The 72,089-nt window shown below is 32.8% G+C and overlaps 1 non-coding gene across 1 annotated transcript; it reads left to right on the forward strand.

The window, feature by feature from the left end:
• Positions 1–36,178: 36,178 nt before the first annotated feature.
• Positions 36,179–36,285, forward strand: LOC149494341 (small nucleolar RNA R71). The gene has a single exon (XR_016322343.1). It is a non-coding gene; the product is annotated as a small nucleolar RNA R71 (small nucleolar RNA).
• Positions 36,286–72,089: the final 35,804 nt, after the last annotated feature.

The following is a 72,089-nucleotide window of genomic DNA, read 5'->3' on the forward strand; positions in this document are numbered from 1 at the left end:
ATTTAGATACAAGTCTCTTAAATATCATTTAAATTGATGAAATATGAAATATATAGATCGCGAAACAAAAAATAATCATATTTTGTCCTTCCATTAAAAACCATAATCTATAACAGATATTTTTAAAATAAAATTAAGTGGTTTAAATTTTATTATTAATAAAAAAAATGATAAAATTGAGAAAATTCCACTTTGAAGTAGAATTTCTCTCTCCCTCCTAAAACGATTTAATTTAAGCTATGATGTATTATATCAAACTTATATATATTCATTTATTTTTTATCAACGAAGTGAAGAAATCTAGCAAATACATTTAATTTCTATTATTCATATTTTATCAATGGACGACCTTTTAGATTCGACAATAAATAATTCGCTTTTGACCAAAGTAAATTATCTAAAATTCGCTAATTAACAAATTTTTTTATGAAATTGAAAAAATGGAATCAATAATCGGATAAACGTTTCTTCCATGGAGAACTCTACTATCTTCTTCATAGCTTTGACCATCCATCTTCAATTTTCTTTCTCTCTCCCTTTTTTTCTTTTTGACCGTTAGTTAAATGCAAATTAAGTTCCACAACATATTTTTAATTATTTATTAATTTTCCTAATCAATATATATGTGATTGCTTTTTGCATAAAAGCTGACGATAAGAAGGAAGTCAAGTATAGGAGCTTATCAATCCTTATCTGGGACAACTAAAAAACATGTGAAGCTCGTGAGGAAAGAAAGAAAGTATGAATTTTGATTCCATATATACTACTTAGAAATTTAAGTTCCACCTATATATATACTCATTTTCCTTTTTTTGTTCATTCAAAGAATGTAGTTCTATTTGGTTTTTTAAAAAATCATTTATTATATAGTTTCTTAATATATTTCTATTTTCAACGTACATCTCTATTCCTAAATATATATATATATATATATTATTTAATATTATAAATGGATAATTTTGAAAAAAAATTAAACAAAAAATATAGCTTAACTGCATTAACTAATTTTTCTTAAGTCAATTAGGTGTGACTAGTTGGTCTTCTCATATCTTGCTAAAGATGTGAAGAGTGAAAGATCTCGAGTTCGAGTTCTCTCTATCACAAAAGTATCATTAATTTGGTGAATATTATCAAAATGGAGAGAGTACCTCCTACTGTGTGCTCCCGATTAAAAAAAAAAAACAAAAACTGGCTTCTCTTAATAAGACGGAAAGAGTAGAATATAAGAAGATTTCATACTATTAAGATAGACATGTAGAATAAAAAATAATTTTTTTTTATTTTTCACAAGTATTTTTTCACCCTTTTGAAAATAAAGCTAATCCGGTTCATGATTGATAGTTGTCTATTCTCATAAGTTTTTTTTTTATTAAATTTCTGATTTTTTTCTTTGGAAAAATATGCCTTACGATTTTGAGTCTCTCTTTATTAGTTGAATAATTTTTATTTTTATTGTTCTTGGAATTATGAATAATTTTTATTTAAAATAATACGTTTTTTGAAAAATAAAAGGAGACATGAATTTCTAGAGATTCCATTTTTTGGAAAAAAGGAAAAAAAAAAATACAATTGGAAAGAAAAATTATTGTTAGCTAACCATAATAAGAGTACATAACAAGTGCTGCACGCTATCCATCAGTGGTGGGTTTTGGAAGCATCTGAAAGGGAGTGGTGATGGCTCCTCAGTCCTTTCGTGTATATGTGGAAAAGAAAAGTAGACAAGTCTATCTATCTTTTCTCTTTGTCTAATCTTTTTGTATTTTTAGGTCTATGCCAATATGCCATGCATCTTCCCAATCATTATTTCCATTTTTTATGTTTTTTAGATTTCTTTCCTTTGCCTCACTTTTTTTTTTCTTACTTTTATAATTTTATAATTCGAATAAAAAATGATAAAGGGCTTTTTGTGGTGCCAAATGGGTTATATTTTTTTCGGTAGAAATATAATTTGTGCGAGCCTTTAATTTTTTATTCTGTTTCTTTGCTGTAAACTGCCCAATTATTATGGTATCCAATAATACCACCGACATATTTTTTTTGGGACAAATACTATTTCTTGTGTTACTAAATATTTTTCATATTTGAGTTTTTACGTATTTTAAGAAAATCATTTAATTTGTTTATATTATAATAAATTTTTGAGTGAATTGATTATATTGTTCTTAATTTATCTAAGTTATAATAAATTATTAAGAAAGTGAAAGATTCACTGTTGGTCATATACAAAAGATAAAAATGAAAAAAAATTTATTATTTATAAAATTCACGGATGTGATAAGTTTTTAGGAACATAATAGTTTCTTAGGAAGAAGGTTTAGTTTACCTCCCTTAACTTGGGTCTAATTGAAACAACCCGAATTTTTATTTTCAAAGATTTTCCAAATAAATTTAATGTACCGACAGCCTGGAAATTAATATTAATATTTTAGTGCAACTATCGTGAGAAACCGAACCGAAAACCGATTGAAAAAGCCGAAAACCAATCGAAAATCAAAGATTTGGGTTGAATCGAACCGAATCGAACCGGTTCGACCCAAACCATCTAGATTTTTCTTTTCTTTCTATTTCTAGCGCACCTCACTCCCCTCCCTCATATTTTTCTGCGCTTCCCGATCTCCGGCGACACCTTCTCCGCCACCTTCTCCTCCTTTTCTTTCTTCTTCTTCTTCTCCTTTTCTTTCTTTCTTTCTTTCTTTCCCCCTTTCTTCTTCCCTGCACCTGCATTCACACCACTGTCCAGCAGCTCCAGCAGCTCCAGTCGAGCGCCACTGCCGTTCTCACTGCCGCTCGTCACCGGAGCAGCTCTGTTGCTCGTTCCGCTTTGTCCTAGCTCACGCAGCGCCACAGAGCGCGCAGTCAGACCCTTCTGTCAGGTCTGGCGCGCCCACAGCAGCAGCTCCAGCTGCAAGTCTTGCTGCCAGCCGCCTCTCTCCGCCTCTCTCCGCCACTGCTAGCTAGATCCGGCCACAAGCAGTTGCTACCCTTCAACCCGGCAACTCCCATTCTAGCAATTCGACAACAACTATTTTTGGGTATAATTAATTTAAGTGCATTTTAGTTAATCGATTAAATTTTATTCATGATAGTTAATTAAAGTTAGTTATTTTAGTTAGTTTGATTTTTTTACAATTTCAGTTAATCTAGTTAATGTTAGTAGTATTAGTTAATTAAATTAATTTTATTATTAGTAGTTAATTAATTTAGTAATGTTAGTTAATGAAATTAAATTTTTAATTAATTGTAATTAATGAGTTAGTTAAGTTTAGTTAAGTTAATGTTAGTAATGTTAGTTAATTAAATTAACCTTATTAATTGTAGTTAGATAGTGTAGTTAATTTAATTTGGTAAATGTGGATAGTTAATAGCTTTGTAATTTTAGTGTTGATTTAATTAAGATAGTTTAAACATAATGTTATGGTGTGGTGATGTTGAGATTGATGGAGGATGGGAAATTTGATTGATTGATTGCCCGATGGATGGGCTGTGTGGTTTGAAAATATTAGATATATTGTTGATATTTTAACAGGTGGATAGTCCAATTTTTAGGGGAGATGCTGCCGAAATTTCGGTAGAAAATAAAATAAATTTTAATAGAAAATAAAAATAAGAAATAAAATATAATTCAAACGAAAACAAATAAAATAGAGTTAGATAGGAAGATAAAAATTTTAGTACAGAAAAGAAATTAGATATTGAGATTATATTACGTAGAAAAAAAAAATTTAGAATATAAAATAAAATTCTTAGATGGGTAAGGAGATATTTTGTCTGATAGAATTATTTCTTTTTGTGTCATTCTTATTTTGCTTAGATCGCCCGGGTCCATCTAGTGCTCCTCCAGGACAGAATCAAAGCTAGAACTTCGCTCTCCATCACAGTGAGTAATAATAAATAATGCATGTCAACACTGCATTTGCATAACATTACATTTTTATATATTTACATATTGTATTTCTCAAATATATTATGTTATGATCACTATAATTATACTTATGCATAATTGTGCATTTGGATGAAATTGGTGTGTTATGATAAATGAATTGTTTGATTATTTGTGCTGTGTATATACTGTGCTCTGTTTGTGTGGAGTTAGGATGAAGTGGGTCACCCTGGGTTTGTGAGGACGGTCGATAAATATGGATCCTGATGAACTGATGAAATTGGACCGTCGGCCGGGTAAATGGGAGATCGGCGCCCCCGTGTGCACCTGATGAATTGACGAAATGATGTTGATGAGATGGAAAAGAAAAGAGAGAATGTAAAATAAAATATTGAGAGGACTGGTCAAGTGAGGATTAGACCGGTCGGCCAGATATGGGGGATTGGCTCCCCGGGTGCACATGTTTGAGAGGATGGGCTGTTTGAGAGGACGGCTCGTCGGGGGTTTAGGTGACGCCACTGACTAATTTCCACGTGATGTGATTATTTGAAGGTGATATTGTTTGTGGGTGCTGATGTAATGTCATATGATTGACTGTTGTGTGTTCATTCAGTATACTAGGGTGCATTTTGCTTGACTGTATGTGGTGTGTATTATTTATTATTATTCACTGAGTTGCAAAACTCACCCCCCCCCCCCAACAAACCTCCCAGGTACTAGGAAGCAGCTGATTCGACTGAAGCTCTGCAATCTTCTCAGCAGAGTTACAAATGTAAACTTTATATTCATGTTATTTAATTTTGGATGTATAAATTATTCCGTTATCAGATTATTTTTAGACTCCGCAGTTATAGGGTTGTGTATTTAAATTGGGCCTTATTGGTAGCACTACGCTATAAATTAATTATTGTGTAATTAACTGTAGGTAAACTAGTAAGCCCTTATTGTGATTATGAGTTATTGTGAATAGGCCCTGGTTAAATTTTATGTATTATTTGATATTGGGCCAGATGTTTGAAAATTTTATAAAACTTATATCTCAAGTCATATGGGCTTACTGTTTTGTTGAAATTAGGAGAATCATGTAGACAGATTGAATAATTTAGGCTTACTACGGGCCTCGGGGGCCTTAAGCTTACCTAGGCCCTAGTGCCGGTCCGGCCCACGGAAACGGGTCGTGACACTAATATACAAAAAGCTTAAAATTGTACTTTTTTTGTCAATTTTCTCCAAACTAAAATGGGCGATTAAATCAAAATTTGACCATGTGTATGTCACGCAATTCCTAAGCATAAGTGCGTAACAACTCTATCTATTCTAAAATAGCTCTTTCTCTTTCCTCTATTCTCTATCGATTTGCTAAAGGATTAAATCTCTGCAATTTCTCAAACCTTTCTTTTCCATAGATTTGTAGAAATATGCAATTTCTTAAACTTCTTCCTGACTTTGAACTTTGGTCTTACTGTTCGACTTCAAATTGATATATATCTCTCTCAGTTTGTTCTATTTTCAATTCCTAAATCTTAATCTATATCAATACCTTTTCCAGATCCCTTTTTGACTCTCTATTTTCTATGATGATTCTTTATTCTTTGTTGATTTTTTTGTCTCAGCCTATTAAGGAGTTGCGTTTTGTTAAAGGGTTTTGTGCCCATTGTAAGTAGAAATTGATTTTAACAAGAAATTGATTTTATAAGGAATTTATGGCTACCGATTCCTCCGGTGTTTTCCGCCGTCTCCTCTATTGTTTCTTTTCAGAGTTCCTTCTATCTTAGAGGTCACAGTTGTTGGAGCTATTGACTTGGTCTGCAACGTGATAGCTAAATAACAGATAGGAGTTGTTATTTAAACTGTTAAGTAAGCTAGTTTGTAGGAGTTGATTTGTTTAATCTTGTTTAGATATGTTTTCCTTGTATTTCGATTTTTCTGTTTGTAAAGTTTTATAAAAGCCTCAGTTATCTTTCTACTTGGGGATACAATAATAAGGATTATCAGTTTACTTTATTTAGTATTAGAGCCATGTTGGACTTGATAAAAGAAACATACAATTTGAGTGTTTGAGAGGAAAAACACAAAAACAGGAAGTGGCAGCTGATTCAGGAAGCTTCACAACACCATGTGTTCCAAAATTTGATGGAGACTACGATCACTGGAGTTTGATTATGGAAAATCTCCTGCGTTCTAAGGAATATTGGAGCGTTATTCAATCTGGTTTCGAAGAACCAAAGGGAAACGAAGCCGTAGATACAGCCCAACAAAAGGCAATCGACGAAGCAAGACTCAAGGATCTCAAAGCAAAGAATTATCTTTCAATCCATAGATAAGAGTATCTTGAAAACCATCACTCAGAAGGAGACTGCCATGCAATTGTGGGATTCAATGAAAGTCAAGTATCAGGGAAGTGCTGGAGTGAAGCAGGCTCAGCTGCAACGACTTAGCAGAACATTTGAAATTCTAGAAATGAAGTCAGGAGAAGGTGTGTCTGATTATTTTGCAAGAGTTATGTCTACTGCTAATGCATGAGGAATTGCGGAGAAGATATGCCCGATGTCAAAATCGTTGAGAAAATACTTTGGAGTCTCACAGAAAAATTCAACTTTGTAGTATGCTCAATTGAGGAATCCAAAGACATTGACAAACTCACAGTAGATGAATTACAAGCATCTTTGCTTGTACATGAACAAAAGGTGATTGAGAAGAGAAGTGAAGAGCAAGTTCTACAAGTGGAGAATGAGCTAAAGAATGCACAAGGAAGAGGCAGAGGGACATTTCAGAGAGGAAGAAGTCATTTTAGAGGACAGGGCAGAGATAGGCCTTTTGTCATCAGGTCAGCCATTAACTGCTTTCGATGTGGAAAGCAAGGAAATAATCAATTTGAATGCTCAAGCTCGAAAAAGGGAGTCTTCAACTATGCTGAATTTGACGAGGAGGAAGAACTACTCTTGATGGCGCACACAAAAGTCAGTAAAGCTGAAGGAAAGGGCATTTGGTTTCTCAATTTCGAGTGCTCAAATCATATGACAGGAGACAAAACTTGGTTTATTGAGCTCGATGTAAATTTCAAACACTCTTTCAGATTGGAAAATAGTTCGAAAATAGCAGTTGAAGGAAAAGGCAGCGTCAGATTTGAAGTAGAAGGTATCACACAAACTGTGTCAAATGTGTACTATGTTCCCAATCTCACCAACAATTTGCTAAGCATAGGCCAACTACAGGAGAAGCGCTTGGTGATCTTAATCAAAGAAGGAACCTGCAGAATCTATCATCAACAAAGGGGCTTGACAATAAACACACAAATGACTACAATTCGCATGTTCCTGGTTTATGCGAAGATGAAGCCATTGCCTAGTAACCACTTGAAGATGGAAGAAGAAGATTTGGAGATTCTCTGGCACAGGAGATATGGGCACTTAAACAACAAGTCTATTCAAATTATGCAGCAGAAACAAATGGTGAAAGGACTGCCAAAATTAAAAGAAGCAGACAAAGTTTGCAAAATATGCAATGTGGGAAAGCAACAATGATAAAAATTTCCAAAGAAAAGCAAGTGGAGGGCATCAAATAAATTAGAATTAATTCATGGAGATCTTTGTGGACCAATCACCCCAATCTCCCACAGTGGTAAGAGGAATCTGTTGGTGCTTGTAGATGATTTCTCTCGAAAAACATGGATATATTTCCTTGCAGATAAATTAGAAGTTTTTGAAACATTCAAAAATTTCAAAAACTTTGCTAAAAAAGAAGTAAAAGCAGCTATATGTGGATTCAGAACTGACAGGGGAGGAGAATTCACATCAAATGAATTCAACAAATTCTGCAAAGATAATGTGGCATAAGACGACAACTAACAGCAACTTACACTCCACAGCAAAATGGAGTCGCAGAAAGAAGGAATCGGACCATCATGAACATGGTACGATGTTTGTTGTCTGAGAAGGAGATGCCGAAATCGTTGTGGCCAGAAGCAGCTAGATGGACAGCTCATGTTTTGAATCGCAGTTACACAAAGGCAGTCAAGGACATGGTACCTGAGGAGAGGTGGATAGGAGTAAAACCAAATGTAGAATACTTCAGAGTATTCAGTTCGATTACACATGTGCACGTCCCTAAACAAAAGAGAATTAAGCTTGATGATTGAAGTCACAAATGCATCTTGCTTGGAGTTAATGACGGATCTAAGGCCTATCGTTTGTATGATCTGGTGACGAAGAAAATAATCATAAGTAGAGATCTCATGTTCGAAGAAGGTGGAAAATGGGATTGGAACCTAAGTACAACAGAGGCAGAGCAGAATGTGTTGGCTTGGGCAGACGATGATGATATTGCCATAGAAGAGTCTGAAGGAGAAGAGACTGATGGAGAACCTAATGAAGTAGAAGACAACAATTTAGAAGCAATTCCAGAAACTATGGAATCTTCACTAGAATTTCCACAACATACAAGAAGAAGAAGAAAGACCATTTGGATGCGCGACTACGAAACTAGTGAACGCTTGTCTGAAGAAGAAGAATTAGACGAAAGCTTAGCCTTTCACATCTCCAACGATGATCCAATAAACTTTGATGAAGCAATGAAGGAAAAAAGGTGGGAGGAGGCCATGAAGCTTGAAATTCAAGCTATTGAGAGAAATCAAACCTGGGAGCTTGTGCCATTGCCACATCGAGCAAAGAAAATTGGTGTCAAATGGGTTTTTAAAACAAAATTAAATGAAGAAGGCAAAGTAGACAAATGTAAAGCTAGACTTGTCGCCAAGGGATATTCATAAAAAGCAGTAATAGACTATAAGGAAGTGTATGCAGCAGTAGCACGATGGGATACAATCAGAATTCTGTTGGCACTGGTAGCTCAACATGGATGGTGCATCTATCAACTTGACGTTAAGAGTGCTTTCTTGTACGGTGACTTGAATGAGGAGGTTTACGTTGACCAGCCGGAAGGGTTTGTCAAAAGGGGAGAAGAAAATAAGGTGTATCGGCTGAAGAAGGTTCTCTACGGTTTAAAGCAAGCACCAAGGGCCTGGTTTAGTAGAATCAAAAGCTATTTCAAGAAGAAAGGATTTGAGAAAAGCAATTACGATCACACATTGTTCTTGAAGAAAAATGGAGACAAATTGTTACCGGTAAGTCTTTATGTTGATGATTTGATTTACATAGGAGATGATGAGCATATGTGCATAAATTTTAAGTCGTCAATGCAGAAGGAGTTTGAGATGACAGACTTAGGAAAAATGAAGTTCTTCCTTGGAGTTGAAGTCTATCAAAACAAAGAAGGAATTCATCTGTGCCAAAAGAAGTATGCTAAGGAAGTCTTGGAAAGGTTTAATATGTGGAATTGCAATGCTGTAAAGAATCCAATAGTTCCTGGCACTGTCTTGTCAAAATTAGGCAGCAAAAATGCTGATGCAACATGTACAAACAACTGATAGGATGCTTAATGTACCTAACGGTAACCCGTCCTGATTTAATGTTTGTGGTATGTTTGATAGCTCGTTATATGGCTGATCCTAAAGAAGAACATATGATGATTGCTAAGAGGGTACTGAGATATTTAAAAGGAACATTGGATTTTGGTGTCTATTACAAAAGAAGCACAGATGTAAATTTACTGGGATACACTGACAGTGACTATACGCGAGATATAGACGATAGGAAAAGCACTTCAGGATATGTTTTTCTTCTAAATGGAGCGGCAATATGTTGGAGTTCAAGGAAACAAGGAATTGTCACTCTATCATCCACAGAAGCTGAATATGTGGCTGCAACTGCATGTGCATGTCATGGAGTTTGGCTTAAAGGAATTCTGAAGGAGCTGGGCGTAAAAAACTATGAGTGCATCAATATTATGTGTGATAATAGTTCAGCAATTAAGTTGTCAAAGAACCCAGTTATGCATCGAAGGACAAAACACATTGATGTTAGATACCATTACTTGCGCAATCTGTCAACTGATGGGGCTGTGAGGTTAGTTTTTTGTGGAACTAAAGATCAAGTGGCAGACATAATGACTAAACCAATTAAGTTGGACCAATTTGTGAAACTCAGAAGCTTGCTTGGTGTTCGACAGCTTGAGGAATAAACTGATGTTGATTCAGCATATTTCAGTTTACGGGGAGGAATTTGTTGGAGCTATTGACTTGGTCTGCAACGTGATAGCTAAATAACAGGTAGGAGTTTTTATTTAAACTGTTAAGTAAGCTAGTTTGTAAGAGTTGATTTGTTCAATCTTGTTTAGATATGTTTTCCTTGTATTTCGATTTTTCTGTTTGTAAGGCTTTATAAAAGCCTCAGTTATCTTTCTACTTGGAGATACAATAATAAGGATTATCAGTTTACTTTAACAGTAACAATAGTCTTGGCCAAGCTCTCAAAAATATGAGCTTTGACTTTGTTTCACTCTGAGATTGGAGGGAAAGTTGTATTCTTGGTCTTTAATGGAGCACAAAAATCAATGTGTAGAATTGAGATGAAATGGGTCATCATGGGTTTGTAAGGGCAGTTATGATACTGTCGGCCATGTATGGGGGATCGGCACCCCCATATGCATTTATGTACGATTGATATGGATAAACCACAGGGTGACCTCCTCTTGCTATGGAAAAGGAAAGAGAGTATAAAAAACATGAGAGGGCTGGTCAAGTGAGGATTAGACTAGTCAACCATGTATGAGGATCAGCTCCCTGGTACACACGTTTGAGAGGACGGACCATGTGTGAAGACGGCTTATTGGGGTTTGGGTGATGCTACTAATCAATTTCCACTTTTTGATTATTTGAAGGTGAAATTACATGTGGGTGCTGATGTTGTGCCAGATGCTTGATCGATTGTGAGTTCATCTTAGTATTTCAGGACACATTTCGCATGGATGCCTGCATTATGCATTATTTACTATTATTCATTGAGTTGTAAACCTCACTCCTCTCTTATTTAACTTTTCAGAAAGTAGAATTCCCTTCGAGTTGCCTAAGGGCTAGAAAAGTAAATTTCTAAATTTTTGTACTTCATTAATTAATGTATTCTTATGTATAAGAACTTTACTACTTTTAGATACTATTAAACTCTGTAGTTGTAGGATTTATGTCTCTAGTCATGTATTATAGTAGATATACTAATCTATGAATATGTGAATGTCTTAATTATTTATCTAAGGCACGTATGAACCAATAGCTAATCTTATGAACGTGGCATATTACAGCTAGACCTGAACTATATTTTATTTGAGATGTTTCAGATTGGGTTAGAAATGTGTGATTACTTGATATACATAATAATATGGGCTTAGTGTTCCCAGAAACCCATTTAGCATGTATGGATTTTGTGGTTTAGGCTTACTATCGGCCTCAGTGGTCTTAAGTTTACTTGGGTCCTAGTGCCTGTCCAGCTCCTGATTTCGGGTCGTGACAGCATGTAGCTCACTGCCAAAAGAATGACCTAGTTGTCCATTTTGGTACAAGTTTTGGAGAAACTTGACAAAAAAGCTCAATTTTGAGCATTTTATATATTGGGTCCAAGTTCATCCAAATTTAGGAATTAAACTGAATATTCTTCCTACTTTCTCAAATATGACAAATATTTGGGAACAAAGGGAATATTTTGTAAAATTGAAATTTAACCGTAATCTTCTCCATTCTCTTTTGTAAAACATTAATTGATCCCAATAAATACTATTTATTATTTGACCCTAATTATTATTTCTTTCATTATATACATTAATTAATTTCTGAGATTTAATTCTTTTTAAATTATTTAGTTTTTCTGTTAAAAAATATCATGTTTACCATTAAATGTTTTGTAATATATAAATATTTTAGTCCTTCACATTTAATATAACATTACTATTTAGTCTCTTATACTTATTATTTAATTATTATTTAACAGCTAAAGTATGTTTTTTAATAGAAGAATTAATAGTTTAAGGAAGCTACATCTTTTATGGTTGAATTAATGTTTTTACTAAAAGGAATGATAGAATAATAATAAGGGTCAAATTTCACAAATTAAAAAAATATTTCTCCCTCTATTTCTAGATGAGCAATAAAAAGTTTCCTAGCCTTTTCGGAAGAAAATTTCATTATGTGTGTAATATATATACACACACAATGAAGTCATCATAATAATCAATTAACATGAAAGATAAATATTGATTTCAAAAAAAAAAACATGAAATATAAATATTATTAAAAAAATTACTTAATAAATATATCTTATTAATGTATCAACATATATGATTTAATAAAATAAAATATAGTTTTGACTATTATAAATAATAATTTAGTAAAAGATTATATTTGACTAAATAATTAGAACTAAAGGGATATTTGGTTACCAAATTTAATATATTTATATAGAAAATTGTTTTTCTATATAAATAATTAGGCCAAGCTTGTTCATAGGAATCTAATTTTTCCATGTTTGGAATAGAAAATGCTTTCTCATCTGCATAAATAAAAAATAAAAAATAGGGATAAGATTGATATATTTAAGAATTAGATTTTGTTAAAAACATCTAAACCTTACTTTTCCTAAATCGCTTTTAATTTCCACAATAACAAACACCTCGTGAAAAAGAATCTCATAGTCATTAGAGTTTTCCCTTGAATCATCATTTCATTCTCTCAGATAGTGTTATTAAATTCAGCTCCGATATTGATCTGATTAAAAAATTGGATAGATGGATCGTTGGTTTGATTGATGTATCAATGATTTAATTAATAGGTCATAAAAATATTATTAATATATATTAATTAAATAATTATAAATTTAAAATAAATATAATACAATAAAAAATAATTAAAAAGATAAAATAAAACTAGTCTGGATTAATCGGATTTGCATGAATCAGCCGCAGATTAGTAGGTGCAATTCGATTCTCTTTATTAAAAAATTCAAAAATAAAATCTATCCGGTTTCACAATTTTAACCGAATTGAATAAATATACTTTCGATCACTTAAGATTTGCTGGAAAACGCAAATGCACGTGAACGTTAAATAAATAGCAGCGATTCCTTTCAAGTTTTAACAACCCCACCCCAACACAACCTGTGGTGGATGTTGACAGATGAGAACTAAAGAACGTAAAATGTTGTTGCTAGTCTTATTAAAAAATTCATAAGTATTATCGTGGCTGGTGACTTAAATAGTTAGATATATTTGTGATTATATTAAAAAAAAAAAAATTTAATATTTTCACTTTAAATTTCTTTTTTTTTTTACGTTGAATCCTAATCGAGAATGAAATAGATTGTCTTTCTATTATTTTTATAAATAATTTGGCAAATTATTTAAAATTTTCTTTTTGTAAATGTAAAGTTTGTGATTTAAATTGCACCAAAGAATCTTTTGTCCCACAAGAAAAATCATGCCTATAGACAAAAAGTAAGGTGCAACACAAATAATACGAGTATAATACAGTCCTCAAATATCCCGAAGAGGGAGATAAAATGACAGATATCTCTTCTCCCTTATTCAGAGATCTCGAGTTTGAGTCATGCATATGGAGTCTCTTTAAACACTCAGATGAGAGCGCTTTACCTTTTTTATGGGTTTGCTCGATGCGAATTCAAATTAATTGGGTTGGTTCAAATTAAAAAAAAAAAAACAGCCCTCAAATGTTAATATTTATTAAATCAAAAGAATTCTTTTATTTTATAAAATATATTTGATAAATAGACTCGAGCTTGACTCATTGAGCTTATTGCACGAATTTAGATCAATCTTGAATATATTTGTGTCTATTTCATTGTGATTAATTTTATACTTGAATTTGGTATTAAGATATATTTGATAATATTATATTCTGTCATGGTTGAATGAAAAGTAGACACGTAGGATTTCTACAACTTTGATACCACAATGTATATTTATAGATGGAAAATAAAACTAGGCTAATGGTTGCTATAGCTAAAAGGAAAATAACAAAATGATTTTGTAAAACAACTTTACATGTTTAGCAGGTTTCCTATATAAGAAAATCTCCCTGCCTACTTATATATTCGAGTATTAAATTTAAATTCATATTTTCATCTTATAAGAAAATTTTAGTAAAATCCTTAATTTTTATGTTGATATATTGAACCCTTCAACTTATAAAATTATATTTAATTGTAAAATCACTTTTATTGCACACTTCAATTTATAAAATAATACTCGTTGAATTTTGTTAAAAAATACAAAAATCATCTGTTAATAATTTACCGTTTGCATTTATTTTTCAATAAATGCGATCTTTTAAGTTGATTAATTAAGGATTAATTGTTAAATTTCAAAATTTGGAATGACATCTGACTCTTTTTGTAAAATTAAGGTGCTAATTTTAAATATTAAGCCCTAAATTTAATTTCACATGCTTTTCCAATTATTGTAAAAAAAAAAAAAAAAAAAAAAAATTGGATTGTCCAGCAATCAGCATATGCACATGATATTGTCTGGTGAGTTAGCATGTAGGCAAATAAGCCAAATTTCAATTAGAAATGGAATCGGATTTGGAGGACCCATCAAATATTTCAAATGTTCTCTTAATCATCTGCCCGATAAGTGCTTAACTCTAAAAGAAAAATTAATCAAACTTAGGTCAGTTTTACATTTGTGAAATCAAGAATTTAAAATTTTAATTTAAGCTCTGAATAATGATAAAATTATAAATTATAAATTATAAGATTGTTAAAAAACTTATTTAATTATTATATTGAGTGTGAATTGAATTTGAAAAGTTTAACTTATTATTTTAAGTGAATTTCAGTTATTATGATTCTGAAACTGGTTAACTGGTGAAGATAGAAGTCTATTGAATCGAACGATCTAACTAAATTCGATTAGATATTTATATATTATATTTTTAAATATATTTATTAAATACAATTGAAAATATAGGTTAAAAAAAAACTTAGATATAAAATTAAAAAAAAGTCTAAATTTTGACTTTTACAAAAAGAATAAAAAGGATTACGAAATAATTTTTAAAAAACATGACCAAAATTAATAGTAAACAAAAAAATTAATTATTTTTGGCTTTAAAGTTGAGCAATTTTGTCGTTTTATTAACAAATTAAGACTTTGGGCCTAAAAATAAAGAGATCCAAAAACTAGAAAATCAGTAGATCCAATTTTTAAGATGCCTGATTTTAAATAGGTTATATTTTGAGAAACCTAAAATATAAGAACCGTACTAATCATCACCTGGTTCATCGATTTCTACTAGATTTTCATCCGATTTTCACGGATTTTTGAAACTGCCAATTTTATTATTCAATTCAGATCAAACCACAGTCCGATTTGCAATTAAACTGGTTGAACTAGATGATCCGATTTTCAGAATAATGCTTTTAAATTATATAATTAACTGTTTAACATATTTTATGAGCTGCGGACTTGAGTTATAGGCTACTAATCAAATTGGGTAATCAATAATGTTCCGATATTAAACGTTCATATTCATTAATTAATTAATTAATTTAAAGATAAAAAAAATAAAATAGAGGGAGAACAAAAGAAGGAATTAGGAAGCTTTCTAGCAAGGCACGATCTCCATGTTAAGATAAGATGAACCGGGTGTATTACTAGCCAAAGTAGTTAAAAATTGCGGTGACTTACATAAGCCAAATTCAAAAACAAAGAAAAAAAAAAAAGGATAAAGAAAACAATCAATCAAATTAAGGGAAAAAAGGATAAAGAAATTAATCGATCAAATGCAAAAAACTCTACTACAATTAAGGACAATTAAATGATCGTCGATACTCAATTTAGATAAATAAAATTTGCTTCATTTAATAATCGATCGAATATGAATTAAGAAATTAAATTCAATGCAGGTATGAATTAGATATAGAAATAGAATAATCCGAATCGAATTCGTTCCATAAAGGATAATTTTGTTTTTTTTTTCTTATATCTCTAAATCATTGATTACAATTCTAGACGCATAGCTGCTTCTTGCAATTCTAGGTGCATAACTGCTTTTTTCTTTTTCATTAATATTTTAAATCATTCTTTTTTTTGAAAAGGAATACTGAAAATGCATTATCTCAAAGCATAAAAGTCCAACACATGATTAGGAATGCATTCCCAAATATAGAAGCAAACATGATTTATATATGTACCAGCAAGTGAGTGAGCATCAAAATTTGCTTGCTTTTTAATCCACTTGATCTTTATATTAAGTTTATAAGCTAAAATAGTCGTACAATCCATTACAATAGAAGCAAAACAAAAAATATCAGGATGATTAGAATTTATAGCCTGAACTAAAACTTGAACAGTCCGAATAAATGCAACCATTTATAGGCGTATTGTCCCGGGCAAAAGATAGACAGTGTCGACGAGCTATAGCCTCTGCCACGTTCTTGATAACCAGATAAAGCTCCTTAGATAAGCACCTCATCATCCTCAAATAGGATGCCAAAACCAATGAAATCAGCAACTTGAAATAGGGAACCATTAACAAAAGCTTTCAATTTGTTATTAATTAGATGTCCAGCTGTAGCTCCAATGGTAGCCCACGGCGCGCGATTGGACAGTAGACGTGCATGCACAGAGGAATGCCATTCATGCATGTAAAGAGAAGTTGCTATGTGAATTTAATGGGGAGAAAGCCAAGTTTAGGACCAACAGAAATCGTTTTTAGGGTTTCAAAATTTCCATGCATAAATGACAAAAAAATTCAGCTCTTTACTTAGCATGAATGCTATGAATGTTATAGACCTGCAAAAAATACTCTAAAAAAGAAATATCAGAGGTTGGTGCATCAAAACCACTTATTAAACTCCATACAACCAGACCTAAAACAATGCACCTGTAGGTCACAAAAGATAAAATCAGGGGGTGAATTAGTATTTTTGAACTCACAGCAGAAATCACAGCAGAAATAACATAACACACCAGCAATATTAAGATTATAAAGATGCACAAATCATTTAAACACTTAAACAATTCATCATAGTTAACAAAACATAAAATCTGAGTTATTATTGAATATGATATGATGATACGGGCTAAGTGAGCCTACGACTTATGATACTTGAATGTTGGTGATATTGGATCGAGGCCGTTTATATTAAAATTGGTTTGATATATGTTTGGCTTACTATGGGCTTTGAGCCACTTTTAAGAATTGTTTTAAAAGTATATATATATATATATATATATATATATATATATATATATCTTTGACTATTTGTAGCTATACTGTTATGCTATTTATCAAAATCCGACATGGAAAATGCCTATAGATTTTTTAAATTTTCGCTTATTTTTCATACATATTGACACCAAATAAAAAAAAGGTTGAGATCGGTTCACAATTTGGATAATCTTTTTTCATGATAATAAATATCCTTCCACAATTTTAAGAATCTCATTAGTATTAAACAATTGATTTTATTAATTAAGAAAATCTAAGTTTGGGTCTAAAATTAAGCAAATTGACATTTATATTTATTTGTATAATGAGAGCATGAATGAAGTAGAAAAAGTGTAGGAAATGAGAGAGAAGAATTGAAAAAATGAGACCATTAAACATTTACCAGCGAATCTAAATGTATAAAAGAGAATTTATTTTGTAATGATTTGATTGGGACTTTAAACATTGTTGGTGAAAAATTGTTTTACAATGATTAATTACAAATTTGACGTCATTATTCTTATAACTATTAGCAAAATTTTGAGTGTGTATAAGATAATATGTTACATTTAATCATCATATTCGATCAAATTCAAATTCATAATATAATAAATAAGAGATAAGAATATATAAAAAATATTTTGAATGTCAAATAATATGATTATTATTAATTAAAATATTTTTGATTATTTTTATTCAAAAATCAAAACTTTTTAAAATTAATAACATAATTTAGTAATAATATTTATTTAAAAAATATGTAAACACTCGCGTGTGAAGCGCAAAATAACGAGTAGTTATCTTATACAATTTGAATTTATACCAATTAAAATTTTAAATTCAAACTCGTATTCATTGATAAACAAATCAAATAATTTCCATTTTATGTAAATCAAATATTCAAAAAATCAGGTAATCCCTAAAAATAAATTTATATAATTCACAAATGGTTTAATGCATAAATTTGCCTTTGAAGTTCACTCGATTTGCCTTGTAGCACCCCCAAATTTACGGGTACCTATCATAGTCCCCATGTGCTTCCAAATAGTCAACAAACCTAAAATGCAGGGACTTAATTATTATTGAAATATAAAAGTGTAGAATCATGATAAATTCCCACAAATTTAAGCAAATCGAATAAACTTTAGGGGCAAATCTATACATTTAACCTTCACAAATATATATTATTAATGAAAGATGAAAAATGAAAAATGAAAAATGAAAGCCATACATGCAAAGATGGAGGGAGCCGTTGCCAAAACTTTTTTTTAAAAATTCACTTCTAAGTTTTTGAAAATTTTCAATTTTATCCTTAAAATAGCATACTTTTTTAATTTAACTCCTCGTAACTTTTGAAAAAAAAAAAAAAAAAATTCATCCTCATTATCCTCAATCCTGCTCCGTAAAGTGCATACATGTAAATATCATATCAAATCATGAAATATTTAAAGCAAAGGAAGGTAATTAGGTGATTGTATCTTTTTGACCATCAAATAATTAGTGCGTATCAATTTTAAGTGAAGTATAAGAGCTAAGATTTGATTATGTTGAGTAATAATGTGGATGCGTCCCCATTTGTGACCTAAAGTGCAAGCATAATGGAGCATCATTTTCACGTTTCACTAGAACAGTCCTGCACTTTCACGTTTAACAGAGATATGACGCTCCGGCTCGGTCCCTACGATGTTTCAGCTACTGTTCTTGCACGAATTTGCAGGGTTTTTTTCTTAAAAATTTGCCTCTTTTGGATCAAAGCATATTTCCTAAATGGAAACTTCCAAAAAGAAATAATTCAAATTAATTTTTTTCTTTTACTTGGGGTTGGTATATAATAAATTTTAAATAAAATTTGTTTATAAATAATAAAATTTGATTTAATTATGTCAAATTGTATAATATCTATACTTTACTGTATATAAGTGTGAGAATATGAGATAATGAGATTTTTAATATCGCCCTCAATGAAACTTAGAATATCCTGGATAGCCTTAGCCATACCCAATTTGAAAATTACATTTTATACCAATAAGTGTTTGGAGGAGTGGTTTGACACTATTCGCTTTTAAGTGAGGTCCATGGTTTGATCCTCATGGATGGAGCACATATTGACTGTGAGCACTTTATCTCTTCTTCTGTCGACCTGGTGCAAGCAAGATTCAGTTTTAGCCCAGTGGGCTCGACATATCTGTGGTTAAGATAAAAAAAAAAAGAAGAAGCAAAGTTACATTTTCTATTATTTTTTAAATAAATACATATAATAAAAAAAGAAAAAAAAAGTATACTTGACGAGGATAGAAAATTTTTTTATGTAATCTTTTTAATTAATTAATTTATTTTAAATTTACAACTTAGAAAAATAGAGAAACAAAATTAGATCCTAGCATTTTTTGCTTTGCAATTTTTATTTGTTGATTTGGCTATAAATTTTTTTTTGTCTATCAACATCAAATATTACATCATTTCCAGTTAAAGAATGTGTTAATTTTGAAGTTCAAATTTTTTTTAATATAATTTGATTTTTGTTATATGTTGAGCTCCCAAGAGAATTCTATTCTTAATAGTAATATTGAAATTAATTTATAACTATTATCACTATAATTTAGTAAGTGATTAATATCTACCTCACAATAAATAGATGACTTCTTAATGATTAAACATTTTTAATTTTTTAAATATTTTTTCTATCATATTCTAAATTTATTTGACTTGAAAAAATAGTGTTTATAAAATTGAAAAAAAACTAGAAATATATATTTCTATTTTGGATCACTTTTTGGGATTTCAAAAATTTGTGTGTATGTGTATATATTCTTTTCTCGAATGCACTGGGTAAGTAATACTGTCACTATAGCCAAATTAATTACCATTATTAATTTAGATCATCTATCCATTTCTTTTTCTTTACCAAGCAATATAAAATAATTTATTATTGTTTTTCATTATATATATATATATATATATATATATATATATATATATATATATATATATATATATATATATATTTGGGATTAAAGGCAGGATGTTAGAGATTTAGTGATGACTTGATTTTCTTTTTGGACATTTATTAAGGTTTTAAGAATCTGTATTTATAAATTAGTGACTGAAGAATTAGGCCTATGGATTGGGTTGAATTTTGTTTTGAGATCATTTCGTTATAAATAAAATAAAATTTAGTACATAAGAAGAAATAATATTACAAGTAGCTTGTACGATAAAATCCAATATAAATTAAGCAATTGTATTTGTTTTAATCTAAATAAAAACTTATGTTTTAATATTATATAGAAAAAAATTAAAAGAGTATATATATATAATGAGCATAGTTAACGTGTAAGGCACATCATAAAAAAGACTAGTTAAATTTATAAAAGTGAGATGTATATTTTCTTTCATATTAATTATCTAAAGACAAAATTTTATAAAAGTTAAATTTTAATTTTTCTGTAGATAAAAAAGACAATTTAAAGAATAGATACATGCTAATCACAATTACCTTATAGAACTAGTCGTATTCCGCGCTTCGTGCACGCATGTTTATGTAATTTTTAAATAAATATTATTATTGAAATATGCTGTTATTTTAATTATTTGTGGATAAAAGTAATTGAAAATATTTTAAACAAAATTTTGATAATAATATAATTTTATATTTTAAATAAAATTTTAATAATAATAATATTTTAAATAAAGTTTTGATAATAATAATATTTATTTAATATTTTTGTACAAACTTATCTCATATTTATTCTATTTGGATAGACTGTGAATTTAAATTTGAAATAAATTATGAATTTGAATTTGAGTTTTAGACTTAAAATTCTAAAAAATAAACATCTATATGTCAAATAATATGTAATTTTTATTTTTTTTTAAAAAAATTGACTTGGTAATATTATAAAAATATCTAAATGTCAAAATTTACCACATAATAAATTCCTATAATCTGAAATCAACATACAACATACTGTCTGTAGTGCAATAAGTGTTTTTCAGTGGTTACTTCTCTTTACTCTTTCAAAGAGATGAAATTTGAATTTTTGTAGTTACTTTATTTAATATGCAAGTTTCCTGTAGAAATATGTGAAAAATAATAAAATTTCTCAAATATCTATTAATTAATTTATTAAATCTGTACAAAGAGGAAAAAAATTAAAACTACCTAGTCGTTCTCCTTTGATTATGAAAGTAATCTGGTACAATCGTAAACTTAAATAGAAGAAAGACAATATATATGTTTATAGAAGCCATTAAAACAATAACACTCATCCATGATATCATAAATCAAAAAATATATAAATAAATGACAATGATTTTCGCAAGTGTATGAAATCGCTACAAATAATATAAAATGAGTAGAATATCGTTCTCACGAGAATTGTACACCAAGTACTAAAATTATGTTAACCTATTATTATTTAAACGATAATAAGTGGAGTTATTTTAAGAAATTAAACTCAATGAATAAAAGAGAATAAAAAGAAATCAAGCAAAGCAAGTTTGATTAAAAGAAATCAAGATTTAAAAACTACTAGGGATTTTGACTTCACTTAATTCTAGCCAAGTTATTTTATTAGTTCGTCAATCAATTTTTAATTGTTCAAGTAGGGGAAACAATCCTAAAATCACTAACAAGATCTTCCAATGTATTGTTAGCTATTTTAACCCAATCTAATTACCTATCTTCCAATAGTGCAATCAAACATGAATTAAATCATTAAGTTTTATGGTTTGTTTTGTGAATTCATAACATAAGGTCATTATCTTATGAAAACCCCCATGAGTGAAACCATATAGCTTACGCATCAAGTTATTATTCTCATGTAAATTATTATCTTTTTCATACCAAAAACCCTTCTCCCGATAGTGATTAATGAAATAAATCAATTCAGGGGAGAAACTCTGTCTGAAAGCATTAAGTTCAATAATAAATTATACTTTAAGCACAGAAAAGCAAATCTAATATTATAAATTGAAAAAGAAATTAAGCTACATCAAGTCCCTAGTATGAGAATTTAGTTTGATATAGTAATTAAATAAAACTCAATTAAACTTGAAAATAATTTCATAATCAATGTGAATAATGAAAAGCAAAAACAAGATTAAGAGTTTAGAGATAAAAACTAGTCAACAAATAACGTGAACGACTTCCTTGAATCTTGACACAAATCTTGACCACTTGAAGTCTTAGAGAGAGAGAAAAACAACAGGACAAAATATGGTAGAACCAGAGATATCCTTTACAATGAATTAGTTCTCTCTTTATATAGACTTCTTGGGAGAAAATTCGACTTCGTTTAGGAAAATAGAGTCTTCATTAAGTAAGAGATCTTTTGAAAATAGGAAATTATTTAGGTTTTGGATTTCTTCTCAATTAGGACTCGCCCATGCGACTAAATAGGATCAGAAATTGATTTGCACGTCAGGAAATCATCTTATATAGGTCCATGCAAGTGATAGGGACTAGCTAGCCATCTCAACTCAAAATAAAACTTGATCTTCAGCACAGGCATGCTGTGCGGCACGGTCTGGGCGTGCCGGAGCCTGAGTTGTAAGGATGGTTCAGCACGGGCTGTGCTCAGAGGCACGTCTAGAGAGGAATCTGTGGCACGGGCGTGCCACATAGCACGGCTAGGGCGTGCTAGGCTCTGAGTCTCCATGATAGAATGCAGCACGGACTGTGCTGAGGTAAGCACGCCTTTGGATTGATGTCCTCTTGCAACACGGACGTGCCAGATAGCACGGGTAGGGCGTGCTAGGGCCTGAGTACCCACGCTGATTTTCCTTGATTCTAGCACGGGCGTGCTGAGTTGTGACAGCTAGTGTCGCAAGTGTACGAATCGCTACAAGTAATATATGAATGAGTAAGATATCGTTCCCAAGAGGATTGTAATCCAAGTACCAAAATTCTGTTATCTTGTTATTATTTAAACGATAATTAAGAGAATTGGTGCATAAATGTACAATAAACAAGAGTCAAGTAATTAAAAATTGATTAAAAGAAATCAAGGAAGTAAAACTACTAGGGGTTTTGATTTCACTTAATTCTATCCAATTTATTTCATTAGTTCATTAATCAATTTAATTATTCAAGTAGGGGAAACAACTCTGAATTCACTAACAAGCTCTTCCGATGTATTACTAGTTATTTTAATTCCATTCAATTACCTATCTTCCAATAGCGCAATTAACTATGAATTAAATCATTAAGTTATGTAGTTGTTCATGAATTTATAATTTAAGATTGATAAATCATAAAAACCCCCCATGAGTCAAACCATATAACTTCCACATCAAGTTATTATTCTCATGTGTTTTATTAACCTTTTCATATCAAAGATTCTTCTTCCGATAGTGATGATTGAAATAAATCAATCTAGGGGAAAATTCTGCCTAGAAGCATTAAGTTCATTAATAAATCATAACTTGAATAAGGAAAAATAAATCTAATTGCATAATTGGAAAATAAATTAAGCTACATCAAACCCCTAGTATAAGAATTTAGTTACACATAGCACTTAAATAAAACTCAATAATACTTGATAAGTATTTCATAATCAATAAGAATAATGAAGGAAATAAACAAGATTAAGAGTTTAGAAATAAAAACTAGTTTAACAATTGCTTGGATGGCTTCCTTGAACCTTTGCACAACTCTTGAATACTTAACTTCAAAAGAAACTAAAAATACCTACAAAGCAAAAATGAGAGATGGGAGAAGAGATGTAGAGTATGGGATTGATGGATCCCCCTTTGGAGTGGCTCCTTCCCTTCCTTATATAGACTTCTTGGGGGGGACAAGCCTTGTGTTTTAATGAGTAAAGTCCAACTTTATGAGGTAGAAAAGTTTGTAAATCAAGCCATAAATGGCTCTCAATTATGGTTTCTCAAATGCATATGGTTGAACTTTGACTGGCATGTGAAGAAAGTATCCAAAGTGTTTTGTGAAAATGGTAGGGATTAGTTGGCAACTTTTGACTCAAAATATTGATTTCTTGCTTGGCACGGGCGTGCTGCCTGACACGGCCTGGGGCGTGCTAGGATTTGGAGGTTTAGAGGCTTCGGCACGGGCCGTGTTCCGTAGCACGGCCTGGGCAAGCTAGCGCCCACGGGCGTGTTGCCTGGCCGTGCTGTCTCCTGGAAGTCTGGCTAATAGCGCGCACGGCCGTGTGGGATGGCACGGGCGGAGGCGTGCATCTCTCTGGAAGTCTAGAACTAGTGCGGCACGGGCGTGCTTCAGCTGCATGGGCGACGTCTCTAATTCAAGTGGGCGTGTTGCCTTGGCACGGCTTGGGGCGTGCGCCTCTGGCTTTGGCTTGTTTTGCCTTGTGCTAGGCACGACCATGCACCTTGACACGGGCTGGGGCGTGCCAATTGAGTTTTGCCTTGTTTTCTTTGTTCTTTTCTTGCAAAATTCTACAATTTTCTTTCCAATCAAGTGAGTTGCGGTTCAAGGAAACTTTTAATTAAAAACATACAAATATTATACAAAATCTAATAAAAAGTACTAAAAATCCTAGTGAAAATTATAATAAAAACACTATGAAAATTTACACTATCAAGTTGCACGGCCTGGGCATGCTAGAGCCTGAGAGTTTTGCTTTATTTTGCTCTTATCTGTGCCAAAATCTTATAAATTTCCTTAAGATCAAGCAAATTATGTTTCAAGGAAGCTTTGACCAAAAACATAAATAAAACTAAATAAAAGCTAATTAAAGTAATTAAAATTACTAAAAATCCTAATAAAAACTATATTAAAAATAATATAAAAATAACTCTTATCAAAATTTTCCAAACTTAAACCATTGCTTGTCCTCAAGCAATAAAACTAAAAACTAAAAAGAAAAACACAAGCTAAACAAAGTAACAAAGCTAGTTTAATATGGTTGGGGATAATTATTCACAATTTCAAAAGTATCAAAAATTATTAACATAAGAATATATCAAGTGTTTCTTATGCTAATTATATTCCAGCAAAAATTCAATTTTCAATAAAACACTTTCCTTAATTTAAACATGAATTAATAAGATTTTCAACACCAATAATTAATCAACTTATGACAAATAGAATATGAATTTTCACAAAAAAATTATTTAACCTTTTAATAAGATGTTTTAATATCAGTTCAACATTCCCATAGGTAAAATTAGTCATCCCTTCTCCACAGTTGAAATGCATGTAATTTAGAAAGATCAACAGGTCTTTATTTCGGGTGTAATGGGGTTTTAGAGGTATACTTTTAGGTAAAGAAAAAGGATAAAAAGACAGATAAAAAAGTATAGAGAATGCATAATATCAAGATTTTCATTTATATCAAAATAAAATTTTATTTGTAAAGGGAGATTAATCTTGAAGTTTCTTGACTAGCTTAAAAATTAGAGATATTTTGGTAAGATCTTTTCATAATACTTTTATAATTTCTTCCTTGCTTTAATTCCCCAAACTTGAATTCTTGTTTGATTGCTTCTTTTAGGGGGTGTTTCTCTTTGAGTTTTTCTACTTGCTTCACTTGCTAGTATTAATAAGATTTTCTCCCTTTTGTTGCTATGTTTTGATAAAAATCAAATCCTTCAATTACACATTATTGCACTTAGGGTAGGAAATTAAGTTGATTTAATGGCTAGTTTTAATAAAGGTGATCAATAAAATTTGGATATAGGTTTCAAATTGGATGCAAAAGTCATACTTTAACTTAGGTGGCCTAGGCTAAATATGAAATTCAACAAGGAATGCCTAAATCATCTCTTTCTAAATGTAAGCATTTAAAATTTTGCTTCAAAGAAAATTCTAATTTGCTCTAGGAATGCCAAGGTTAATTAAATTTTTATTGAAACATATCTATATATCATAAAATTCATAAAAATTAGTGTTCATAATCTTAAAAACAAATGGTTAAATCAAAGAATTATGTTATGTCAAAAATTAAAATTTAAGCTAAATAGCAACTAGCTTTGAAGAACAACTAAATTCATCGCAGTTTACTGAATTATGATAGTTTTCAAGCTTGCTCATAATTATTCCAACCATATTAAACTAATGAAAAAAAAGAAAACTAAAATTTTAACTAAAATTTCCCTTCCCCCAATTTAATCTAGCACATCGTCCCTAATGAACTTAAAAATCAATTCCCCAAAATTTTCATATTAGTAATTATGTAATAAAAGAATATGAGAGTGTAGAAACCATTACCATCATTACATTGAAAAATACAATAAGATTGAAGGAAAAATACGATAAGAGTCGGGTGCTGGAAATTATCAAAGCTATGAAAAAGAAAACACTAAAAACAAGAAAACATAATATCCAAAATACTTAGTACAAATAAATAAAAGGAACAAAAAATAAAAATAGAAAGCATACGAAAAAGAACCAAAAATAATCAATCTTCAGGTGGTGGAAGTGGATGTGGCTGCAGTAATCGAATCACAGTTTGGAGTTGGCTAGCAAATCCCTGATATTGTCCTTGCATGGTGTTTATACGAGAGTCGAGGCTCCCATGCATAATCTCTATTGACTAGAAATGGTCAGCAATCATGGACTCCATTCCATTCAGGTGGGCATCAAACATGTCCATTCTGGACATGATACATGCAAGAAATTCATCGTTGGACAAGTCAGATGCTCCCTGAAAAGAAGGACCAGCTCCAAAGGTACTTGCACCAGAAGAAGTACCAAAACCAGGGAAAGGATTCAGATTACCCTCCTCCAAATTAGTGTCACTAGCATCCTCGGCCTTCTCATCATCAGAACTCTCTTCTCGGGATCGCATAATATGAAACGAATCCCCTATCTTCTCTACCAACTTCATATGTACCATGACATCTAAGTCAAGTCTAGTGCCCTTTCCTCCTCTCGCACTATCATAAACTGGCCGAGCAGGGTTCTAAACTCTCAAATAAAATGCAATTCGGTCACAAAATACCCTATCATAATAGCTCCCTTGTCTGCCCTTGCAATCCTAGCCCATCGTTGGCATAACCAATAGCCAACATTAAGAAATATACCCTGATCTATTACCCAGATAAAATATAATTCATTTACACTCAACACTCCATCACTCTTGCTTCCCCCAAAAATAGTGTTGGCTAAAAATTTATGAATATACCTATAGGCTGGGTTTCTCAATTTAGACACTTTTGACAATCTAGGATTATAATTATTCTCTCCAGTCAGTATTGTCCATGTGCTTCGAGCTCTAAAATCCTTAGGTATTTGGTTAAGGGCATTTTCAGTGGGGACCCCAAAAATATGACTAACTTCATTTACTAAAAGTTCATAATATCTCCTACAAAGCCTGAATTAAATTGTGCTAGGGAAATCAACAGGCAACAGATGAATAAGAGCAGAATATGAACTTAAAAATTCTAAGGTCGTAGGAGCATAAACAAGGTCTTTTATGGCAATAAATTGTTCCCACCCAATGCGTTTAAGAGGTTCTAACACTGCATCTCTAAGCCCTACTCGTGCTAAAGCAGATTCATCAATAAAATGATTGGGTAAAATAGGGCAAAGAGAGGGTTTATTGTACCTTTTCTGTTGTTCTGGTGAGCCGAACTCAAACAGAGGAGCAAGAGCCATAGGAGGAGGAGGAGGAACCATAGGAGGAGGAACGGTTGGCTGAATTCTTGCAGCCACTGAAGTGGCAGATCTGCTTTGTTTATATCTTGGAGGCGTGGTGAAAGAAGGAGAAAAGAGAAGAAAATGGGTTTTGCTAAGCTTTTTGGTTGAGAGAAAAAGAGAAAGATGAAGAAGAAGAAGAAGAAGAGGGGAGTTTAGGGCGTACTTTGAAGAGAAAGTGAAGAAGTAAAGGAAGCGGCTAGGGCGTGCGCTTTAAATAGAGAGGGTGCATGGTAACCGAAAAGACGCTCTTTAAAGACGCAAATTTGGAACGTGGCACGGGCGTGCTACGTAGCACGGTTTGGGCGTGCTAGCCTCTGACTTGCAAGAGTAAAATTGGTCTTACCTGGCATGGGCGTGCTGATGAGCACGGCAAGGGCATGCTAGGGTCTGAACTGTAAGACCAATCTACACCTTTTGAAGCACAGGAGTGCTGATTAGCACGGTCTGGGCGTGCTAGACTCTGACCTATAAGAGGAAAAGTTTCTATTTACCTGGCATGAACATGCTGATGCGCACGGGCTGGGCGTGCTAGAGTCTGACTTGTAAGACTGATTTATACCTTTTGAAGCACGGGTGTGCTGATTAGCATGGTTTAGGCGTGCTAGACCCTGTTGCCTCAACTTGTACCTAAAATAACTTGACTAAAAACATAAGAACAGGCATGATTTAAAAATTTTAGGACAAATGATAAAAAGAAATAACAAAAATAAACCAAAATAGAAAAGTTAAGGAAAAGAATATGGGTTGTCTCCCATAAGCGCTTTTGTTTAACGTCGTTAAGCTCGACGCACTAGACCCAATTTAGGCAAGATTAAGCCAGACTTATAATGGTTTTGACTGGATTGAAGTCTCCACTTTGGTAAAATTTTAACCGTTGAGCATTGACTTTGAAACTCCGGTTTCCTTCAACTATTTCAACTACTCCATGTGGAAAAATTTCCTTGATTGTGAATGGTTTAGACCACCTAGAGCACAATTTACCTGGAAAAAAGACGAAGTCTAGAGTTATAAAGTAATACCTGTTGGCCTACCTTTAGATCCCTCAGAATAATATGCTTATCATGCCATTGTTTGGTGCGGTCTTTATAGATTTTGGCATTCTCATAAGCATGGAGTCTACATTTCATCCATCATATTCAATTAAAGTAACCTCTTTTAACCAACCTCTTTAGCATTAAACTTAAGAAACTGGATTGCCCAATATGCCTCGTATTCTAAGTCAACAGGGAGGTGACAAGCCTTACCATAGATCATTCGACAAGGAGACATACCAATTGTTGTTTTAAATGCAGTTCTATAGGCCCAAAGAGCATCATCGAGTTCCTTGGACCAGTCCTTTCTTGATTGGCCAACTATGGTCTCCAGTATTGATAGCCTCGCAAAGCGGGCAAATTTTATTATGTTATTTTCATATAAAATTGCATGAATGCATGATGTTTTAATATATTTTACGTTTGTTCGTGTTGTTTTGTTTCAAAGTGATTATAGGAACACAATTTGAGCAAAGGAATAAAAAGGCTTGCTTTATATAGAAAAGAGGACCAAAAAGTTGATAAAAATGGAAGAAAAAGGAAGAAAATTTCTCAGCAGACTTCGCGATGCGAAGAAGGTCGCGTTGGAAAAGAAATAGGCCAGTCGTGAGCACCAAAAGAAGTCGCGTGCGCAACCTACACCCAGAAGGTTTGCCAGCGAAATGCGCGAGCGCGCCTTCCATCTGCGCGAGCGCGCAAATCACTTTTGAGAGGCAGAAGGTTTGCCAGCGAAATGCGCGAGCGCGACTTCCATCTGCGCAAGCGTGCAAATCACTTTTGAGAGGCAGAAGCATTTAGAGCAGAAGTCGCGAGCGCGACCTTTACAAGCGCGAGCGCGAATCGTGTTTCCAGGAGACGTAATTGTCTTTTCATCAGAAAAACATGTCCTTCCATGAATAGGTCGGGACTTTTCCCAAGAGGAGTCATCTAAAGCACCTTTTGGCCAACCAATCATCATCATAACCAACACCCTCTTCCTCTTCTATAAATTGTAATCCAAATCAAAAGGAAAAAAAATGCATGCAAAAAAATGTAATATGTGTAATGCAATATGCATTATGCAATATGCATCATGTAATAGGAAAAATGTAGTATTATAATACAATAGAAAATAATAAAGTAGTACTTAGAAATAAGATGACGAGAGTCACTTATTATTGTTCGTGCAAAGAACATCCAGGAGTTCCTCGAGGTGTGACGCCCTCCGGAGGCTTGAGTTTGATTACTTCTATCTTTCTCTTGTTTTATTAAAGACTTTTTGCATGTTGTGCTTCATAATTTTCTATGCAAAGCAACATTATTATTTGGTTTCATTCAATAAAAGTTTCTTTAATTTATCTTTTGGTCTTTGTTTAATCAAGCTTACTTAATTATATTCTCAGAAAGAAATAATTCAGTAAGGATCAAAGAGATAGAATTCATTTAGTTGGGTTTGCATGTGAATCTTTAATTTAGTTTGTCAAAGTTAAGTCTAACTTATTGAAATAATCAAAGAATAAGATCTAGGTTTAATATTTGACAAAGTAAGGCATTTGTTGTATGTAGAGATACATATAATAAATAGAGTAATTTTGTACCGAGAGGTTGAATTATACTTTACCATATGTGATTAAAGAATCATTTATTGCATGTTACACGTTTTGCTATAGAAAAAGAAAATCTGATGCATGATCAATTCTTCTAAGTATTCTACTATATCTTTATCTATAGAATTAAGTAGTATATTTAGTTATAGTTTAAATAAGATTATAGTTTAATCATTTCATGCTTTATTGCTGTAAACATAAGTGCTAAGGATAAGTAGTAAAGTGGACATAACCCGTTCCTCGTGGGATCGATCTTTTATTACTACGTTGCGATCCGTATACTTGCGGGAACTCAAAAGAGACGCAACAAGTATCTTCTTGATTTCCCTATTTGTGACCTCCACTTGTCCACTTGTTTGGGGGTGATACGAGGTACCTACATGATGAGTAACACCATATTTTGAAAGAAGGGAATCTAAGTACTTGTTCAAAAGTGCTTACCTCCGTTTGTGATTATTGCTTTAGGAGTACCATGATGAAGTTCATCATATTCTTGGCATCATTGTTGGGAAGGGCAACAACTTCCACCCATTTCGAGACATAATCCACCGCTACTAAAATGTATTGGTTGGAATAAGAGGATGGGAATGGCCCCATGAAATCCAAGCCCCAAACATCAAAGATCTCCACTTTAAGGATATTGTTCAATGGCATCTCATGTCTCTTGGAGATATTACCTAACCTTTGACAATGATCACAAAGATGAACAAAGTTAAAAGCATCTTTAAATAAGTTAGGCCAATACAAACCGCTTTCTAAAATACGTGCTGCCGTCTTGCTTGCTCCAAAATGTTCTCCACATTCCATTGAATGACAGAATCGAAGAACACTTTCCATTTCCTCTTCCGGTACACATCGTCCAAAAAGTTGATCACTATAATACTTGAACAAGAAAGGTTTCTCCCAATAGTAATATTTAAGATCATGAAAGAATTTTTTCTTTTGTTGATAAGAAAGATTGGGAGGAGTAATCTTACAAGCAAGGTAGTTAACTATGTCGACATACCATGGAGTTTGTGGATTTGCTAGAAGAAGAAGAAGTTCATGGGGAAAGTCTTCATTGATTTGCAATTCTGTCTGCCCTTCTTTACCCAACTCAAGCCTGGATAAGTGATCAGCTATAAGGTTCTCGGTTCCCTTTTTATCACAAAACTCCAAATCAAACTCCTGCAAAAGAAGAACCCAATGAATTAGTCTAGGCTTTGCATCTTTCTTTTCTAACCAATATTTAATAGTTGAGTGATCAGTGTAAACTATTGTTTTAGCTCCAATCAAATATGCTCTAAATTTATCAAAAGCAAAAACAATAGCTAAAAGCTCTTTTTCAATGGTGGCATAATTCAATTGTGCATCATTCAATGTGTGATTAGCATAATAAATGACATGTAACTTCTTTTCCTTTCTTTGCCCAAGAATAGCTCCTATAGCATGATCACTAATATCACACAAAAGTTCAAAAAAAAGACTCTGACGGTGATTTTCGCAAGTGTACGAAATCGCAACAAGTAATATAGAGTGAGAAGAGTATTGTGTCCATAGGAATTGTATATCAAGTACCAAAATTGTGTTAACCTATTATTATTTAAACGACAATAAGAGAGATTTGTTGTAAGAAAAGTAAATTCTAAAAATTAAACAGAAAGGAATCAAACAATCAATATTCAGATGAGAAGAAATCAAGGATTTTAAAACTACTAGGGATTTTCATTTCACTTAATTCTATCCAATTTATTTTATTAGTTTGTTAATCAATTTTAATTATTCAAGTAGGGGAAACAACCCTAAAATCACTAACAAGCTCTCCCGATGTATTGTTAGCTATTCTAATCCAGTCTAATTACCTATCTTCTAATAGCACAATCAAACATGAATTAAGTCATTAAGTTTTATGGTTTGTTTTGTGAATTCATAACCTAAGGTTATTAACTTATAAAAAACCCCATGAGTCAAACCATATAGCTTCCGCATCAAGTTATTATTCTCATGTAATTTATTACCTTTTTCATATAAAAAATCCTTCTCCCGATAGTGATTAATGAAATAAATCAATCCAGGGGAGAAACTCTGCCTGGAAGCATTAAGTTCAATAATAAATTATATCATGAACAAAGAAAAGCAAATCTAATATTATAAATTGGAATCAAATTAAGCTACATCAAATTCCTAGTAGGAGAGTTTTAGTTCAACATAGTAATTAAATAAAACTCAATAATACTTGAATAAAACTTCATAATCAATAATGAATAATGAAAAGAAAAACAAGATTAAGAGTTTAGAAATAAAAACTAGACAACAGATACGTGGATGGCTTCCTTGAATCTTGGCACAAATCTTGGATGCTTGAAATCTTTGAGAGAGAGAGAACTATGTAGAAAAATACTAGAACTCGAGATGGCTCTACACTGAATGGTTCCTCTCTTTATATAGACCTACTGGGAGAAAATCTGACTCCATTTAGGAAATAGAATCCTTATTAAGTACGAAATCTTCTTTGGAGATCATAAACTGTTTAGGTTTTGGATTTCTTCTTAGTTAGGACTCTTCTCTCTTCCTAAATAGGCTTAGATCTTGTTTTGCACGTTTAGGAAAATATCTGAGGTGTCCCCATGTACGTTAAAAAGACTGGCTTGCGTTTTTTATTCAAGACAGCTTTGCCTTCGTAGCACGGGCGTGCCAGATAGCACGGCTTGGGCGTGCTAGAGTCTGAGTCTATGAATGATTCAGCATGGGCCGTGCTCTGCAACACACTCAGAGGAGTACTTGTGGCACAGGCGTGCGCCATAGCACGGGCAGGGTGTGCTAGGCTCTGACTTTCCAAGATAAATTGCATCACGGGCGTGCTAGACAAGCACGCCCTAAGGTCCTTTTAGGCACGGGCGTGCCATATAGCACGGGCTAGCTGTGCTAGAGTCTGAGTCTCCACTTGATTTCCTTTAAGTTTAGCACGGGCGTGCTAAGGGGTACGGGCTGGGCGTTCTAGAGCCTGAGTGTTTTGCTTTATAATGCTCTTTTTTGTGCCAAAACCTTGCAAATTTCTTTAAGATCAACTGGATTATGATTCAAGGAAGCTTTGAACAAAATTATAATTAAAATGAAGTAAAAATTAATTAAAGTGATAAAATTTACTAAAATTCCAAACAAAAACTATATTACAAATATTGTAAAAATGACACCTATCAGACTCCAATCTGGTGTAGCAATGATAGGCGTTGAAATCAATTCTTTCTTCAACCTGTTAAAAGCATTCAGACATTCTTTGTTAAAATCAAAAGGAACATCCTTAACTAATAAATTACAAAGAGGTTCTGTGATTTTGGAGAAATCCTTGATAAATCTCCTATAGAATCCTACATGGCCAAGAAAACTTCTTACTCCTTTTACTGAATTAGGAGTGGTAGCTTTTCAATTACCTCTATCTTGGCTTTGTCCACTTCAATCCCTTTTTGTGAGATTTTATGCCCTAAAACAATACCTTCACTAACCATAAAATGACATTTTTCCCAATTCAAAACGAGGTTAGTGTCCTCACATCGCTGCATTACTAAAGAGAGGTTATAAGGATAAGAATCAAAAGAAGAACCAAACACAGAAAAAGCATCCATAAATATTTCAATGAACTTCTCAACCATGTTAGAAAATATGGACATCATGCACCTATGAAAAGTCGCAGGAGCATTGCACAACCCAAAAGGCATTCTTCTATAAGCAAAAGTACCATAAGGGCAAGTGAAATTGGTCTTCTCTTGATCCTCGGGAACTATAGGTATTTGAAAATACCCTCAATAACCATCTAGAAAGCAATAATAGGGGTAACCTGTAAGTCTCTCAAGCATTTGATCAATAAAAGGTAAAGAAAGTGATATTGCGTGTTGCTTTGTTCAATTTTCTATAATCAATACACACACGCTAACCTGTGACAGTTCTAGTAGGAATTAATTCATTATTTTTGTTAGAAATAACTGTCATACCTCCTTTCTTTGGGATAAGTTGAATGGGACTTAACCAACTGCTATCAAAAATTGGATAGATAATGCCAGCATCCAAAAGCTTTATGATCTCAGCCTTGAGTACTTCTTTCATGTTTGGGTTCAATCTTCTTTGATGCTCAATTGAAGGTTTGTAGTCTTCCTCCATCAAGATCTTGTGCATGCACACACTTGGACTTATTCCCTGCAATCTGAAATTGACCATCCTAGGGCTTTCTTATGTTTTCGTAGAACCTGCCACAACCTTTCCTCTTGATCAAGTGTTAAGTGAGAAGAAATAATAACAGGAAAAGAATTATTCTCACCTAAGAATGCATGTTTTAAATGAGATGGAAGTTGTTTTAATTGTTGCTTTGGTGATTCACTTTCTTTCTCATCTTTGATGCTTTGATTATTAATATCACCTTTATCTTTAATATTCAAAGTGTCCTTTAAACATTCATCAACAACATTAATTCTAAAGCAGCCATTATAATCCACGGGAAGTTTACAACACTTAAGAACATAAAAAATAACCTCCCCTTTAACTACCCTCAAGGTTAATTTACCTTCATACACATCAATCAATGCTCTTACAGTTGCAAGAAAATGTCTTCCAAGGATTAAGGACCCTTCTCTATCTTCATCAATGTCAACAAAAACAAAATCAACAGGAAAGATAAATTTACCTACCTTGACGAGCACATCTTCTACAATCCCTCTTGGGTATTTGATTGATCGATCTACCAACTGCAGAGACATCCTTGTTGGTTTCAGCTCTCCTATCCCTAGCATTTTAAAAACTTCATAAGATATAAGATTAATGCTAGCACCTAAATCTGCTAAAGCTTTTTCAAAATCAAGAATTCCAATATTACAAGGGATAGAAAAACTTCCTGGATCTTTTAATTTTGGAGACAGTTTATTTTGAATGATTTCACTACACTCCTCTTTTAACATTACCGCTCCTTGATCATCGATCTTCCTTTTGTTGCTTAGGATCTCCTTTAAGAACTTTGCATAGCTAGACATTTAAACAAGGGCTTCAACAAAAGGGATGTTGATTTGAAGCTTTTTGAAGACATCAAGAAACTTGAGGAAACTCTTGTCATCTTGTGTTTTCTTTAACCTTTATGGAAAAGGAACAGGTGAAACATAGGGCTTGACTTCCTCTTTCTCTTCTAGGTCAATGATGGGGATCTTTTTTTGCTCTTCCTTCTCTTCCTCCATCCTAGGTGGATCCTCCAATTGTTTGCCACTTCTCAAGGCGATAGCTTGTACCTGTTCTTTAGGATTCATTTCAGTATTACTAGGTAACGTACCTTGAGGTCGGGAAGCCATCATGTTTGGAAACTATCCTAATTGAATCTCCAAGTTCCTTATCGCAGCTTGTTGGATTTTATTGTTTTCTTGAGTTTCATTCATGAAGTCCATGTGAGATATAGAGAGGGCAGTAAAGAGATCATCATGAGTCTTTTTCTCTTGAGGCAGAAAACCTGGTGGTGCATTCAAGGCGTTGTTTGGATTCCCATAAGAAAGATTATGATGATTCCTCAACCTGTTATCATAAGAGTTAGAATACGGGTAGTTCTTCCTTCCTTGATTCATCACATAGTTTACTTACTCCAAAGTTTGCGGATTTAAAGAATCTAACGTGCATTCTCCAATCCCATGTTGCCCATTACACCTGTCACAGGCTTGCACAATAGAATTAACCGAGTTAGTAGTCAATAAGTCCAACTTCCTTACCATATTGTCTACCTTGGCATTGAGTGCGCTAATGGTATCAATCTCATAAACTCCTACAGTCTTCTTTCTTTCGGAGTTGCTTTGATAATGACTATTACTTGCCATCTCTTCTATTAAGTCATATGCCTCATCAATTTCTTTTCTTTCAAAAGATCCACCAGCAACTGCATCTAGAGTAATCTGTATGTTAGGAGACAATGGATTATAAAAAGTTTGTACCTGTAATGACTTGGGTAAGCTGTGATGTGGGCACTTCCTCAGTAGGTACGTGAATCTCTCCTAAGCTTCATACAAACTCTCTTGATCATGGTGGACAAAGGTCATTATCTCATTGCGCAGCTTTGTGGTCTTTGAAGATGGAAAGAATTTTTCCAAAAATTTCTGAGATAATTCCTACCATGTTGTAAAACTTCCAGCAGGGCATGATTGTAACCAACATCGTGTTTTATCCCTTAGAGTGAAAGGAAAGAGTTTTAATTTTATGGCATCCTCAAAAACTCCATTTTTTTTGAACGTATTGCAAATCTCCAAGAAATTTATGATATGGGCATTAGGATCTTCACTGGGCGGACATCCATATTGAATTGAGGTGGAAAGCATTTGGATAATTGCAGGTTTAATCTCAAAATTGTTAGCTTCCATGCTAGGCCTAGTGATACTTCAGGTTGTTCCATTGAGAGAAGGAGTTGTGTAATCTCGCAATGTGCGGACATGAGGTTGGGGTCCGTCCTATGGGTTGACTTCATCAGCCATATTTGCTTATTGTTCTTATTTGTTCTCATGTGCTCTTCTAACAATGTTGTTCTTACGACAAGTCTTTTCGATTTCCGGATCAAAGATCAAGGGCTCAGTTCTACCTGAGCTTCTTTGCATAAACACCTGAAATAATTTTCTAGAAAAATTAAAAATAAAAAATAAATGTCTAAATTAATAATAGGGTAATTAGTATTGATATTGGTAATGCCAATCCCCGGCAACGGCGCCGAAAACTTGACAGTGATTTTCGCAAGTGTACGAAATCGCGACAAGTAATATAGAATGAGTAGAGTATCGTTCCCACGAGGATTGTATACTAAGTAGCAAAATTATGTTAACCTACTATTATTTAAATGGCAATAAGGGCAGTTATTTTAAGAAATTAAATTCAACAAATAAAAGAGAATAAAAAGAAATCAATCAAGGCAATTTTAATTAAAAGAAATCAAGGTTTAAAAACTACTAGGGATTTTGACTTCACTTAATTCTATCCAATTTATTTTATTAGTTCGTTAATCAATTTTTAATAGTTTAAGTAGGGGAAACAAACCTAAAATCACTAACAAGTTCTTCCGATGTATTGTTAGCTATTTTAACCTGATCTAATTATCTATCTTCCAATAGTGCAATCAAACATGAATTAAATTATTAAGTTTTATGATTTGTTTTGTGAATTCAAAACCTAATGTCATTAACTTATGAAAACTCCCCATGAGTCTAACCATATAGCTTCCGCCTCAAGTTATTATTCTCATGTAATTTATTATCTTTTTCATATCAAAACTCTTCTCCCGATAGTGATTAATGAAATAAATCAATTCAAGGGTAAAACTCTACCTGGAAGCATTAAGTTCAATAATAAATTATACTTTAAATAGAGAAAAGAAAATCTAATATTATAAATTGAAAAAGAAATTAAGCTACATTAAATCCCTAGTATGAGAATTTAGTTTAACATAGTAATTAAATAAAACTCAATTAAACTTGAAAATAATTCCATAATCAATGTGAATAATGAAAAGTAAAAACAAGATTAAGAGTTTAGAGATAAAAATTAGTCAACAAATAACGTGGACGGTTTCCTTGAATCTTGACACAAATCTTGATCACTTGAAGTCTTAGAGAGAGAGAGAAAAATAATATAACAAAATATGGTAGAACCAGAGATATCCTTTACAATGAATTGGTTATCTTTTTATATAAACTTCCTGGGAGAAAATTCGACTTCGTTTAGGAAAATAGAGTCTTCATTAAGTAAGAGATCTTTTGAAAATAGGAAATTGTTAAGGCTTTGGATTCTTCTCAATTAGGACCCTCCCATGCGACTAAATAGGATTAGAAATTGATTTGCACGTCAGGAAATCGCCTTATATGGGCCCATGCAAGTGGTAGGGACTGGCTGGCCTTCTCAACTCAAAATAAAACTTGATCTTCAGTAAGGGCATGCTGTGCGGCACAGTCTGGGCGTGCCAGAGCCTGAGTTCTAAGGATGGTTCAGCACGGGTCGTGCTCAGGGGCACGTCTAGAGAGGAATCTGTGGCACGGGCATGCCACATAGCACGGCTAGGGCGTGCCACATAGCACAAATATGGCGTGCTAGGCTCCGAGTCTCCATGATGGAATGCAGCACGGGCCGTGCTCAGGTAAGCACGCCTTTGGATTGATGTCCTCTTGCGACACAGACGTGCCACATAGCACGGCTAGGGCATGCTAGGGCCTGAGTCTCCACGCTAATTTTCCTTGATTCCAGCACGGGCGTGCTGAGTTGCACGGCCTGGGCATGCTAGAGCCTAAGAGTTTTGCTTTATTTTGCTCTTTTCTGTGCCAAAATCCTACAAATTTCTTTAAGATCAAGCAAATTATGTTTCAAGGAAGCTTTGAACAAAAACATAAATAAAACTAAATAAAAGCTAATTAAAGTAATTAAAACTACCAAAATCCTAATAAAAACTATATTAAAAATAATATAAAAATAAGACTTATCAATAAATAAATTAAATAATTTGAGGGAGGGTGACGGTGAGGTACCAATATGGTCATCTTTAATGCGATCAACTCTCTTTGAATAGCCATCGATTTCAACGGCTGTTTTGATCATTGAGGAAAAAAAATGGCTACAATATTCATATTGAGATTAGAGATAAAAGATATTAGGTTATAGGAAATGAAGATGATAATTTTAAATAATTGGATATGGATAAAAAAATTCAACAATTTAAAAGTTAAGTTTTAGGTGGATTAGATTAGTCAAAAATTATCAATTATAAGTATTATAAATTAAATATCAAATTGACAAATTAATTAAGTTGGCCAATCAAAATACAAAAAATAACGTAAAATCTTAAAATTTTTCAAAAAAAGAAAAATAGAATACTGAACAAAGAGAACGCTTCAAACCTTCTCTTTATTTCAGCTTTCATATATATATATATATATATATATATATATATATATATATATATATATATATATATATATATATATATATATATATATTGATTGAGATTTATTTATTATTGGTGGTATTTCCGCACCTCATTGAATGGATGTTTATGATCTTTTCACAAAATTAGTTATTTTGGTAGTTGTTACCTGTTTAATAGCATTTAACTGTTAACTGTTTGATTAACTTTTCATAAAATGCTAAAAGCTAAATGTTATATAGGTTAACTTTATAAAACGCTGCCTTGACCTTTAAAAACTAGTTTAAACGCTATGTTACTGATACTATAAAAAATAACGTATAACTTTTTGACCAGTCAAAACACAAAAAGTTTCTTAAAAGCTATTGTCAAACAAAATCTTAATTATTGTTATTAGGAAAAATTACTATTACGTCCCATATATATTGAGATACAACTACTTCATCCCTGCATTTTAAAAATGCTTTTTGTAGTCCTTATCTTTTCAATCGTTAAACTAATAGGTTCTTCTGTTCTTAAAGCCCATTTTTTGCCGTTAGTGCTTAATGAAAAGTCAAAAATGCCCTTATCTTCCTTTTCAATTTTCATTTTGCACCAAAGCATTCAACGCTCTCTCTCCTTCCTCTATCATCACCACCATTATCCTAACTCATCAAATTTAATTGTTTTGATTTCATCTAAAAAAACAAGAGAGGAGATTCAAAAAGTACAAAAATATGTATCGATCAAGGATCAAAATAAAATCTAAGGATCAAACGAAAAAAACGATCCACAGCCGTCTCCTCCTCTGCAATCTCTATTCTTTTTACTCTTCTTATCAACAATAAAAGCTAGAGAAAATACAGAAAATAAACCAAAACAAGGAAAATGGAAGTGAAATGAAATATAAAAATTATTATATTTCACCTTCTATTTCTTTTGTCTAAATTTTTTAAAAGATACTCATTCCTCTTTCGTATCCATTGCCATTTTTAATTCGCATCCACATGAAACAAATATCACAAAATAGAAACTAATCCTTTCTCGCTCGTTCCCTCTTTCTCGAACTTTGATTTGACGATGCCAATGTCCAATCCCAGGAACTAAAAGACAATTACAATTATCATCATTAAAACAATTATTCATGGCAACAACAATTGCCACCCCAACCACCAAAGCTCATCTTAAAATCCAAATTCAGCCCACAAAGCCCAATTGCCGGAAGCCACCATTTCTGCCATCGCCACCGCTAATAATGCATTGAATAGCTGATATTTTGAGTAATAAGAGTCCTCGCAATCAGTTCAATGATTCATGACCAGTGACTTGAAACTGACACTGAGTTCTAAGGACGGGTCTTAAAGGCTCATACCAGATTTTTCGTAGTGAATGGATATAATGTTAAGGGTAGATTAGGTATAAAAATTTAACCTCTCTCCTTTGACCATTGTTTTTGAGTTGGATAAACGGAAAAGACTATAAAATTGGATGGAAGTACCCATTAGTTTAACGGTTAAAAAATTAAGGATCACAAAAAACATTTCTAAAAAGTAGGGATAGAGTAGTTATTTCAATATATACATAGGCATGGCCGGTTCAATGAACCGCCGGTTTCGGTTCATTGAACCGCCGGTTCGAAATATTTAAAATTTTGAACCGGAACCGGCCCTTGAACCTCCGGTTCCGGTCCGGTTCCGGCACGGTTCAGCACGGTTCCGGCGAACCGACGGTTCAAATTACGGTTCCGATTCGGTTCCGGCATTACGCAAATTTTTAAAAAAATAATAAAATTTTGATTTTGAATTCATGAATAAATAATAATTTTAAAATGTTTAAATTTTATTAACTAAATAAATTATTATAAAATTTGAAAACAAAAACTTCTATTAATTTAGAACTATTATTACATTAAATTTACAAATTTTGCTAACTCACTAATATAGAAAATTATAATTTTTTTTATTTTGGGCTTGAATTAAATTAAAATTGAAAAATTTTAATTTAATTGCCTACGTATCCTCTTGAAAATTAGAGAAAATCAAAGCTCATATAGTTCTTTTTTTTTATTACATTGGAAAATAACCTTCCAATTATTACAATTAATTTTAGTCATCGGTGCCACTAGTCTCCGTTAATGAGTCGGAATCATCATCGTCGCTTGAATTTTGCTGGTCTTGAGTTCTCAATGCCGCTCTAGTCCAATCGTCAACACACTCTTGCATTTCCACATTATTTGGCGATAATCTTGACCGTGTTGGATCTAAAATTTGTCCACCCGCACTAAAAGCTTGTTCCACTGCAACAGTAGAAATTGGACAAGCAAGAATATCTTTTGCAATTGAAGCTAAGACTGGAAAGCGATTTGCATGCTTTTTCCACCAACCCAAAATATCAAATTTTGTTGGGTCTTCATTCGCATCATCACCTAAAAACTCAAAATCTGTGCTAATATATGTCTCAATTTCTGTGTATGAATGTGAACCCTCCCTTGATTTTTTTGAAACATTTTGCATGAAGGTAAATTGTGTAGAATGAAATTTAGTGGATTGTGTAGTTTGTGGATCTGATACTTGAGGAATGGAAGATACTAATTTAGAATACTCATCATACAATTGACGGACATACCTTAAAACATTATTAGTAAGAGAAAAATAATCTGCCTCAATATTAAAAGATCCATAATAAAGACGAAAAAATTCTTGTAATGCAACTAATTTAAATCTAGGACAAAGAAAAAATGCAACTAAATTTAAATCCGGAATTTCAGTATAATATTTTAACCATTTAGTTTTCATCATGAATATACATTCTTGTAAATCATCATCATTTTCATTTTCAATTATGGCACTACTTATGGCCAAACAATGAAATGGAAATAAATGGGAGGTAGGATAATAAACACCACTAAAAATTCTCGTACAATTTTCAAAAACTTGCAAAATATCTAATATTTTTTTACAAATAGTCCAATTGGTTGGATAAAGTTGAAAATGTGATGCATGCAATTGCATAAATGAAGAAAGAATATCTTTATATTCATAAGACTCATTTAACATTTTATAAGTTGAATTCCACCTTGTAGGAATATCTCTTGAAAATTTTTTATATTTTTTTCCCATAAAGTGACAAAAATTTTTAAATTCTTTTCTAACATATCCATGTGTCCATAAATGATTTAAAGCATTTTTTATTGGACGTAAAAATACATTTAATGTTGTTAATGCATCTTGAACACATAAATTTAAAATATGACATGCACATCTAGTGTGAAAAAATTGTCCACCAAATTTAGGTTGACAAAGAGTTTTTAATTCATTTATTGATGCTGTATTTGCACTGGCATTATCAAAACCAATTGTAAAAATTTTTTTAGTCAAACCATATTCTTCTAAAATAATATTTAACATGGTAAAAATATTATGTGCGGTGTGAGAGTCATCAAAAACTCTAAGTGCAATAATTCTTTTTTCAAGTTTCCATTCATTAGTAATCCAATGGGATGTAACACCCATATAAGAATGAGTTTGCCAAGCATCACACCAAATATTACAACAAATGGCAATTTTACCATTAAAATTTGCAAATACATACCTTAAAATTTCTTTTTCTTTTAAATAAATAGATAAAATAGTCCTTTTAAGTGTATTCCTAGGTATCTTTTTTGCTAAAGGATTTAATGCTTTTTTATAATAGTTATTAAATCCAATTTTTTCACCAAATGAAAAAGATAATCGTTCCATACAAACCATTTTAGCCATTTCAATTTTATTAGTTGCATCACTATATTTAAATAGAGGAGTGTTAGGATCACCATACCTTGATGACGATAATTGAGTTTGAGTTACATCCATTCCTACCTCACTTGGATGATGTGATTTTAAATGCCTATTGAGAGTGCCATATCCTCCTCCAAGCTTGAATGCATATTCTTTTTTGCAATAATTACATCGAACCGCATTGATTTCTCCATTATCTTGAATAATTTTTGCAAAGTGCTTCTTGAAAATATCTGATTTTGGTGGTTTACCTATTGAAATATTAGGAGATATTGCTTCTTGTGGTGAAAAATCAATCAATGGATCATTTGAATCAATTTCTTCCACGTTTTGAGCAACTCGCTTTCCCTTGGAGCTTTGTGAATTGTGTGCCATAATTTTAAATGGAATTATGGGAAAAAAAATAAATGGAATATGAAATTAATGGAATTTAGAATTGGATGTATGAAAATAAAGCAATATTAAGAAGAAGAGAGATAGAATATAATTGGTTGTGAAAGAAAAAATCAACTCATCATATTTATACATATTTTTCATTTATGTAGTTTCTCAAATTGTCCCTTATAACAGAAAAAAACAATTATATTTTTGGATAATTTAGTAAATTATAATAAATAATTAATTAATTTATTAAATTATAATAAAATACTTATATCCATTTGAAGTTTTATATCCGTTTCACCGTTTGAAGTTTTAAGTGTTGTGTAACAGTATAGTTATTAGTTAATTTGTAAAACGAAAGTTATTTGTAAAAAAAAGTGAAATGATTAGCTTTTAAAAAAAGTGAAATGATGATGCTTCATTTTTTTAAACCAAAATGATGATGTTTTTTTCACTTTGCAACAAATAATTTTATTTGTGAATCCGGTTCGAACCGGACCGAAACCGTTGGTTAACCGCCGGTTTCGGGCTGGTTCAGGTTTATTTTTTAACATTCACATGAACCTTAACCGGCCCTTGAACCGCCGGTTCCGGTTCAAAATTTTGAACCGCCGATTTCGGTCCGGTTTCGGTTCATATACAGTACGGTTCGGTTCCGGTTCGGTTCCGGTTAGAACCGAACCGGTGGCCATGCCTAATATACATGGATAAAATAGTAATTTTTTCAATTATTATTAAATTATATTATTAATTTAAAACATAATTTTACAGAAAACCAAGTGCAAAGTAACGATAGAGAAATAATATGCTTTTAAATTGATAAAAATAATTTAATTAATTATTAAATAAAAAATATCGAATTAGTATCTGATATATCTCTCTTGCCAATCAAAAGCATTCTCATCCTTCTTATACCTTCATAAGAAAGGAGCAATTTGAAATTAAGAATCTCTTAAATATTAGGACGTACAATTTTCATCAAATCCCAAGCAAAAAGAATCGTATATCACGAAGATTCTCTTCTACACTTCCTCTTGATAAAAAATCTTAAACCAAGAGTTTCTCATAGCTGAATAATCTACATGATGATGATCGTATCATTTTTTATCTGCAAAAAAAAAAAAAAAAAAAAAAAAAAAAAAAAAAAAAAAAAAATTTACAATAGACAATTATAAACTGATATACAATGGAATTAACAGTCAATAATTGAAGAAGTCAAAAGCAAATAATAAAAGCAATTGCTACTTACCTATTGAAAACATCAAAGAGAGACTTGCTCTTGGTTCATAGCTATAGGAGATTCGATTTTAAAAGCAGAAGGTCGAGAATCCATTCCTAAATTAACGATGTAGTGGCTAACGTTGGATTTTTTAAAAGGATATGAATAAATTTGTTACATTCATTTTTTTTAATAGAAGTTATAGAGTTATAATATCGATACAACTTTTTAAAAATAAATATGATTAATTCAAATAACTTAAATATATTATTTTATCAACACAAAAAATAAAGTAAAAAGCTCAAAATTTTCTAAAAAAAAAAAAAAAAGACTAGAATACCGAAAAAGGAGAGATTGAATAGGAAAGCAGAATGCTTGGGATTATATAGATATATAGAATTCGTTGCCAATCAAAGTCCCTCCAATTAATATATAAATATTTTTTGGCATTACAAAAAATATAATAATATTATTATTTAAATTGAAATAATCAAGTATCAAATCAATATATTGTATATAAAAATTAAAAATATCAAAAAACTATTCTTACTAGTACGGAGAGGCGTGAAATTAATATTATAAAAAATTCATACTTTAAGAGCATAATAAGTCTTTCGCAAAATTTGAGGTACCATAAAATTATCTATGTGAATACATGTTGTGGGGTCCTTTCGACATGTGGGACCCACATACATTTGAAAAGAAAAAAAAAGGTTTTTTTCGCAGTCAAAGAAGGTGCAGAAGAAGAAAAAGGAAAGTCAAAATTGGCATGCAATTTTTTGACAAAAATGGAGAGCTATGAATGAGTTATACACGGCTCTCTCATAACCTCTCCTATAAATAAAGGTAGTGAAGCCTCAAGAAAAACACAATAGTAGAAAAAAAAATGTAGAGAGAGTTATCTAATTTTAGGAAGGGTTTCCTAAAACTAGAGGAGAGGAAAATAGTGAGGAAATTATTATGGGTGTTTTTGGGAAATACTTTGAGTGCCGCTATTTTTGTATTACTCTCTGTGTACCTACTATTTTTAATAGTGGAAGAATTATTCGGAGTTTGTCTCGTGGACGTAGCCCTAAACAGTTGAGGGTGAACCACGTAAATTTCTGTGTGTCACAAGTTTACTTTTCCGCTACGTTAATTTTCTCTTAATTGATTGAAAAGGCCAAACAAGTGGTATCAGAGCTGAGGCAAGTGGTACCTGAGGCCCAACAAGTGGTATCAGAGCTGATGCCTAACAACTGGTATCAGAGCTGATGCCAACAAGTGGTATCAGAGTCGAAGGTTTTGGCAGGTCCAGCCGATCAGATAGTGGTACCGGATCCGTGGATATATTTTGAAAATAAATATACCACGACGAAGAGAAAATTACAACGAGTCCATTGGTGCTATCCGCTCGGAAAGACGTTGCAGAATCGACTTAGTGATGAATAGTAAAATAGTAACTTGATGGTGAACCGTACTATTGGCGTTACTGTTGCTGAGTCCGTTTCAAGCACTATTCACGCATAGTACTATTCAAGTGTACAGTTACTCTTCATGCATACAGTTACTATTCGAATATACTATTACTATTCACGGTCACTATTCACGTATACTACTGTTCACGTATACGGTTTATGTTGGTGATGATTTTCTGCGCAAGACAAAATGGACAAGCAAAATGATCAGTCTAAATAGCGGGAATTACTATATATGGAGAAATGAGAGATCTTCTTATGGTAATCAAAATGCATTTGCCTGTGTTCAGTTCAACTAAACCGGAAGACAAGACTAATGAGGAATGAGCTTTCGAGCATGCGTCCAAATCTCGGTTGGCAGATTTGATGATGAAGGTTTCTGTAGCACCTTCAGAAATGGTCAGTGGAAGCTCACAAAACGTTCATTTGTGGTACCTAAAGACCGAAAGCTGTATGTGATGCATGCGAAACTCTCCTAAGACACTATGAGTGTAGCGGAGAATGACAATACAGTTGAATTGTGGCATAAACAACTACGCCACATGAGTAAGAAAACTCTGGCAAGAAAAAACATACTGCTTGGATTGGATGAAGTTCACCTAGACAAGTGTCTTGATTGTATGGCGGGAAAGCTAAACAAAGTAGCTTTCAAGATTACCCCTCCTTCCAGAATGAAGAATGTATTAAATCTGATTCATTCAGATTTGTGTGGACCATTGACAATGTCATATGGTGGAAATCGATATTTTGTGATATTTATCGATGACCATTCTAGGAAGACCTGGGTATACACATTGAAGTCTTCTAAACCTGATTGAGAAACAGACAGGCAAGAAACTAAAGTGTATCAGGACAGATAATGGTGGAGAATACACTAGGCCATTTGATGCTTTCTACAAAGAGCATGGCATTCGACATCAAACGACACCTCCCAAGATGCCGTAAATAAATAGTTTGGTTGAGAGGATGAACAGAACTTTGATGGAGAGAGTCATATGTTTACTCTCACATGCAAAGTTGTTTAAAAGATTTGGGGTGAAGCGTTACTCACAGCAGTTCGCCGTTCACTCCGTTTCCCTCTACAGTATGATACTCCAGAGAGAGTATGGTTAGGAAATGATGTTTCCTATGATCATTTGCGAGTGTTTGGTTGCAAAGCCTTCATGCATATCCCGAAGGATGAATAGTCTAAGCTTGATGTCAAGACTAGACAGTGTGTATTCATTGGCTATGGCCAAGACCAATGTGGCTATAGATTTTATGACCCAATTCAGAAGACGATTATAAGAAATCGTGATGATGTATTTGTTAAAGATCAGACTATTGAAGATATTGAAGCAGAGTGCCAATAGATCTGATGAAGACTCAACAGACATACAGAGAGTCCCTCCAATAGAACACAGACAAATTGAAGATGAAGAAAATGTTCCACAAGAACAAGTACCAGAGTTAGAAAATCCAGAACTTCTAATGAAAATGAACCAGATGAAGATTACGGTATTCATGTTCAACCACAAGCACCGGAAGGTTCTCAAACATTAAGAAGATCTAGTAAAGTCTGACAACCATCTATTAGATATCCAGTCAATGACTATGTACTGACGATTGATGGGGGAGAACCTGATAGCTTTGAAGAAGCTATGGAAATGAACACAAGAGGAACTGGATTGAAGCCATGCAAGATGAAATGATGTCCTTACATGAGGATGAAACATTTGAGCTGGTGAAGTTGCCCAAAGGCAAGAAAGCTTTGAAGAACAAGTGGGTGTTTAGGATCAAGCAGGAAGAACACAGCCACCAACCACGATTCAAAGCTAGACTGGTTGTGAAAATGACATCCATTCGAATAGTGCTCGAAATGGCTGCCAGTTTTGATTTGGAAATCGAGTAAATGGATGGAAAGACTACCTTCCTACATGGAGATTTGGAAGAAGAAATATACATGGAGCAGTTAGAGATTTCGTAGGAAAAGAGGATTGTGTTTGCAAACTGAAGAAGAGCCTGTACGGCTTGAAGCAGGCACCGAGACAGTGGTACAAGAAGTTTGAGTCTATTATGGGGGAGCAAGGCTATAGAAAAACTACTTCAAATCACTGTGTTTTTATGAAGAAATTCTCTAATGATGACTACATTATTTTTGCTCTATGTTGTTGATATGTTGATTGTTGGTCAGAAGTACTAGCTTGAAGAAACAGTTATGTAAGTCTTTTGCTATGAAAAGACTTGGGACCAACAAAGCAGATTCTTGGCATGAAGATTACAAGGGATTGAAGAGCCAAGAAATTATGGTTGTCACAAGAGAAGTACATTGAGAAAGTACTTCAAAGGTTTAGAATGGAAAACGCTAAAGCGGTTAGTTGTCCTCTTACTAATCACTTTAAATTGAGTTCTAAACAATGCCTTTCTACAGATGGAGAGAATGAAGAAATGGAAAAGATTCCATATGCTTCAGCAATTGGAAGCTTGATGAATGTCATAGTTTGTACACGGCCATATATTGCTCACTCAGTTAGAGTAGTGAGTCGGTTTCTTTCAAATCCTGGAAAGGAACATTGGACTGCAGTGAAATAGACTTTTAGGATATCAAATCACATTTGTAGGGGGAGCCGTGTTGTGGCAGTCAAGATTACAGAAGTGTGTTGCTCTGTCAACAACTGAGGCAGAAGGAGAAGTTCGAGCTGTGTGTCAAAGCGGCAAGAATGAAGAATCCCACCATGTCGTCGGGAGGGGGAGAATTATTGTGGGGTCCCTCCGACATGTGGGACTCATATACATTTGAAAAGAAAAAAAAAAACACGTTTTTTGGGCAGTCAAAGAAGGCCGTGGAAGAAGAAAAGGGAAAGTAAAAATTGGCATGCAATTTTTTGACAAAAATGGAGAGCCGTGAATGAGTTATACACGGCTCTTTTGTAACCTCTCCTATAAATAGAGGTAGTGAAGCCTCAAGAAAAACACAACAGCAGAAAAAAAAATGTAGAGAGAGTTATCTAGTTTTAGGAAGGTTTTCCTAAAACTAGAGGAGAGAAAAATAGTGAGGAAATTATTATGGGTGTTTTCGGGAAACACTTTGAGTGCCTCTATTTTTGTATTACTCTCTGTGTACCTACTATTTTTAATAGTGGAAGAATTATTCGGAGTTTGTCCCGTGGACGTAGCCCTAAACAGTTAAGGGTGAACCACGTAAATTTCTGTGTGTCACAAGTTTACTTTTCCGCTGGGTTAATTTTCTCTTAATTGATTAAAAGAGCCAAACAAGCGGTATCAGAGCTAAGACAAGTGGTACCTGAGGCCCAACAAGTGGTATCAGAGCTGATACCTAACAACCGGTATCAGAGCTGATGCCAACAATACAAGGGTAAATTTATACATAGTAAAAGTTCTATAAATTAATAATATTGGGACCATAAAATTTTATTGATTTAGAGAAGTATTAATCAATTGATAAATTAATAATTTATCAATTTAAAGAGTGCTTTTTCGATTCAACGAAAATAAATTTAATTAAATAAAAAATCATTGTATGTATATCATTAATATAATGTATTATATCTCATGAAATCATTTATAAAGAAAGTTCATTGTACATTTATAGTTTATCATATTTCGTGATAAAAATTAAGTAAATAACATATACAATAAATTAAGTAGTAATTTTATTACGAAATACAATGGTATTCATTGTTTTTAATAATATTCAACATTTTGATGATGAAAGGAGCTGCAAATGAAGCTGTCCCGGAGGAAGCTCATACCCTCGTACTCCGGAACTTGGTTGAATAAAAAAAAGGTTCAATCTTGTGAAACCATGTACTATATAAACAACATAGAAAAAAATTCTTAAAACATGATGGCTTCTCACATGAATTGTCCTAGTTATTGAATTTTCTAATAGATTTATATTTTACTATATTGTACTAGTTATGTTTGTAATTTTAAAGAATTATTAATTTGTGATACTAATGGGATTATAGATTTATTTAAAAGTCTCCCTAAAAATTATTATCTTATTAATTTATCAAAATTACTAATTTTGTAAAGTATTGGGACTGAAAAAAATATTATTTTAGAGAGGTTATTAGTTTATGGAGGTTTAACTGTATTTGGCCTTTCATAATATAATAATATATTATATACACATATTTGACACAAATATCAATTCATAAGCGACAATATATATTAATTATAAAAATAAATTGTTCGTAAATGCATGAATCCAAAGCTCGTAAGCTACAACATGTCTTTATTTTTAACAAATAAACACAATTGCAAGCTAAGAATCAATTTCAATATGATACCTGAGAATTGTGAGATTTGTGTACATGTCTACAGTTCTTGTATTAGGAGACATCAATAACTTTTTTTTTTATCAAAAAAAAAAAAACACAAATTGCAATTACCTCTTATAGTTGTGGATCTTCACCGGATGACTTAAGCCGAACTTAAGAAGGGAATTCGGCGATTAAATAAACAGAGGAGATAAAAGGGTTTCGCGGAGAATTTTTAACAAATTGAGATTGCAAAATTTTATAAATTGAGAACTCAATTGTTATTGTTTTCCGTTGAATCACAAAAATAGAAAAAACATAAAAATTCATATAATGAAATATAATTATTCCTTTTTTTTTTATTTAATCAGCCGCTAACAATCTCTGAAAAAGACATGCATTTTATGATTGTACTGCAATTTTTTCAGGTCAAACTGGGTCTCTTTATAGGCATTTTCTTCCTCTTGTGCCTAATTCGAGTTTAAAACAGTTGAGTTTGTGAGCATTAATTCCAAAAATAAAAACGCTCTGATTCGTTTTCCAACAGTTGGTGGCTTTAAAATGACAGGTCGTTAAGTTAGCCCACTGATTTTAACTGAAACGTCATGTTGTTTTGTCCTATATATTTTTAATCTTTGTAGACAATTTAACAACTTATAAAATATTTTTGGTACAAAAAAATTATAATACCAACATTAAAAATTTCAAAAATTATGATTCTTTTTCCTTAAAATTTAAAAATACTTGGTTTGTTACCACTTAGTGGTAAAGATTTGTTTAATATAAACAAAAAGATAATATAAATATATTATTAGGTAGGTCAAAAGTTAGGCAAATTGAAAGCTTATCATTGTCATTATTAGACCGTCGTTTGTACAAAATCCAATCATTAAGTTATTGTTTTAGCACATACGCCATTATTTTATTTGTATTAATATATACTTATGTACATAATACTTTTCATATTTAAAAAAATAATTTTTTAAAAATATTTATTACATTTGTGGTTTTAAAGAGTAATAAATGTTTTTTTTTCATACTTACCCTTTGTATATGACCAATAATTATTATTTCAATTTAATGATTTTCTCAGAGACTTCACATTAAATTAAGGATAATATAATCAATTTACTTAATAATTTATTATAACTTAGACAAATTTAATGATTTTCTTAAGGAATGTGAAATTCAAAACATAATAAGTATTATAGAACAAAGGTAGTAAAACATTAGAAATATCAAACGACTAATATATAAATTTGTCTCTGAAGTTTTCGCTATTTGTTTTTAACATTAAACTTTCACATTTCAGAAATAATTACACTTCTCGCCAAAATGAAATAATTTCGTAAGAGTTCAATTATGACCCCGCACTTTTATATTTTATTTTGATGAGTGACATAGTTATTACTAAAATATAAAAGTGTAAAATCACAATGAGTCTTTGCAAACTGGAGTATGCCACAAGATAAATCTCATAAACTTTAAGAGTAAATCTATGCATTCGACCAATATAAAACTCGAAAAGTAATTATTTTAAGGTTGATGAAAGCAATGGCAATGGTCAACTAATGAAAGATGACAGGAGGTGGGTTTGTTGCCTTCGATTGAGATTGGGCAACTGCTGTCTTCCAATACAAATCGTATTATGTGATAATAAATATGTAATAACTTTATCATCCATCAATTTTCAAACTCGTGTGTTAAACTTATTTTCTGAATCAAGTTAAAGAGAGGTTATTTATATGTTAGAATTGCAATTTGTAACCGGGCACAACTTTAAAAATTAAATAATATATTTATCAAATAAACATGATGAAATAATAATTATGATTAAATATAAGAAATTAAATAATTATTGAGTCTACTCAAAATAATTGATCTAGTGACTAGAGCACACTAGATATTTGATTGTAAGATCAAACTTATGTTTGGCAATAACTTTTCGACTAATTTTTAACATTTGATCAAATTAAAATTTTATCTCTATTGATTGTATGTTTTTTAAAATGATACTCAGTCCGTATGAAAATGTTAATGGAATATTTTCCACACCGGTGGTATTGATATTCACAGCTATATATAGCTTTGAGCAGTTGCAAAAGATACTATCAAACTTGTTACAAGAGATAATCATCAAAAATACAAAAAGATAAAATAGAAATTCAAATCAGATACAAGTTATCAAATTCCTCCCCCCCCCCCCCCCCCCCCCCCCCAATATGCGGTAACACACAGAGATTGGATCGCAACTGTTGAAATCTAGTGCCTGTCAAACCTTTAGTGAATACATCTGCTATCTGATCCTTGCTATAAACAAGTCGAACTAGTAATTGACCTTGCATCACTTTTTCGCAGACAAAATGAACATCCAACTCGATATGTTTGGTACGAGCATGTTGAAATGGATTCGCTGCCATATATGTAGTACTTATATTATCATATAAAACTTCCGGCGGGAACCGGTAACTAACGGATAAGTCCCGAAGCAAACTTTGGATCCATAGAAACTCTACAACCATACTAGCCACCGCACGGTACTCAGCCTCCACACTTGAACGTGATACTGTAGCATGCTTTTTGGCAGACCAAGACAATAAATTATTACCAAGAAAAATACAATAACCGGTAGTCGATCGTCGGGTATCGGGGCAACCAGCCTAATCAGCATCAGAATAAGCCATAAGAAGATCACAATCACCTTTAAAAATCTGTAAACCATAGTTCAGTGTTCCTTTAATATAATGTAGTATCCTTTTGACAGCCTTCATATGAATTTCTCTCGGTGAATGCATGAACTGACAGACTTGATTAACTGCAAAAGCAAGATCATGTCTAGTAAAAGCTAAATATTGTAAGGCATCAACAACACTCCCATACTCTTGTGGATCGGGCAACAATGGACTGTCAGTGTAAGAAGATAAAGACTGTTGATGGACAGTTGGTGTGGCTAAAAACTTGGTAGAAGACATTTCAGACCGCTCTAAAAGCTTCATAACATATTTTTGTCAAGAAAAAGTCCATTGGAATTTCTAGAAACACTAATACCCAAAAAATAATTAAGAGACCTCAAGTCTGTCATAGCAAATTCAGATTTGAGTTGCTTAATCACGGTGTGCAATAAAATAGAACAAGAAGAAGTGAGTATGATATCATCCACATACCTTAATAAAACAACTAGACCATTTTCTTGGCGTAAGACGAACGTAGAATTATCAGCTTGGCAATCCTTCTAAAATTTGCATAACCAAATCGAATTCAGAAATAGGATGACCGATGGCACAGAGAGAATCATAAATGGTTTTTAATACTCATCCATAGAAAGAGACTCTTTGGTAATACTGTAAAATTCAACTTTTAATTGAAGAAGACAAGCATGGGCTTGATCCTTGTAAAGTGTTTCTATTGCCAGCCAAGCTTCTCTTGCAGTAAGTGTAGTATTTGGTTTGAGTAAACTACGTAAAATGTCTATGCTGACTGTAGCTTGAATCCAAGAGAGAGCGTGAGAATCAATTTGTTTCCAAACAAGACATTCAGGATTAGAGATGGCAAGATCATCAGAGTCAGACACAGTAGGAAGAGGAGATACGGAGGACCCATCAACATGACCATAAACATCATAGCCTAGTAAAACAGGAATGATAAGGGACCGCCAGAGAAGGTAATTGGTGAAGGTCAAGATTTCGCTAACATAATTGCAGATATTGCAAATACCAAAGGAAGGATGAGAAGGACGACTAAGCAAAACAGAAGTGGGATTGTTGGTAGGAGTAGAACTAGCAGTGGTAGAAGACTCTTCAGTAGCCATAATGAACACAAAAGAAAAGGAAAGACGCAGAAAAAAAAAGGAAAAAAAAAAAAAAACGAAAGGAAGGAGACGTAAATCAAAAAACAGCTGATATATGACATTGGCATGCACAATATTAGATTAGGCATTTTGATCTCTCAATATCATTCCCCGTTAAATTATAGATATTGAAAGATTACTTTGCAACATTGTTATCGTGAAGCTAATCAAGTGGCGGATGGTTTTGACTAATTTGACTATCATGAGTCGGTTGGGCAAGCTGATTCTTCATCAATCTCCTTCTGAGATTTAAAAGTTTCTACAATGGGATGTTCATGGGGTAGTTTGGCCTCGTTTGGACAATATAATGTCTTAGTTTCTGTTTGAGGTTTTTTCCTTCCATTATATATATATATATATATATATAATATAGTTTAAAATTTATAATGGTTCATTTGTTATACATGAATTCAAAATATGATTTACTTTTAAATGAAGTAAGGTAAAATGAAATTTTTAGAATTACTCATTGTTTGAAATAAATAAATTCTATAAGGTTTTGTGAAAAATCCATTTATAAATACAAAAAAGTCTTTTGTATGAAAAAAAAAATCAAGGATTAAAATCTATGAATTTAATTCTATAGATTTAAATATAGCTACACCAAATTATACTAAAAAGAGTGAAATTTCAAATGAATTCTACAAATTTAAACAATTCAAAATTTTATGACAAAACTATTCAACTCCTAACCTTCTAATATTATCATGCCAATAGTATTTTAGGAAATAAAAGCAAATAAATGAATTGCACATTTTTAATTGATTTATACCAAATGGTCCGAGAATAAATTTAAATTTTTCATTTTCTTTTTATTTCATAATAATACCCTTTGCATAATAGTTTTAGAAAGCCGAGAGGATAGGTAATTTTGCATAAAATTTTAGATTTTATCTTTATAAATTTAATTTAAAAATTCCATCTATTTTAGTAAAATTTAGTATACTTATGTTCAAATTCATAAAATTTAAATTTTATTTTTTTTATTCCAAATACAAAAATTTAAATTATAAATGAGATTTATAAAATTTTGTGGAAAATATTTATTTAAAATAGAGCATAGCACGTTCTAAAAACTTACTAAAATCTCATCAAACAAATAACAAAATCTGTAAAGAGAATGAAAAATAATAAAAATAGAAACAAATTTATGCTCGCAAAAGATACATTTAGCAAATTCAGTAATATTTTTTCTTTTTGAAAGAAAAATACCTCATTTCATTAACTTATTATAGAATAAAATTATAACAAACGAGCCAGGAATAGTATCTCAACTTTGGACACAAACATACATGTAGGGTATTCTTGCTAGGGCATGAGCACCTTCCTTAGCTTGTCTCCAAATCTATCAAACCTTAACGTTAGACCTTCTATTAAGAATAGATCTGCAATCTAAAATCAGTGAACCAAGTTCCAAAAGATCCTCCTGGGAGGAATTCAAAGCATAAACGAAACTTTGGGAATCAGTGTATATACACCAAGAGGACATAAAGACAGACTCTATCCAAACTAAACCATAACGGAGTGCTAAAGCCTCCACCAAGAGCGTGTCCTTGTAACTATCAAAGAAGCCAGATATAGCCCTTATGAAGTTGCCTTCTCCATCTTCCATGACAGCTCCATAGCCGCCATAAACATATTGCTAAAGACGGCTCCATCTACGAAACACTGCCATTCACTGTTGCTTTGGGCCAAGCCCACATCGTTGTGACTCAGGTGCTGGGGCCACTGTCGCTACCTTCAGGATCGCTCCAGGCGTGGTCAATAGCACGAAGCTCAACATTTAAATTGTTGTTATCTCTCGTTGCATGGGGCCTGTACTGGGACGTTAACGTTGCATGTGCCACAGTTATGTGATTTCTATGCACAGTGATCATGTTGTTTCCTGCATGGTCCCGCCAATCACTTCTTTGTCTGGTTAAGGCTCTAATGGTCTCCTGTGTGTCCATTAGATGATTATTTTTTTTAATATAGAGAGAGGGGATTTAAACCTGGACGTATAACTAGATCGTATATGCATTTATTACTAGGTTATGCTTTGTGCGCGCATTAAATGATTATTAATAAAAAATCAACAAAATAAATAAATAAAAACCGTTGTCCATTAATGAGAAAGGTCAATAATGGGTAAAAACATTATTTAGAAAAAAAAAAAAAAGAATTGCTGGAGGAAATACGAGAGGATTGTGATTGTTAATAAACTATTTTCAACAATTATTCTAAATTATGCACATCAAGGTATAAAGTATATATACGGCCTGGTAATAGATTCAGGTTTTGAATCCCTTTCCACCAATATTCAAAAAAAAAAAAACAATTATTCTTAAATTTTAATTGAAATTTACTTTGTGAAAATTTGATTTCATGAAATAACAATTTTATAATATCAAATTTTTGTTTGAAATGTTTATAATTTAGTATAATAGGTATTTTAAAATTTATGCAATTACTATTCTTTCCTTTTAATTTCATTATGCATATCAAACAAGTCATATTGCTAAGCAATATAGTGTATTCAACAAGTTACTTAATAAGAAATTTTGTTGAATGCATGTAATTTAAAAATGGCTAAATACATAAATTTAGCCATGAACTTTACAACTTTAACTTTGTGTCACTCTAAACATTGCGGATGACCTATCGTATATTTGAATTTATAAATTTCGATAATATTATACACATTTTGACACTAATATCAATAATTTTTAGGGCTTTTGGCTTTTATCTATAAAATATCAATTTGATATAAAGTTAGCATGAGTTTTAGAATAATAATTTTAATAAATTTCAACTTTTTAATAAGTTTTAATTGATCTAATTTTACAAGTTAAAATGTTCAATAAAATTATTTTGAAAATTAAGTATTTAATAAGTATAGTTTTTTAAGTTGAAGTATTTGCTGGGTCAAAATAAAAATTAGAGGTGTCATAAGGTTAAAGTAACAAAGTTTAGAAGAGAATTTATGTATTTCGCCATTTAAAAATTTATCTCCCTAGACAATTAATCATATAGGAAAATAAAATTCTCTAACACTAAAATTAGAAAATAAAACAACAATAAAAATTTCATTGAGAAACCAACTTAGTCAATATACTTTTCAAATTTTGGATTTACTTAGAAATTTAGTTATTGGACTGGAGCATATAAAAGAAGAAGTCCAAAATCCAAAACAAAGCCTACCAAAATATTTTAATACTATCTTTACAAGCTTTCACATGATATAGCTTTGTAAGATTACTGCTATGAGCCATTGTGTTTGGACCAAGGACTATGGGCCAATCACAACTTATTTAAGGCAACGAGATCATGTTCTGTTGGTTCTTGAAATAGGAAAAGAATGTAAATTTGTTGCATTTTCTTTTGCAAAATGAAATAGTATGCTTTTCTTGAAACAAAATTATATATTTTTATATTTAGCTTAATTGTTGTTGTCCTTGTATTTGGTTTACAAAAAAAAAAAAAAATGTAAAATATTTTTGGTTTCTGATTCACAAATCAAATCATTCGGTTTGTATTAATTTGATTTAATTTAAACTGAATCCTCGGAGTGTTGGCTTCTATATATAAGATTTTTTATTTTAAATATTGGGAAGATAGTCACTTATTTTAGAGGTGTAAATTAACCAAGTTGAACTCAAATCTATGGGGCTCGAAGCTTGGCTCAAAACTCGAGGATGTCGAAAATTTTAGGTTGAGCTTGACTTAAGGTTCAAATACATGTTAAGCATAAACTCGGCTCGATACTCGAATAAGTTTTAAATACATATTATATATATTTATCTATAAAAATTCAATACAATTCGACGAGTTTTCGATGAAAATCATTAGATTCGAATCCAATTCAAACTGAATTTTTTAAGATTTTTCTCGTGTCTGCTCTGCCGATTTATACTTCCGAACTACTCTATCACTCAAAAATTCTATGACATTATTCTTATAGTAAAAAATAAATAGGCGTTGATACTATTGTGATTGATGATGCAGCGGATTGAAGGACTTGGTGATAGTTATCGTAAAAAGAGAAAAAGGCAAACAAAAAAGGTGGGACTACGAAGATGATCTCTTTCTGTAAAAGTCCAAAACCTTTTGTCCCATTGACGGCAACCTTTGTTGCCCTTTAACACAAAACCATGTGTCAGTCTGTTTCACTGCCAGTTTCATCCATTTCTTTCTATTTTCTTGATTTCAAACTAACGAGTCTACGCACTATTTTGTAACGAATTTCAATATATAATTAATTCAAAATTTTTTTATTATGTATAATTTTTTATTTATTAGTGCAATTGTAAAATTATTTTATTTATTAGTTGTAGGTCATGGGTTCGGATCACAGAAACAATTTCTCTAACGTAATCATAAATTCGTTGTAGGTCATGGGTTCGGATCACAGAAACAATTTCTCTAACGTAATCATAAATTCGAACTATAAAATAATTTTTCTTGTTGAGTCTATAAATATAGAGTATTTCATGTATTTAATCACCTTTTTATGTTTGATGCTATATATTTTTTTCAAAATGTAATATGTAGACATATACATCTTTTTACATTTGATGTTATTCATTAAATCAATCTTCTCGAACTACTTCGTGCATCTAAGCATAATTTTTCAATCGAATTTTCTCTTTACAAAAAATTTTGATTCAAATTCAAGATAACTTAATTAAAGTAATTGAACCATTTCCACTCAGATCAATTTGCAACGGTCAGCTCACAATTTTTTTTATAAATAATATTTTTTAAAAAAATAAAAATAAAAATAAAGTTTTTAATAGATGTGATTTGAGCTTAATCATAACAAAAGTGATATATATATATACTCAATCATATCTATTAGGCATTAATGTCCAAGTCTAATCACTTTTCAACCATAGCAACCCAATATATCATTATGTTAACTTTGAATTCTAGGCATTCATGATACTGTCATTTAAAAAAAAAAAAAGAAAAAGAAAAAAGAAAAAAGCAAAACAGAAAAGCAATGGACTCCTAAAATCAACTAGGGCGAAATCCTAAAGATACTAAGAAAAGGGAAGTTTGTTTTTGAGTTTCAGCATGGAACGTACAGTTGCAATTATTTTAGTGAAGAACTGCATGGCGCAAAAATTAGCTTTTTGTTAAATTATGTAATAGGTGAATATTTATTTACTTTTTTTTCAAAGGAAAAAGTGAAAACTTAATTATAAGAATTGAAACTCGTGGGACTGGAAAATAACAAGTAAAATTGACTAAATCAAATCAAATGGATTAATTCTGATTTTGAATAAAAAAAAAAAAAAACTCAGGTCCTGAAAATTAAAAAATCAAAACAAACCTCCATAAGTAATTCAGCTTGATATGATATTTATTTTCTACTGTTAACTATTTAGAAATTGAGGAATCAGAGTTGTGAATTCTAGAATTGAGAGAATTTGAGAATTAGACCTCTTGCTAGAATTAATTGGAGATATATATACTAAGAGACGAATAATTATATTTGGATAAGAATTGTGACAATCTTATTTTATCTGTTAGTTAGAATTTATTTAGGAATCTAATATCCTTTAACATATTTATATATTATTCTTTCATATATTTTATAATTGTGTATTATCAGTAGTCCCCTAATTACATGGTTATTTTATGTCCAAGAGAGAATACCATCATAAAATGAATATATGTATTTATTCATTTTTCATTTGTGTTTTTTTTTTTTTTTTACATGCTGTCATTACTAATTATTGTAGGTGTCTTTTGAGCATTAAGCCTTCTGACCATATCTGTCATTTCAAACAACTTTATTTGGGAAAACGAGATGATGGTTCGTTTGCCTAGAAGGAACTTTAAGAGTCGCCTTATTAAACAGTCTATCGCTCCTCTATATATAGCCATCTCCTTGACTCATTTTCCTTACTCATACACTTCTATCCTTCAAACCTCTCTCTCTAGAAGTGCATTTTCTGTCTCTAGCTTTCTTTGTTTTAGTAAGTCTTACAATCTATGTTATTTTCCGTTTGCTTTTGACGAAATCATAGGTTCAGCTAGTGAGGAGGATGTCCAAGTTTTGGTTGATCAATCCAAGGATGAGGATAATGAAGTTGTTGAATCTGGAACTAGTGGAGTGAAACCTCGAAAAGAGAATGTGAGGATCGCTGACATTCAATCAGACATTGATGAGGTCAAGCTTCTAGACATATGCTCCATGTACGGTGTCACTCCAGAATATAAATTGGTTCGCCCTTTCGAGTATATGAGGGTAAATGAGCCTTTCGACAGTGACTCTATGATGTTATATGAAGAGTCTTCCTGATCTAGGGTTCGGTTACCTCTATCTGAACCCTTAAAGTCTTTCTTTAATGACTATTAAGATCACCATCAGCCAACTTCATCCTAATGGGTTGAGATTTTTATGTGGAATAGTAGAGCTGACTTGCCGTGATGGGACTACCCTTACTGCTCGGGGGGTGCAGGAAATGTATCGTTTATATGATCGAGTTAATGAAGATCACTGCTTTCTTCAAGCGAAGAATAACTGTAACATATTTAACAATTAAACAAAGATCTCTTCCTTGAAGAACTGGAAGCAAAAATATTTTATTGTAAGGCAACCTAATGGGTTTGGGGTGTTGAACTAATGGTCTAATGACACCATGCATCACCTCCCTACAATGCATACGCCTGAAATCAAGCAATGTGTGGCCCTTATAAAGGCTAAGGGGTTGAGGTCGGGGAACCTTAAGCAATTGATAAACGAGGGGTACTTAGTGTATTCTCCTCGGACCCATGAAACCGAACCCCTCTCCTTCTAGTAGGCTTTGATCCTATTCCATTAGTGTCGTTCCCTTGTACTGACACTTTTTAATTTTCTTTTTCTTTATTTTTTGTACAAAGATGGCTCCTAAAAAGATGAGGTCTTCCAAGATGTCGAAAATAGCTGAGGCGATAAAGAAAAAGGCCAAAGTGTAGAGCTTGAGTAAGGGGACGCCTAGCAGAAAGAGGCCACGAGAAGTAATAGTCCAGTTCCTCCCCCTCTTCCTTCTAGGGTTGGCGAGGTTGCAGATGTCCGAGCCTACTTTCTGAAGAAATATGGACCAAACTGTAGTCTTCAGAGTGACCTGCACAGTTGCAAAATGTCTCAGCACTACCTCTTCCCTACGAACCATAACTAGTATGAGTGCTTGGATGATCTTGGAGTGAGGGATCTTACCAACCAGTGTCTCGTCCAAGTATCTTTATCGTTCGGTTTCTATGCCTCACCTTCTTATTTCTATTTTCTTCAAGAACTAAGGTGTTATAGCTTTTCTTTTGTAGGCCATAAATGCAAACAACATCAATTATACTCGCATAAATAAATTAAAAGGTGGATACACTAAACTAGAAGTGAAGAAAGTTAAGCTGGAGGAAGCCTTGAAGAGTCTAGACTCTACTATAAAAGAGAAGGAGACTTAGCACAAAGCGGAGATTGATGCTCAGAATGTTGAGTGTGCAAAACTTCAGGAGGAGAACCAATCTCAAGCTAAAAGGATCAAGGTCTTGGAGGCTAAAAATCAAGATTTGAAGGATGAACTGTAAAGGCTTCGTGATCAAGAGGCCTCGATGGAGGAGGATTTAGCCTTAGAGGCAGAGCTGAGGGCCCAGAATCTAAAAAGGGACTGGAGCTGGGTTGACCAGGTATACCCTGATGGCGAAGAGGAGGAAGAAGATGAACCAACTGGTGGTGACCTTCTGCTGGAGGATCCCCCTTCGCTTTATCGACTCACTAAGACCTCCCTGCTCAAGATCCCTTAGTCAATTCTAAAGCTAGGCAGCGGATGAGTACCGAAATCCCTTTGGATGTTAATGCGATCCCTCTTTTAGGACAAGACTCGAATGTTGAGCTACCCCTGGGAGAGGAGACTGGTCTAGATTGAATCTTCTTTGGTAATAGTGTAGGGAAGCTCTTGTAACACTTCTCTGATTTATGCAATGAAAAGCTCGTGTTTATTCTTACTTGTGTTCTTTATTGTGATTCTAAGTCTTTACATATTTTTATCTCTAGGCATTTATGATAAAACATCTTAACTCATATTGAATTGTTGAAATCACTATCGAGTTTTATAACTGTACGCCAAAGTGTAAATGTCAAAGTCTAAGTCGTTTGAGTTGCTTTAACTTTGAAGTAATAGATTTAAGGTAAAGTTCAAATCTGAACTGATGGGCTGAATGAGGCCGAACTGATATACTACTTGAGTCCAAACTAGCGAACTGCTTAAGTCCATACAGATGGATTGCTTAAGTCCGAACTGACAAACTTGGCAAGAGAATAAAGAGTGTCAAAAATTTCTAAGTAAAAGAAATCTTCAGGAAAAACTTAACATATTATACTTTGTCAACTTTTTATAAGGCATGATATGTTAAGTGAAAAACCTGAGATTATGTTTATTATTTCACCTTAGAACTACTTCACATTTTATTTTATGGAAATACAATAAGCCTTCTTCAGATTGTCTAAATTCTATGTTCGGGGTAGTTCTGCTTTATGAATTTTTTCTGAGTTTGTATACGCTCGATCTAAATTGCTTTATGATCTCGTATGGACCTTCCCAGTTATGCCTAAGCTTGCTTACACCTACTGAGCCTTTAGTTATCTAAGCTTTTCTCTACACATTGTCTTCTTCTTTAAATTGCCTACTTCGGACTTGTCAATTGAAATAAAACCTGTTGGTTCTGATATCTTCTTATTTGATCCCTTTGAATTCCATATTCGAAGTTGTAATCGGATCTATTCATTAAGAACGCACCTCTAGTGTACCATTTATCGTGCCCCCACTTCCATTCTGGGCGAAATCCTTTATATCCTTAGTTTAGACTGCTGCCTTCTCTCTAATTTCTTCTGCCAAATGATTTTCAATCTTTCGTTATTGTTAAGTTCTTCATGATCTTTTGTTCTTTTTCTTGGAATGCCTATTTCCATTGGAACTACAGCTTCTGTCCCATATATAAGGGAGAGGTTTGACCTGTTGCATGTCGAGGCATTATTCTGTATGCCCACAGTACACCGTTTAGTTCTTCTGCCCAGTTGGCTTTCTTTCCATCTAAACTCTTTTTTTAACCCCTACAGTATAGTCCTGTTTGTAAATCCAGTGAGGCCATTAGTTTGGGGATGAGCTACCGAGGTGAAGTGAAGTCCGATGTGCCAATCTTCATAGAAAGATTAGAAGGCTCATGAATGAGCTACCGAGGTGAAGTGAAGTCCGATGTGCCAATCTTCATAGAAAGATTAGAAGGCTCATGAATCAAGCTGTTTGCCATTATCTTCCAGCACCCCTTTTATATTATTTTGTACATCTATGGCGAGTTCGGCACCCATAGTTAGATGTCTTCTCGGCTTCACTTCCCATTTGGTGAGTTCACCCATCGTTGCTGGGCTTAATTCCGAGCCTTCTCTGGATATGTCAAAGGGTTGATGTTCATCTTTTATTACGTATTTTTCTCATCAAGTATCCACATTATGGGTAGGGTGAGGGGTATTCCTTTGAGTGCCATCATATATGTTTCCCGAGCCATCTTCTGATCCTCCCCTCACAGCAACAACCTCATCATTATCAGAATAAAATTTTAGGGTTAGATACTTGATGCACGAAACTGCCTCCAGCTCGTATAAGGCCTGCATAATATAGCATTGTATGGAAAGTGGATGTCTGCTACCATGAATTCTAACTTGAACCTTCTTGAGATACCTTCTACCCCGAGCTCTAAAGTCACATCTGTGGATCCAACTACCGGGACTGGCTTTCTGGCAAGTCCAACCAGAGGGATTCAGACAGGTTTCAGCTTCGCCTGGTCTAGTTTTAAGGCTTTGAAAACTTCCATAATCAACAAGTTAATCGCGCTGCCATCTCTACTAAGATCCTTTTTACAAGAAATGTTTTAAAATTTCTTCTATTACCAAACATCTTTGTTTGGGGGATGTACATGTTCATCATCTGCTTCAGAAAATAGAATAGGTGGTTTCATGTTTGGTTTTGGTTGGGGTAGGATAGAATAAACTTCTCTAGCCCTTTTTTTTTCTTGCTGAGTTGCTATCACCGCCTAAGGAAACACCAAATATTATGTGAATTGTGCCCAAGGTATTGCATTCTTTTTGAACCTGTTTGATGAATTCTTTTAATTCGCCTCTCTGTACGGAGTGCTCAATCTCATTTTTCAATTGCCAACAAGCTTCGGTATCATGATTGATGTCCCTTTGAAATTCACAGTATTTGTTATTGTCCCGATAGTCGAGTTATCCTCCTTCATCTTTATGGGATAATGGAGATGGACCTTTTCCCTTGATCCCTAACCCAAGATAATATTTTTTAGCGCAGCTTATTTAAGGGGGTGAACTCTCAGTCCTGTTGTGATCTATTTTCTCTTAAGTAGGGTGCTTTAACAACATAGCTAGCCTATGGATGCCAGAGAAGCGATCTTCTCCTTCACAAACATCTCCTGATCAGAGAATGATGTCTTCTATATTTGGACTTTTCTTCCTTAGGCGATCTTCGGCGTTAAGCCTCGTAGGCTTCCTCTAGCTTCGTGTACTTGTGAGCTCAACATGAGTTCAACAAAGGTTAGAGGAGGTCAATACTCAGATTCTCCAATAACTTGTTATACTTGCAGTTCTTCGCCATGGCACTAATTGCCACTTCATCATTTAGGTTTTCAATTTGTATTGTCGTTCTCTGAAATCTAGAGTCGTATTGTCTCAATGTCTCAGCATCTTCCCTCTTTAAGTCTACCAGGTCCAACTAGATTTTTCTAGACAATACACTTGTTATGGACCGAGCTCAGAATGCTATAGCCAATTGGGAGAATGATTGGATGGATCCTATTTTGAGAGTCTGATACCATACTTGCACTGCCCCCTTGGGCATGATTGGGAAGACCTTGCACATAAGAATTCATAGTTAGTTTGCAGGTACATCATCGATCAAAAAGTCAATAAGCGACTTCAAGGATCGGTGGACCCATCGTACGGTTGGAAAGTTAGAATTTTGAATTTTGGGGGAATGTCGCACTCAAAATATTGGCCAATAAGGGGGAGTCCTGCCTGAGATGGTAATCCCCCACCTCTCCCCTTTTCCTGCATTCTCGGACTAGTTCCTTGACGATGTTTCGGAGATTGGCATTGTCTATGATTGGTTGTGCGTGGCTTGGCTCTTGATTATAGAATGCGACCATATTGCGATTTGTCTTCGACTTTGCCTCATGGAATTGTTCAGATGTTGGGTGGCTTTGTCACTTAGGCGATCGTTAAGGTGCACTGTGCTCCTTGTGGTACTAGTTCGTTGGCACGCCTAGGGGTGTTAGTTCACCGCCTAAGTGGGGAGCCTTGAGAAGGCACTTCAACATAGTGGCGAACTATGAGTATGCTTGAGCTAGGGCTGCCGCCACTTGAGGGTTAGTTGTTTGTGGAGGAGGTATTACTGTGTATTAAACCGCCTCTCCATGGTCGTCGTCCTAACCCTCCATGTTATGGCCTTCGACCGATTTATTAGCCATGGTGTTCAAGGTGAAAAAGATTGAGATTAACAGGGATTGAAGGTGTATTCCACGCTCACCGCACCAATTATTAACTATTTAGAAATTGAAGAATCAGAGTTGTGAATTCTAGAATTGAGAGAATTTGAGAATTAGGTCTCTTGCTAAAATTAATCGGGATATATATACTAGGAGAAGAATAATTATATTTGGATAAAGATGTGAGAATCTTATTTCATCTGTTAGTTAGAGTTTATTTAGAAATCTAATATCTTTTAATATATTTACATATTATTTTTTTATATATTTTATTATTGTGTACTATCATCACATAAAATTTTTTTGTTGAGTTTATTAATGATTTATACCATTTCAATTCGATATGAACTGAATGGATCATATGTCTATTATGTGATATTAAGATTTGGTTCATTAATTTATATCACTATTACTACTCAGGAATAGTTTTCTTTTTCCAAAAATCTATTTGATAAATAAATTATTATTTGCTGCTTGAAATTTGACATATAATTTGTAAGCAATATGTTTCTGAAATTTTCAACAATATATTAAAAAAATCTTTTACATTTTATTTGATTCACTATTTAGTCGAAGCAGGAATTTATTAGTTACTAAATAAATAACGAAATAAATATTAAGGAGCTTTTTGATATAATCTTAAAATTAAGTATTAATTAAATAAAAATAAAAATAAATAAATGTATAGATAACTCTAATCCTAGAGCAATAAAATAATTCTTTACCCTATAATGTTATATTTGGGAAATATAGACAAGAATGAAAACAAAAGAAAAATAAGAATGGAAATTATTGAAAGAAAAAACTTATTTGCTTTTTTAGAATATAATGTCATATATTCTAATTAAAAGGAAAATGTATGTTACTTTCGACGGTAGAGATGGGATGGCAGGGATCCCTTCTCCCTTAACCAAAGGTCTCGAGTTTGAACCCCATGTTTGGAGTCGTTTTAAACACTTGGGAAACAGCGCTTCGCCCCCCTTTATGGGCCTGCTCGGCGCGAATCCTGATTAATTGGACTAGTGGACTCCAGATACTGGATGATTAAAATTTAAGGAAAAAAAAAAAGAAAATGTATGTTAAGTCTTTTAAATAATAGGTCATGGATAGGGTTGCACATGATCCATTCTAATTCGGTCAACCCAAGCAACCTAAACTAATTCGACGGCTCAATCTGATCCAATATTTTTTTATAATAAGTCATGGATAGGGTTGGACGAGTCATATTTTATAATCATAGATCGGATTGAGTCACAGGTTGGGTTGGTAAAATGGCAAACCTGACCCAACATGTAAATAATATCATATGTATGTGTATATAATTATTAATTGTTTGAGTTGATTAGTTTAGCTTTATAAATTTAAATACAAATATTAAATTATTAAAATATTTAGTGAGTCTTGTCTTTAAAATTAGGATAAATGACAATTTTGGTGTTTGAACTTTTTAAATTTTTTCAATTTAGTGTATGAACGGAAAACTTTATCAATTGGGTATCTGGACATTTTAAATCATGCAATTAGGTGTCTACTTCATGAATTGGCAACCGGAAAGATGATTAAGCAAGCAACGGGACACACTTTAACCTAGTCACATGCTGACATAGCATGCCACGTTGCTGTTGATTTGTTTGAAGTGTGAGTCACGTGGCAAATGATAGAAAGTTATTATTTTTTTCCTCACTTTCTTTTGCCTAAAAGTAGTGCATTTAAAAGAGAAATTTCATTCCTTTTGCAAACCTAAATCGAGTTTCAGAGCTTGCAAAAGAAAAGGGACAGTCTTCAATGGAGATTGAAGCTCGCTTCTGTAGATGTGGAATGCCTTGTCTTCAACGCACGTCATAAATTGCTAATGGACCGAGTTGAATCCAGGACGACGATTCATTGCATGTGAGCTTCTTCTGGTTGATCGCAATCAAGGGTGTTCATACTTCTTATGGCTTGATCTAGCTATATGTGATAGGTTGAAGAGGATAACTTCAAGGTTTTTGAGGAGGAGAAATGATCTTGAAGATGATATGGAAAGAAGCTTGAAAAGAGAGAAGTAGTTATGAGTGTGCATTGTAGTTTTAATACTTATCATATTTTTTTAAATGAATGGGAATTCTAGAATTTTAGGTATTTTGTGGATTGACTTAGTTAGGGATGATGGATTGTAATGCATGGATGAATGTGTGAACAATTGTAGTGTTGTATTGAATTAGCTTTTGGTTGAATGGGAAAATATATTTTTTATAGACAATGTTTGATGAAATATCTGAATGATGGGAAATGTGTTTAACCTTCATGTTGTGGGGCTAAGTTTAATATAATGAGTGGAAATGCACTTTTTTCATAGCTTTTCATTATGTTCAATGTCTCTAACATATCATTCCTTTTGTTATGTGAAATGAACAAAAAAGAACAAAAACAAGCTCCTAGACTTGAAAATTTATGTAAATAAATATCTGCATGGAAAGCATGTACAGAAAATCAAGAAATAACAGATTGCTCATTGAAATATATATAAAAATAATTTTCTGCTTAAAGATAGCAAATCCAATTTCATTGCTTAACTTTAATGGAACAAAAGATAGAGTTTAGGATATACATAGCATGTCAGCTAAGGATCCAATAGACAATTGGCAAAAAATTGAAACATAGATTGTCCTAATGCAATTATTGTTGAAATACAAATAGTACATTAAACATTCCCAATTCAAATAAAAAAAAAAAAAAACAAAGTAGTTGCTCCATCTCTCACTCATCTTTCCCAACTTAAAGGCATAGAAAATAGTTGCTCCATCTTAGAGAATTCTTGTTATTCCAACTGCTGTGTTGGCAGTACTTGGCTGAGTTCAACCACTTCACTTTGCACTTCATTCTGCACTTTCCTTGCTTCCTTTTTTGCTTTTCGTTTAGGGACTGATGTATTTTTATGCTGCACTTTCAATCTCTTAGCCTATTTTATCATAGAAGACAACAAATCAAACTCTCAAAATATATAGTCTATCAAAAATAGCCATCTCATCAGGTATAGGCCTCTGAACTTTCATCCCAATTGTACTTAAGGGATTTGATCTTTTCACTTCACCTAGATAGTCCTACAATTTAGCATATTTACCCTCAGTATCACCCAACATTGTAAACAGATATAGTAACTTTACGCTTCTTAATTTGCATAAGTTAATTTCTACACTGATATCCTCTTTTAATTGTGCCTTAAGTTCAACTAATTTCATGGACTCAATATATTTATAATTAGGTAAAACCTTTTTAGCTAACCACTTTGCAGTAGCCATCCTATTTTTATATGAAATAGAACATGAGTGCTTATCAATATGGATTTTCACTTGAATATCATTCATTTTATTTGCCCTAGAAGCATATATGGTCCAAGGACAAGTTTTGTCACGCACTTAGCTCTAAATTGTGTTTTGGTATTCCTTATGAATTTTACATCTCTATTATTTTCTACAGCCCACTGTGTTACTGCATTCTTAAATTGATCTCATATGCTAAATAAAATGCCAATAGAGAAGTGTACCTTACCATATCTAGATCTAAATACTAGAAACTTGCCTTCTTTGCTTAAGCCTGCTTGTATAGCTTCTTCATCAGCCTGTGGATCATACCCAAAAAGCTCTTCAGGTGTGGCACTTTGTAAGATATCAGGATTCTTCTCAACTTTTGCTTTTCTAGGGTTGCTTTTAAATTCCTTCGCTGCATCTTAATTGAATAAATCTTATTAAAAATATTTGACTATTCAACTATTTTGTCAAATCCATTTTTTGTATTTATTGTTTAATTCAATAATTTATTCCCTCACTTTTTTTATAAATCAATCAAACTTACTTTTAGATAAAAATTTATAATTAAAATAGAGTTTGCTTTGACTTTTTTTTATTACCCTTCCACCAAATAGAAAACTATTTGTTAAATGTAAATATTTAATATGTATTTTACTTTTTCTATGTGTAATCAGTAGATAGTTCCATTACTTTATATATGAACAGACAAAGTCATTTAATAAAGGGTAACAATTATATTTTCACAATTTTACTTTCTCACATTGTATCAGAGCACGCGGTTTTGGTATTTGATTTTCTCTTTCCTTGAGTGATTTTCTCCTTTCTTGAGCACTGAACTTCTTTCTCTTTGAGTTCTTGTGTCTTATACCTTGATTTTGCTTGATTTCTACTGAAATTCCGTGCAATGTGGAGTTTTTGATCTTTAAAACTCAAAGATCTTCTGTTTTATTGGAGATTTGGTATCTTTTCTTCATATTTTCGACTGGTTCATCGTTTTCCTTAATTTCAGCATCTCTAGATTTAGATTTTCTTGATTTTGGAGTTTGTCATCTTTAACAGTCGCGATTGCTTGATTGTTCATGTTTCTTGTATTTGCTGAGTAATTTTCTTTGCCTTTGTATATCAATTTATTTGATTTCTCACAAATTAGGGTTTCTCTATTCTCATGGCTACTGGTTCGTCTCCCACAGAGGACCTTTTTCCCATTTATTTCTAGATCATTTATGCTTGCAGTTTTGATTCGAAATAAGCAAGGTTTTCTTGATGGATCGGTTTTTAAGCCAAGCTCTCAAAATCCTTTGTATCCACCATGGCTTCGATGCAACAATCTCTTGGTTGCATGGTTGTTACGGTCGATTTCTTCTTCTATTACATCTACAATATTTTACATGGAAAAAGCTTCTCTTATCTGGAAAAATTTAGAGAAATGATTCACTCAACCTAATGAATCAAAGGATTTGTCACCTGTAACATTTGCTTTCTTCTGTTTCTCAAGGTACTGGGACTGTTGATGTCTACTTCACCAAGCTTAATGAAATCTGGGAAGAATTGCATAACAATCGTTATTTTCTTATAACTATTGATGACTTCACTAGAAGTACATGTGTGACATCTTGACCCGGCAAAGTGATCCGAGGATGGCAGGCTAGCTAGGGTAGTGGAATGCTGGACACAGGAATGAATCGAATCATATATCGAAAAGGGGGAAACTAATCATTAGAGGCGCCTTTTGGTGGAATGGCTAGAGAGTTGGAAGAACTCCAGGGTTAAGCGTGCTCGCTTAACAGAAATCCTAGGATGGGTGACCACCTGGGAAGTTTCCCATTTCACCTGCGGGACAAAACCGTGAGAGCAGGTGTATGTGTTGGCCGGATTAGGCCGGGGCACAACCCTATGCCCAAAGCGGACAATTCCTCTGGTGATTAGAGTCGGGGCGTGGCAGTTGGTATCAGAGCCGGACCCCCTCCAGTAGATGTATGGTTCGAGGACGAAACACGCGGAAGCTGGTGAGCCTGTAACATCCCGACCCGGCAAAGCGATCCGAGGATGGCAGGCTAGCTAGGGTAGTGGAATGCGAGACACAGGAATGACTCGAATCATATATCGAAAAGGGGAAAACTAATCATTAGAGGCGCCTTTTGGTGGAATGGCTGGAGAGTTGGAAAAACTCTAAGGTTAAGCGTGCTCGCTTAACAGAAATCCTAGGATGGGTGACCTCCTGAGAAGTTTCCCATTTAACAGAAATCCTAGGATGGGTGACCTCCTGGGAAGTTTCCCATTTCACCTGCAGGATAAAACTGTGAGGGCGGGTGTATGTGTTGGCCGGATTAGGCCGGGGCACAACCTCGTGGCCAAAGCGAACAATTCCTCTGGTGATTAGAGTTGGGGCGTGACAACATGGGTTTTCATGTTTCTATTCATTTCATTCTAACCTTTTATGCTTTAATTCTCAATCAGTTTCATGTTTCTATTCAAATCATTAGAGGTAATAATGGTTTACAATTCTTTTGCCTACTTTTTATGCATCCAAGAGCATTTTTCATCAAACTAGTTGTCCTTACATACCACAACAAAATGGTGTGATAGAAAGAAAACATTAATACATTCTTAATGTTGCTAGGGCACTACTATTTCATGCATCTTTGCCTCTTCATTTTCAGGTTGATGTTATTTTAATAGCAACATATTTGATTAACAGAACCCCAACAGCTATTCTTCATAATAAAACACGTTACGAAATGTTATTTTATAATCTACCATTTTATAATCATCTTAGGTCTTTTGGATGCTTATCCTTTGCTATCAATCTTAGTGCTCATAAAAAGAAATTTAATTCTACAATAAAGAAATGTGTTTTTATATGTTATCCTTCAAGCATTAAAGGTTATAAATTGTTTGATCTTGAGACAAAAATGACCTTTGTTTCTAGGGATGTTGTATTTCATGAAAATATTTTTCCATTTACTTTTGTCCATACTCCTTTTATTCATGCTTTACCTGTTCTGCCTTCTCATTACTGTTATTTGCCTTTTTATGATGTTAATGCAATTAATACTGATGCTCCTATCCATGATGTCATTATTGAACCTATACTTGACGTGGTTATTCCTCTTCATGATACTTCTACTAATATTGATATTTCTGCTCCTGTTTCTAATGAAATTATTCTTGCTAATTCTATTCCTTCTCGTAAAGTACTAGAAATACCAAAATTCCATCTTATTTGCAAGATTATA

This window comes from Jatropha curcas, chromosome 8, assembly GCF_041381405.1.
Source record: "Jatropha curcas cultivar XTBG-Jc1 chromosome 8, XTBG_Jcur_1.0, whole genome shotgun sequence".
Lineage (NCBI taxonomy): Eukaryota > Viridiplantae > Streptophyta > Magnoliopsida > Malpighiales > Euphorbiaceae > Jatropha > Jatropha curcas.